The sequence below is a fragment of the Schistocerca serialis genome, chromosome 8, assembly GCF_023864345.2.
Source record: "Schistocerca serialis cubense isolate TAMUIC-IGC-003099 chromosome 8, iqSchSeri2.2, whole genome shotgun sequence".
Classification (NCBI taxonomy): domain Eukaryota; kingdom Metazoa; phylum Arthropoda; class Insecta; order Orthoptera; family Acrididae; genus Schistocerca; species Schistocerca serialis.
The window spans coordinates 54,232,171-54,304,259 of NC_064645.1; positions in this window are offsets into that span (position 1 = coordinate 54,232,171).

Genomic DNA, 72,089 nt, shown 5'->3' on the forward strand with positions numbered 1-72,089 from the left:
CAAGGACATAGCCAAAGGATGGATCCAGGGGTATGGATCGCCCCTATTACTTAAATGAAATTACGCACAGCCTGATTGCCGTGTAGTGGAACTGAAAGATATTTCGATTTCCAGTAATACGACGAAAAAGCGTTATACACTATAGCGAGCAATCCCAACGATAGATTTAAACTTTCTATAGATCCACAGCACTGTCGGCTACCGCCCATCCCTATTTTAGCCAAGACCAATAGTTGGCCTTGCTTAAACTCTGTTGTTTTGTTAATTAGTTCAGTTCTCACTTGCAGTTGAACTTAATATACATGTACCGTTTTTTGTTTTTGTGATGCGTGCTGTTGTGAAAGTTTCTAGTTATGAATAAACCTGTAACAAGAAAGAAGAGGAGGAAAACCGATTTTTATTCGTCCTCTAGTGTTATGGTAAGTTAAAAATATGTACACATTACTACAATAGCCTAATTACCTATCTACAGTAATTTAACGTTAGCTCTGTATTCATTATTTGTAGGCTGGAAGAACTTTGGGATTGCGATATTTCAGTATTTCACATGGCAGCGGAGCGGTAAATACCATTAGAAATAGCACTAACTTGAAATCAGTGCATGAAACACACTTAAGTTTGTCTGTGTCGCTCAAAAATAGTGTTGATCAACAAAAATATCGCCCCAACGCCGATGGTTCCGTCTCTTTAAAAAAATTTGCTCCGTATTGTATCATTAGTAGGCCAGATGGGAAAACGTCGCCCAATCTGGTCAACCGGGAGGCGCAGAGTTATGAAAACCAGTTCCGATTCGGACCGAACGGTGGGGAGGGGTTTGCGGAGAGCGGAAGAGAGATGTAATGACACCAGATTCTGTTGTTCGTCCGTTCATAGAAGATTTTTTTAAGCGAGCTGCTTAAATTCGTCCCAGCCGACTACATTTCTCCCTCCTCCTTTAGTCTAAAAAGTATTTACGTTCTTTTAACACTATACTAATTGAAGCCAACAATTCCATGGACAATTGAATCTTAAAATGTGCCTGCACTCATTCACTATCAAATGACCAAACATGCACAACTAATTCAGTCTATAGTTGTGAAGTGTTTTCTTATAAACTAATGCACAACAACCACTTTTTCCCAATTCTCCATTGACTTTGGGTAGCTCTGCGTGTGTGTTGAGCCGCTGAGCTCGCAGTCCCCGGATTCTGGACGCGATGTGGTTTGAATCCAGCTGCTGGCAACCTGGAAAATGGTTTTCGGTGGTCTCCCACTTTCAGTTTAGGCAAATTGTCCCTTACTATAAGCCACGGCCAATTCCATCTGAATACCTTTCTTTCCTGACAGATTCCGATTATCTTAAGCATGAAGCTCCTCTGCTTAAATGAGAAGAACTGCGTCGAAGCCGAGCCAAGCATCACTCCGGAGATTCCCGGCACTAAAAGCCATATGATAAACAATGTTGTTGTGGTCTTCAGTCCAGAGACTGGTTTGATGCACCTCTCCATGCTACTCTATCGTGTGCAAGCTTTTTCATCTCCCAGTACCTACTGACATCTACATCCTTCTGAATCTGTTTAGTGTATTCATCTCTTCCTCTACGATTTTTACCCTCCACGCTGCCATCCAATACGAAAGTGGTGATCCCTTGATGCCTCAGAATATGCCCTACCAACCGATACCTTCTTCTAGTCAAGTCGTGCCACAAATTTCTCTTCCCCCCAATTCTATTCAATACTTCCTTGTTAGTTATGTGATCTACCCATCTAATCTTCAGCATTCTTCTGTAGCACCACATTTCGAAAGCTTTCTCTTCTTGTCCAAACTATTTATCGTTCATGTTCCACTTCCGTACATGGACTCCATACAAATACTTTCAGAAACGACTTCCTGACACTTCAATCGATACTCGATGTTAACGAATTTCTCTTCTTCAGAAACGCTTTACTTGCCATTGCCAGTCTACATTTTATATCCTCTCTACTTCGAACATCATCAGTTATTTTGCTCCCCAAATAGAAAAACTCATTTACTATTTTAAGCGTCTCACTTCCTAATCTAATTCCCGCAGCATCACCCGATTTAATTCGACTACATTCCATTAGCCTCGTTTTGCTTTTGTTGATGTTCATCTTATATCCTCCTTTCAAGACACTGTCCATTCCGTTCAGCTGCTCACAGAGGTCGTTTGCTGTCTCTGACAGATTTACAATGTCATCAGCAAACCTCAAAGTTTCTATGTCTTCTCCATGGATTTTAATTCCTACTCCGAATTTTTCTTTTGTTTCCTTTACTGCTTCCTCAATATACAGATTGAATAACATCGGGGATAGGCTACAACCCTGTCTCACTCCCTTCCCAATCGCTGCTTCCCTTTCATGCCTCTCGACCCTTATAACTGCCGTCTGGTTTCTGTACAAATTGTAAATAGCCTTTCGCTCCCTGTATTTTACACTTGCTACCTTCAGAATTTGAAAGAGAGTATTCCAGTCAATATTATCAAAAGCTTTCTCTAAGTCTACAAATGCTAGATACGTAGGTTTCCCTTTCCTTAATCTACTTTCTAAGATAAGTCGTAGGGTCAGTACTGCCTCATTTGTTCCAACATTTCTTCGGAATCCAAACTGATCTTCCCCGAGGTCGGCTTCTACCAGTTTTTCCATTCGTCTGTAAAGACTTCGTGTTAGTATTTTGCAGCCGTTGCTTATAAAACTGATAGTTCGGTAATTTTCGCATCTGTCAACACCTGCTTTCTTTCGGTTTGGGTGTATTATATTCTTCTTGAAGTCTGAGGGTATTTCGCCTGTCTCATACATCTTGCTCACCAGATGGTAGAGGTTTGTTAGGCCTGGCTCTCCCAAGGCTGTCAGTAGTTGTAATGGAACATTGTCTACTCCCAGGGCCTTGTTTCGACTTAGGACATTCAGTGCTCTGTCAAACTCTTCACGCAGTATCATATCTCCTGTTTCGTCTTCGTCTGCATTCTCTACCATTTCTATAAAATTGTCCTCAAGAACATCGCCCTTGTATAGACCTTCTATATACTCCTTCCACCTTTCTGCTTTCCCTTCTTTGCTTAGAACTGGGTTTCCATCCGAGCTATTGATATTCATGCAAGTGGTTCTCTTTTCTCCAAAGGTCTCTTTAATTTTCCTGTAGGCAGTATCTATCTTACCCCTAGTGATATGCGCCTCTACATCCTTACATTTGTCCTCTAGCGCCGCGCGGGATTAGCCGAGCGGTCCCAGGCGCTGCAGTCATAGACTGTGCGGCTGGTTCCGGCGGAGGTTCGAGTCCTCCCTCGGGCATGGGTGTGTGCGTTTGTCCTAAAGAAAATTTAGGTTAAGTAGTGTGTAAGCTTAGGGACTGATGATCTTAGCCATTAAGTCCCATAACATTTCACACACATTTGAACATTTTTTTTGTCCTCTAGCCAGCCCTGCTTAGCCATTTTGCACTTACTGTCGATCTCATTTTTGAGACGTTTGTATTCCTTTTTGCCTGCTTCATTCACTGCGTTTTTATACTTTCTTCTTTCATCAATTAAATTCAATATCTCTTCTGTTACCAAAGGATTTCTATTAGCCCTCGTCTTTTTACCTACTTGATCCTCTGATACCTTCACTATTTCATCTCTCAAAGCTACCCATTCTTCTTCTACTGTATTTATTTCCCCCATTCTTGTCAATCGTTCCCTAATGCTCTCCCTGAAGCTCTTTACAACCTCTGGTTCTTTCAGTTTATCCAGGTCCCATCTCCTCAAATTCCCACGTTTTTGCAGTTTCTTTAGTTTTAATCAACAGTGCATAACCAATAGATTGTGGTCAGAGTCCACATCTGCCCCTGGAAATGTCTTAAAATTTGAAACCTGGTTCCTGAATCTCTGTCTTACCATTATAAAATCTATCTGAGACCTTCGAGTATCTCTAGGATTCTTCCATGTATACAACTTTCTTTTACGTTTCTTGAACCAAGTGTTAGCTATGATTAAGTTATGCACTGTGCATAATTCTACCAGGCGGCTTCCTCTTTCATTCCTTAGCCCCATTCCATATTCACCTACTACGTTTCCTTCTCTTCCTTTTCCTACTATCGAGTTCCAGTCACCCACGACTATTAAATTTTCGTCTCCCTTCACTATCTGAATAATTTCTTTTATCTCATAATACATTTCATCAATCTCTTCGTCATCTGTGAAGCTAGTTGGCATATAAACTTGTACTACTGTGGTTGGCGTGGGCTTCGTATCTATCTCGGCCACAATAATGCGTTCACTATGCTGTTTGTAGTAGCTTACCCGAATTCCTATTTTCCTATTGATTATTATGCCTACTCCTGCATTACCCCTATTTGATTTTGTATTTATAACCCTGTTTTCACCTGACCAGAAGTCTTGTTCCTCCTGCCACCGAACTTCAATAATTCCCACTATATCTAACTGTAACCTGTCCATTTCCCTTTTTAAATTTTCTAACCTACCTGCCCGATTAAGGGATCTGACTTTCCGCCCTCCGATCCGTAGAACGCCAGTTTTCGTTCTCCTGATAACGAGATCCTCTTGAGTAGTCCCCGCCTGGAGATCTGAATGGGGGACTATTTTACCTCCGCAATATTTTACCCAAGAGGACGCCATCATCAATTAACCATATAGTAAAGCTGCATGCCCTCGGGAAAAATTACGGCTGTAGTTTCCCCTTGGTTTCAACCGTTCGCAGTACCAGAACAGCATTGCCGTTTTGGTTAATGTTACAAGGCCAGATCAGTCAATCATCCAGACTGTTGGCCCTGAAACTACTGAGAAGACTGCTGCCCCTCTTCAGGAACCACACGTTTGTCTGGCCTCTCAACAGATACCCCTCTGTTGTGGTTGCACCTAAGGTACGGCTATCTGTATCGCTGAGGCACGCAAACCTCCCCATCAATGGCATGGTCCATGGTTCATTGGGGGACATGATATACAGAATAATCCGTAATTTCCTGTTTTAGGCTCATGCAGCTGTCTGCTGAAACGTTCTTCAACACAGAAAATGATCTTTCCTACGTTGCAAGAAGTTCAAAAAATGGCTCAAATGGCTCTGAGCACTATGGGATTTAACTTCTGAGTTCATCAGTCCCCTATAACTTAGAACTACTTAAACCTAACTAACCTAAGGACGTCACACACATCCATGCCCGAGGCAGGATTCGAACCTGCGTCCGTAGCCGTCGCACGGTTCCAGACTGTAGCGCCTAGAACCGCTCGATCATTCCGGCCGGCATTGCAAGAAGTGATAGGTGTATACTTAAATGACGAAATTTGGGAATGTGTAAGCGTGGACTGGCCCGGGGTGTCCGAGTGGTTCTAGGCGCTTCAGTCCGGAACCAGCCGGTTGCTACGGTCGCAGGTTCGAATCCTGCCTCGGGCATGGATGTGTGATGTCCTTAGGTTAGTTAGGTTTACTTAGTTCTAAGTCTAGTGGACTGATGACCTCAGATGTTAAGTCGCATAGTGCTTAGAGCCATTTGGACCATTTTTGTAAGGTTGTATAATTCAAGATCCTTTGAATTTTCGCCACCAAAAATTGTCCTCGCCTTTCTGTCGAACAGTGATCTCTTTACTTTAAAATCCCTGTCGGTAATAATGACGCTGTGTCAGAAAGTTAGCGCTCGTAAATTCCTGATCACTTCCTCAGCTCATATCTAGACTGAAAGAAAAGGGATGTAAAATGACCTTGAAGGATCAAGGGAAATTGCAGCATTATTCCTTAGTGGTTTCCCAAAATACAACATATCTGAGTAACTCAGTGACAAAAGTCGAGGGATATCGACTAAGACCCTGTCGCAGTCCAGCAGCTCCAGGAATCAAGTCGTTGGAAGTCCCCTGCAGCCATACAAAGCCATCCTGCCTCTATAGCCGTCCATTACTGCGAAAGTGTTGCCGGTTCAGGATTTTGTTTGCGAACTGATGTCCCGGTTACGTCCCATAATTGTTCAATGGGATTCACACTGGGTGATACGGGTGGCCAAATCATTCGCTCAAACCGATCGCGAACAGCTGTGGCCCAGTGACGTGGCGCATTGTCATCCGTAAAAATTCTACCGTTGTTTAGGAACATGAAGTCTATAAATGGCTGAAAATTGTCTCAAAGTAGCCGACCTTACACTACTGGCCATTCAAATTGCTACACCAATATGAAATGCAGATGATAAACGGGTATTCATTGGACAAATATATTATACTAGAACTGACATGTGATTACAATTTCACGCAATTTGCGTGCATAGATACTGAGAAATCAGTACCCAGAACAACCACCTCCGGCCGTAATAACGGCCTTGATACGCCAGGGCATTGACTCAAACAACACATCTGAAATGTAATGTCCACTGTTCAAAGTGCCGTCAATGCGAACAAGAGGTGACCGAGACGTGTAACCAATGGCACCCCATACCAACACGCCGGATGATACGCGAGTATGGCGATAACAAATACAAGCTTCCAATGTGCGTTCATCGCGATGTCGCCAGACGCGGATGCGACGATTGTGGTGCTGTAAACAGAACCTGGATTCATCCGAAAAAATGACGTTTTGCCATTCGTGCACCCAGGTTCGTCGTTGAGTACACCATCGCAGGCGCTCCTGTCTGTGATGCAACGCCGAGGGTAACCGCAGCCGTGGTCTCCGAGCTGATAGTCCATACTGCTGCAAACGTGCAGATGGTTGTTGTCTTTGAAACGTCCCCAACTGTTGACTCAGTGATCGCGGCGTGGCTGCACGATCCGTTACAGCCATGCGGATAAGATGCCTATCACCCCGACTGCTATGATACGAGTCCGCTGGGATCCAGTACGGTGTTCCGTATGACCCTCTTGAACCCACCGATTCCACATTCTGCTAACGGTGATTGGATCTCGACCAACGCGAGCAGCAATGTCGCGATACGATAAACCGCAATCACGATAGGCTACAATGCGACCTTTGTCAAAGTCGGAAACGTGATGGTACGCATTCCCCCTCCTTACACGAGGCATCACAACAAAGTTTCACCAGGCAACGCCGGTCAAGTGCTGTTTTTGTATGAGAAATCGGTTGGAAACTTTGCTCATGTCAGCACGTTGTAGGTGTCGCCACCGGCGCCAATCTTGTATGAATGCTGTGAAAAGCTAATCATTTGCATATCACACCATCTTCTTCCTGTCGGTTAAATTTCTCGTCTGTAGCACGTCATCTTCTTGGTGTAGCAATTTTAATGGCTGTAGTAACTGTGACCAGGACGGTCGCGGGGTAGCAATGACGGAAGGCGCGGCGGTACCTGCGGAGAGGCCCACGAGAAACAACGGATGAGGAGGGACACGACCAACGTGGGAAGGAACCAATACAACGACAAGAAAGCAGTCTAGCGGAAGCGAGGTGTAAACCGACGTAAGCGAGATACGACTGACTGGATGAGTGGAGTGTCGGATGAGATATCTGTATCCCTCGTTTGTGATTCGAAGGACCGGGACTGCTCGAGCCCATACCTTCTGTCGGATAATAAGGGTTTCGAAATGATGGGTTTAGGAGAATCGTGAATGGTGTTTCTTAGGTAGTTGGTAGGATTGTATTGGAAGGATAATTCTGGTATGATTTAGGGTATGGATTGAACTGAGATTGGGATAGGTTCGGATATCGACTTCTTCTTGGCTTCTCTGGCCCCATCGCGCCGACTGCGTTGTGGCTCGGCGAACGAGCTCCCCCCCTCGAGGAGGAAGGCGAGATCGTTCCCGGCGTCTCGTGGTACGGTCTGGACGGCTGCTGGCTGTTGTGAAACAGCCTTCTTCTGTTCTTTGGCGGAGACGGAGACCGGGGCTGCGTTTTCCTTGGTGGCTGCCTCAACGTTTTCGGAGGCGGCCAATGCAAGCAACCCTTCCAGGTCCTTGGAGATCCGCATCCCCATCTTCTTCTTGGGAGGCGGCGGTGCTGGATCTGGGTCCGTTTCCTTTTCGTCCTTTTCTTCTGTGGGCTCCCGCCCCGGTGGGGTTGGAGCAGGTGGGGTGAGCCGCAGGGCTTTGGCGGCAGAAGCCACTTCAGCCCGCAGCCGCTGGATTTCCCGATGAGCCGCGGCCAACTCGTCTCGTAGGGCGGTCCTCTCTGCCGCGAATGCGGCTTTGAGGTCCGCTACTGCGGCTTCTGTGGCCGCACGAAGCTTGTTGTGCGGCACAGCGTCGTCATGGCGGCGTCTTTCGGGGGGCGGAGGGGCCCCCTGCTGCTGCTGGTCTGTCCCTGCCGCAGGCGCTGGCCCGCGGTCGGAACGGTTTCTTCGTCGCTTCCTCTTTCTCTTCTTGTTGCCTCCGCGACCCCAGTTAGCAATGTAACTGCACCCACGAAAGCTCGCGACGTGCTTTCCTCCGCAGTTTGCGCGCTTCGGCGCCACGTCGCGCGGCTTTGTGCAGTCGCGGGTGTCGTGCGGCTCCGCGCACTTCATGCACGCAACTTGGTTGCGCCGGCAGCATTTAGCCACGTGGCCAATCCGCTGGCAGCGGAAGCACTGCACATCTCGACGTGGTTTGCCACCACCGAAACCGAGCGCCTCACTAAAGACACGCTCCGTCACGGCGGCGGCTCGGCCTCCCATCTCTTCTGGGCGGCATGTGAGCCACAGCAGCGACGGCAGCAACACCAGTAGCAAGCGCTCCGCTCTAGTCAGCGTCTCCCCACACAGTGGCCTGACTGGATGAGCGAGTGGCCGGCGCTTAAGTACGCTGTTGGCCGCTGGGACCACGTGTTCCACTGTGGCGCCCCCACACTAAAAGCGGGCCAGGAGGCGCGCGCCGCCACAGCTTACAGTGCAGCTACCTCTATGGGTCTTCGACGTCCATAACGTCTGGCGCGGATTCAAATTCCGCGGCGCGCGGTACCAGAATGGCCAGTAGTGTATTTCCAGTTAATGATAGGTTCAGCTGGACCAGAGCACCCAGTCCATTCCACGTAAACGCAGCCCACACCATTACGGAGCCACCACCAGCTTGCACAGCGCATTGTTGACAGCATGGATCCATGGGTTTGTCGGGTATGCGCTGCACCTGAAACTTACCATAAGCTCTTCAGGACTCATCTGACCATGCCACGGTTTTTCAGTCGTCCAGCGTCCAACCGACATGGCCACGAGCCCAGCAGAGGCACTGCAGGCGATGTGGTGCTGTCAGCGAAGGCATTCGCGTCAGTTGTCTGTTGCCATAGCCCAAATTTCGCCGCTCTCTCCTGCGGATACGTTCGCTGTACGGCTCACATCGACTTCTGCTATTATTTCACGTAGTGTTGCTTGTCTGTTAGCACTACCAACTTATGCAAACGCCGCTGTTCTCACTCACTAAGCGTAGACCGTCGGCCACTTTATTGTCCATGGTCAGAGATAATGCCTGAACTTTTGTATTCTCAGAACGCTCTTGATACTGTTGATCTCGGAATATTGATTTGGTTAGCAATTTCCGAAACGGGATGTCCCACGTCTTTATATCCAACTACCATTCCTCGTACAAATCTATTAGCGCCAGCCTTGCGGCCATAATCACGTCTGAAACCTTTTCACATGAACGACCTGAGTAGAAATGACAGCTCGGTCAATACACTAGTAGTAGAGAAAAGTATGTCTGGCCCCACATTCAATTGTTGCCAGATGTATCCTAGATAGGGCCAATTACGTCATCCAAGATGGCGTCGTGTACACTTGGCAATAGCGCATGACGTTATCCAAGACGGCGGCTGTGACGTCACAGACACACCCAATGTGACGTCAATCGAGATGGCGGATTTTGGCGGGGAGTTTGAATTTTGGAGCTACCTCCACTAACCTAAACCCTCCCCAAAAAAATGGCGACAAGTTCCAATTCCAACAGGATAATGTGTCACACCCAAGAAAAAGGTGCGAAAAAAGGACTTTTCCTTATTGTTTAACCAATTTCAAGCAGGTAAGAAAAGGTGCTCACTATACTTTCAACTACCTAGTTTCAACTACTTTTCAAGGTCCAATACAACTTGAGATGCAGGGTTTGTTATATAGGTTTTTATGATCCTCGCAGTCCGGGCAGCTGTAACACACAATGGTCCCCGCTGTGCTGCACGACGAGAAAAATGGTTCAAATGGCCCTGAGCACTATGGGACTTAACATCTGAGGTCATCAGTCCCGTAGAACTTAGAACTACTTAAAGCTAACTAACCTAAGGACATCACACACATCCATGCTGAGGCAGAATTCGAGTCCGCGACCGTAGCGGTTGCGCGGTTCCAGACTGAAGCGCCTAGAACCGCTCGGCCACACCGGCCTACGCTGCACGACGGTCGTTGAAGTCTGCCCAGAGCTTTCGTGACAGGGGACTGGTGGCGCTTACCACTCGCTGGCTCAGGAACAGCAGGGTTGCCATTCCGTACCCCTAGAACTAATGCTGACCCTCTGAGGGCTTGTAAACCGGTTATGTCACGTGAAACTTGCCACAGAAACCTCTTGGCACACCCACTACCGGTTGGCAGTGGGCAAATTCTAGTACATATAATGCTGCCACTGCCTGGTTTGCCGTAATTTTCAACGAGTACTGTCAGTTGCGCCCTTGTCGCCGGTTTTGCCAACTAATTTGCTAGCATCTCATTAAACCAGACTCTCATAATTTCTCTTTCGTGAACTGTGGGCATTATTTATGTTAATTGTGTGGCAGTGACGCAACATTTGGCAGTATGGTTCTGGTTATTTTGAAATATTTCCTTGTGCCTGCTTCCACTCTTCTCAGAAACCTCATTTCTTTAGCCTGTATTCTACTGTAAGTATGGCTTGGTAATGCTATGATTTTGTAAACCTTGAGTTGGGTTTCTTATCTGGCTTTATTCTACAAATTTTTACAATCGTTCCACACGTAGAAGTCTAGTTATTTAATTTTTGGTTCAAGTCACCATGGTACTCATATGTGATGTTGCATCCTAGGTCCAAGATTTTATAACTGAAGACAACTTTTAGTCTTGTTGGTTGTGTGTCCTGATGTGCCATCACCTTCTGTTTCTTTACAGACAATGTCAGATTGCTGCAACTTATACACTCCCATCTTCATTCTCCGCCATCATTGTTCGGTAATCCGCGTGCAGGATTTCATTTACTCAAGTGTTACGATCTAAAACTACTCCTTTTTTTATGCATCATTTTTTGTTTACTGATCTCTTTACCGACGTATTTATTGAAGGCTGCCTATGAAATACGGCAGCCTTGTCTCAGCCCCCCGCCCCCCCCCCCCCTCCTTGTGTTGACTGGCTTGGTGTTTATGTTCCCCAAACCTGTAACAGTTTGCTTCAGTATTGGTGAACGGATCAGTGGAAAGATACCTTTCTTGCGCCATACGTTTCCTGAGTATTTGGAGATATGCTAGATCCCTAAACATTTAGGAGTGCCTGTCAGAATTGCAGCGATGTGTGACACCTAGTTTTCGTTCAACCTAAATACTCCAGTGGTCTATCGAACTCTAAAGCTTCTGCCGTTCTGATCGGTATACTGGGAGAGAGTATTCAAAGTGACTGTTAGTGTCATGTGTTACCAGCGGGTTGCGAAAATTTGAAATTTGTGCCATTCTGGTTCTCGAACCTAGTATTTCTGCTAATCATTGGCAGACGCCTCAGTCGTCAGGCGAGCTGATCACGCCTCCAGACTTGACTCAAACTTTCGCTGTCGCTGACATTGCCAGCTATGAGCTCCGTACACTGCTACCACACCACGGGGTACGTGGGAGTAGAACAGCGCCACCGGGACGGAGGGGGAGCGAGGGAGGAGGACCGCGTACTGTGGAGCACGGTGGCTCGTCCTGGCACAGACGACGCACGTCGTGTGTCATCTCACGTCACTGCTTCTTCATTCATTCCACATCTATCGAGAAGTTAGTTCCGTTTCAGCACGTTTAATTCATTTAACAGCGTGTTCCTATGCAGAGTATTTTCATCAGGCTCTTACTGTGACTCCGTGACCACATATTTTTGTATTAGTAATCCCACCAATAAGCTCCACCTCCGATTTTTTAAACAAGCAACCTCCCATGTATAAAAGAGCCTTATTATCAAACAGTAGATGAGTATAGTCAACGTAATTTGCGCTCTGTTCTAAGAAACCTAGTTTTTCCACGCATCTCAATGATTGTGACGTCATACACCCCGCTGTGCCATGATGTATTCAAGGCATGTGTGAATAACGCCTGCAAGAAGCGTTGCGAATAGAGTTTGTACTGCGGAAGTAATAAATTAAAATGTCAAGCCTCATGCTGAAGCTTTACGGAAAATGTAGTAAGCGATAAACTTTTTGCTTTCATTATTTCGCGCAGAAGAGTTTCGAAGAGGTTTGAAAATATGTGTAAAGCTTGTTGCAAGTTGTTTAAGTCTGTCATCTCGAATATTGGATGAAAACAGTCTTGGTAGACCGCCTCCTTCGCTGAATGTACACCTGTACAGGATACTAGCCAGTAAAAAAATATGTTAGGTAACTGGTTTAAATAATTTATTTCAAAGGCCCAGTCAGATCTTTACAAGTTTTCTCTTACAGCAACTTTCGTTGTGCCTAAGCGACACAAGTTGACTGCCTGTCAGAACCGAGGAAGTTCTGTGCAGTTAAAGCTGCTGACAAGAGACGCCTTCAGCCCTACGCTGAAATTACTACTGAATTCACGCCATCGGTTATAGCGGGCCGCGCGGCGCAACCGCGTGGTCCGGGGCGCCTTGTCGCGGTTCGCGCGGCTCCCCCCCGTCGGAGGTTCGAGTCCTCCCTAGGACATGTGTGTGTGTGTGTGTGTGTGTGTGTGTGTGTGTGTGTGTGTTGCTAGCGTAAGTTAGTTTAAGTTAGATTAAGTAGTGTGTAAGCCTAGCGACCGACGACCTCAGCAGCACAAATTTCCAAAATTTTAGCCAATAGCGCGCATGGGATTCGGGCTACGTGTGTGTCTCTGGAGGATTCTGTAGTGCAGAACACAGTTGCCTCTCTGTCTCTTGCGTTCCAGCCCTCGAGCAGAATAGACGTGTTTCTTGGTAGGAGTTCCATGAATGGCCACCAGCATCAATTTACATGAACCGTCTCCCCACCCATTGCCCACTTATTTCGTTGTTCGACCTCCTAGACTGGTCTTAACGTGCTAACTTCGACCCTGGGAGCTCTCCTTGTATACCACACATTGAAATACATTCTCTTCATTTTATTAATTTCTTTTTCTGTCGTTTAACAGCAGCTCTGGATGCCCACTCAGAAGTCCTGATAGCTCGACCTTCTGTACCTTGTCATAAGCCGTGTGTAACAACCTTCTTCCCCCTTCCCTGCCCATGATGGAAGCGTGCCTGACTGAGATGCAGAGGACCCGGGTTCGATTCCCGGTGCTGCCGTGGATCTTTCCTCGGTTGGACGACTGGTACGGAGAGTACTCGGGCTCTTGAGGCCAACTGGGAAGCTACCCCACCAATTAGTAGCGGTTTCAAAGTCAAGAAATACGACAACGACCGGAAGAGCGAAGTGCTGATCACGTGACCCTCCACATCGCATCCAATTACGCGAATGGCAGAGAACGACACGGCGGTCGGTCGGACTAGTAACTTTATAGTACAGGTAATTTGCGCATCATGAGTATCGCTGCCTGAAAAGATATATATACAATTTCTGAAGTTAATAGTTAACATATTGCATTAAGCCATTACCGTAAGATTTACATGTTGATGGATACACACAGATCTGCCAGAACATAATGACTACCGACCTACTGCCGCTATAAACCCGTCCAGGCAATTTCAACATCACCTGTCGAGGAATGGCTGCTAGTCAGGTACACGCGCGGTGTATGTATGCCAGTGCCAGTGAGCGTCCTGTCCGTATGTAGAACGGGAAAGGCGTGCAATGTACGTGAGTTTCACTGAGGAAGATTGTGATGGCCCGGAGGCTCGGCACGAGTGTTTTGGAAACTGCACAACTTGTCGGATGTTCGAAGAGTGTTGTGGTCAATAGCGTGTACCTGACTAGCAGCCATTCCTCGACAGGTGATGTTGAAATTGCCTGGATGGGTTTATAGCGGCAGTAGGTCGGGGGTCATTATGTTCTGGCAGATCTGCGTGTATCCTTCAACACGTGGTGAAACTAAGGTAAAACCACGTCCAGATCTCGTAACGTTGGGTGGCCACTCGTTACAAATGTCGAATGTCGTAGGCTGGGCAGACTGGTAAAACAGGCCGAACTAACATCAGATTTTAATGCTGCGCAGATTACAAGTGTGTCTGAACACGCTGTGCACCGAACACTCCTAACAATAGGCCCCTGCAACCGACGACCCATGCATGTGCCAATGTCAACACCACGACATCGCCGTCTACGACTGAAATGGGCACGTGAAATGGGAGGGCGGCCGGCGACGTGTTCATTGAGATCCTCCCCCAGCTACAGTTGACGCTTTGTGGATGTGCTTACAGATCACGTGGTAGAACTTTCCCCGGCAGCATTTGATTCCCTGCCACGACCTCTATCGGCTCTGACTGCAGGACGTGGCGGTGCTGTACTCTACTGAATTTGCACAGTCTCTAATGCTAAACGTTTGTGCAGTGTCATGTCCCTAATCAGTGGAATAAATTTCATTGTGGTCACACATCACGCTCATGATGTTTCTGTTTTTCCAAATAATCGTGTAACTGTACGAAGTATTGAAAATCAGACTTGTGTTCCTCCTGGAATCCGTCAGATAGGCCACATGGAAAGGGGACCGGGTGACCGAGTGACCTTTTCAGCCGTTTAGTAAGAGAGACGACGACAGTGACGGAACGTGCCGTGATGACGCTGTGCTGACACAGTGCCACGTAGCGCGGCCAGCGGAAGAGCTGAGCGGTACGCAGACGTCACGTGGCGTGGCTCGAGTGTCGGGGCAGGCGGGCGGGGTGGGTGGGTGGTGGCTGCGCAAACAGAAGGACGGGGCAGCAGCTCGGGGCCAGGTGTCAGCAAACAGCGCGGGACGGGCCCGGCTATCCGTCTTCCTGCCTGCTGCCTCTGCTGGTAGCAGGAGGCGACGACGTAATCACCAGAGGGAAACACATTCACCGTCGCTATTAACGGCCAGGCCAAGGCTACGTCACGCAGTCGCGTCACTCCAACCGGTGGCATTTATTTTTTCTCTTTTGTTAGTTCATCATTTGATGCCTCTCCCTCCACTTTGGCGGGGGTAGTTGTGGGTCGAAACATTTCTACATCTTACGAAAACTGAAGGTGTAAGGGGGAGAAATTGTGTCCCGGACCGGGACTCGAACCTAGCATCTCCTGGTCACTAGGCAGTTGCATTAAGCACTGTGCTACACAGATACGGGGTTTATAGCAACTGCTCTGACCACCGCGGTACGCCCACCGGCCGACTCACGTTCGCACTTGGCGTCACCTGTCCACACTGCTGCTAACGGGAGGGTGCGCCGTAATCCGCCGGCTATGTCGAGATTCCCACAGGAGCCTGGACGTAACTGTGCGTCCACACTGTGCGGACACAGGACTGGGACTGCGGGTAGGTGGCGCCAGGAGGGAATGTGAGTCGGCCGGGGGGCGTACCGCCGTGGTCAGAGCAGTTGCTATAAACTCAGTGGTTAACGTAACAACTTTGAGGTTCGCCGATGACATTGTAATTCTGTCAGAGACAGCAAAGGGCTTGGAAGAGCAGTTGAACGGAATGGACAGTGTCTTGAAAGGAGGATATAAGATGAACATCAACAAAAGCAAAACGAGGATAATGGAATGTAGTCAAATTAAATCGGGTGATGCTGAGGGGATTAGATTAGGAAATGAGACACTTAAAGGAGTAAAGGAGTTTTGCTATTTGGGGAGCAAAATAACTGATGATTGTCGAAGTAGAGAGGATATACAATGGCAAGGAAAGCGTTTCTGAAGAAGAGAAATTTGTTAACATCGAGTATTGATTTAAGTGTCCGCCCCAGTAGCTGAGTGGTCAGCGTGACGGATTGCCGTCCTCTGGGCCCGGGTTCGATTCCCGGCTGGGTCGGAGATTTTCTCCGCTCAGGGACTGGGTGTTGTGTTGTGTTCATCATCATTTCATCCCCATCCGGCGTGCAGGTCGCCCAATGTGGCGCCGAATGTAATAAGACCTGCGATATGGCGGCCGGACCTGCCCCGCGAGGGGCCTCCCGGCCAATGACGCCAAACGCTCATCATCATCATTGATTTAAGTGTCAGGAAGTCGTTTCTGAAAGTATTTGTATGGAGTGTAGCCATGTATGGAAGTGAAACATGGACGATAAATAGTTTAGACAAGAAGAGAATAGAAGCATTCGAAATGTGGTGCTACAGAAGAATGCTGAAGATTAGGTGGGTAGGTCACGTAACTAACGAGGAGGTACTGAATAGAATTGGGGAGAAGAGGAGCTTGTGGCACAACTTGACCAGAAGAAGGGATCGGTACGTAGGAAATATTCTGACGCATGAAGGGATCACAAATTTAGCATTTGAGGGCGGTTTGGAGGGTAGAAATCGAAGAGGGAGACCAAGAGATAGAGACACTAAGCCGCTTCAGAAGGATGTAGGCTGCAGTAGGTACTGGGAGTTGAAGAAGCTTGCACAGGATAGAGTAGCATGGAGAGCTGAATCAAACCAGTCTCAGGACTGAAGAGCACAACAACAACAACGCAACAACCCAGTAAGCAGGAGATCCCAGGTTTGGATCTCGGTACAGGACGAATTTTCACTCGTCGCTGCTGACTCCGCATAATAAAGTCTAGATGCGGTTGACATCAGCACTTCCTTCCCTTTCCTTTCCTTTCTTCCCTCTCCATCTTCAGTTTACATAATATGTGCCGTAGCTGCGGATTCAGCGTGGTGTCTGTGCTTTCGCACGTTCCCGAAAGAACAGACACCACAGATTCACATAATTTTTACATCTGCATCTCCATATTTACTCTGCAGGCCATTGTAAAGAGCATAGCATATTTTTTTGTTTTTTTAATAATATAAGACTGTAGTGGGACATTCTTAACTAGATATGTTGCAGAATTTTCGGCCAATAGTCTTCCCCTATGTACTGCAACGTCGAGTTACTTCCAGCATGATGCAACACCACCACATTATTCGTTAAATGTTCAGCATTACCCAGATGGAACATTTGGCAGGCGCTGGACTTGAAGAGGCGGATCTTTGGCGCGGCCACCAAGATCATCCGATTTGTATACATGCGATTTCTGGTTGTAGAGAATGGTTATAGAACGTGTGTATGCTACAAGACCCACTGACATTAATGACCTTAAAGAATTCATAACACAAATTGTCTGCTCCAAACCTACGGAAAGGTATGGACAAGATGCGGCCTGTATCGTGAAAAGTCTTTGGACATGCATTGAGAACCAAGCAGGTCTGGGTTTGCGTGCTTGGTGCGTGCTTTTATATTAAAATAAATTAAATAAAGTGAAATAAGAATGGAAATAAAGGCTGTCCCATGAAGGACGCAGTTTTCAAACTGAGTACCTCTTTCAGTTTATTAGGTTGCAGGACTTTAAATTTAAGCGGATGGCATCTGTTGATACTGCGATTACCGACTGTCATTGTCAACTGGCATTTGTGCGTATTGTTGTCTGGTAAAATGGAGCCATACACGATGGATCAGATCATCTATATTCTGGTAGGCAAAATGCGCCTAATGTGCCAACATTGCAGAGACTGGTAAGGAAATTTGATGGAAGAGGTCGACAGAGAACGTCAGATCACCTGGACGTCCCTGTTCATGTAGATCGCTACAGAATGTCGCTCTCGACAGTCAGCGCGTTGCTACGAGTCCAGTGAAGTCAATTCGCCGATGTTCTCAACAGTTAACGATTCCGAGAAGCAGTTTAATTAGAATTTCAACAAAAATCTGCGTTTACATTGGATCATTTGAGACGTCGAACATTTGCCGATTGGGTATTCACAGAACAAGAATTCGATAGTGACTTTCATAAGAAAATAATCTTAAGTGACGAGGCACACTTACAGCTTAATGGTCATATGAGTTTGGGGCATAGAGAAACCTCGGATGGTTCGTGAGAAGTGGCTTTATCCAGAACGAGTCACTGTTTGGTACGAGTTGTGTGCTGACGGTCTAACTGGGCCATGCTTTTTTGAAGAGACTGGAAAAGCAGTGACATTGAGTGACTGGTGAGCTTTACTACTACATGACAACAAGCAATTGCAAGAACTGAATGTGCAACATATGTGGTTCCAAAAGGACGTGGCAGCCTGCCACAGTGGCGTTGAAGCAACTAGGTCGCCGAGAGAAGGATTTCCTTCTCGTCTCATCTCTCGCAATGGCGATCAGAATTGACCATCGATGACGTGTGATTTGACACCATCTGACCTATGTCAGATATTGTGTTATGTGAAGAATTCAGAAACCATCCGTCAACTGAAGGCAGACTTTAGACCTGTTAATGGGAAAATTCAAACGGAACTTTGCTATGGAGTCGTCGAAAACTTTGTCCGCCGAATGGATGTGTACATACGAGACCGTGGAAGACATTTGCTTAATATCTTGCTTCATGTTTAGTTACAGTCTGTGTGTTTCATACTGATATAGTAATGCTAGCAATTTTCCAATAAACTATATGTTTTTTATTAAACAGAAACAGCGTTCTTCTGAGACACCCGACGTAAATATAAAATAACACTCAGTAATAAAAATAAATAAAATTAAAGCCAATCCCATATAAGTGCTATCGTCTTTTTTGGACAACCCTATATATTAAGGATAACCCCGTCAGCTGATTTTATTCATACCCAACCGATTTCGGTGTTACAGTACATTTTTTTATACTGGCTTCGTATGAATAAAACTAACACATACAGTTGATGATGTTGTTCTTACTACATGTAAGATAAAGTAACAGCTGATATCTCAGTATCGACAAGAAGATGGACGTGCGGAGAAAGTATGCAACAACACTCCAACATGTTGTAAGCCCCGCACCACATGTTTCTGTATGAAATTTAGTTCAACTTTTTCTCCTATCCTACAAAAAGTTCTACGTTGTACCATAACTACGTGCCCATAAACTATTATCCATCTTAAACCCATCCGCTAACCTTTGACTAAACAGAACTTAATTTGAATTAAACTGTAACTAACCTGAATATAACTTGTCTTTATATTAAATGCACAATTGTAGTGAAACAATTATCTGGCACTGATCTCTCATTTCCACGTATCTCTCGTCTTGACAATATTGTTGCAGTTTTCTCGAAAGCACAACAACAAACGGCAAGCAGGCGGCGGCTAAGCTAGATTTCTATTCCTACATAAATATTCAAGCTATTGCATACCACGTGATGCAATGTGGTAATCCGTAATTATAAACCTTTAAGCAGTGGGATGGGGAGGGTAACTATTCCTGTGACATGATATTTCAAGACAACGACTTCAGCGTCAAGTATGTATTCAAAGAGACGAAGTAAAACTTAGCGTGATCTTCAGGCTTAACATTGGTCTGGACAGTACTATGAATGATTTGAAAATGATAACAGACAATTAATTTCTATAAAAACCAAACTGCTTAATCAGTTGGCCACGGTGCATGACTCAGGGAAGTGGCGTGGGCTTCCTCTCAGTTCTGAGCAAGTTAAATAGTTGTGCAGCACTGCACTCTTACTTAAAGCTTCTTCTCTTCAAAAATAATAACATTATTCAAAATTTATGTTCTTTTCTCCTTTCAATATATATATCATATTCATCCTTCTCGTCCTTTAGAATAAATCTTTCTTCGTTTAGCAGATACAATCACAAGCAAAGCACTACTGAATACGCGTATCGCCCATCACTTTTCCAACTAAGAATGTGTCAGACTGCACTAAGGTAACTTGCTCTGTCTCTGACACTCACATCGCTAACTGACAAAAATCAAAATGAAATGTTCACTTTACATATCCTCCACATTTCCCGAGTAGAATTTGTACGAGGGTCATTTCTCATACGAATGGGACGAGAACAATATTCTAAACGTTATGGACAGGAACAAACAAAATATATTGCATACATAAAGAGATCAATCTTTTTAAGAAATATGAGTTAAAAAACTATAAGTAAAAGATGTTTAAAAAGATGTTTACGAAATTCAGGAACATGTGAATGACTTAACGAATCGAATTCACGACAGATAGGTTACCAAGTTTCATGATGTCCATTAGAACGTTCCCCACAAAGCTATTTTGAAAGTTTACATGTCACCGTTTGTATTGTAGTAAGTGATCTACACTGTTTTTCACAGGAAGTAGGTTAGAGTGTCTATATCACACGAAGTGTACATTTATGAAGCACAGTGATATATGGCACTAGTAATTTGCACGATCAAAGTGGGTAGAAGAATGACCTTGTCACAAACGACCAAACTTTCCTTAGCTCATTGCAGTGATGTCACTGTTATGACAAGTATGTGGAAGCAGACTCATTGAGACTAAGCACATTTCTCAGCTGACAACCTCACACATGGACAAACAGTAAAATACACAGTAGCATATACTTGAAGCAGACTAGATCCAGTGATAACTCCAAAACCATCTTCTAGTATTGATGAGTTCCTTATAAAAGTCAGTTGCAGCTTGTATGTACAGAGAATATTTCAGTATGTATTCGGCAGACATATTTCTTCTGCCCTTGCAAGTCTCAATCATTTGTGGCGAATGGTCAGTCAGTTACAATTTGTTATATTTGTAACACCGAAAATGCAAAATGCAAAAAACAAAATCCACTAGGCCGATTAGAAAGGACGGGGTTACAAATTTACAATGTACAATTACCTATATTAAGATAGGAATAATAATATTTTGACATCTGAACATATGGACTGCACTTGTAATGCAATGGTAACAAAAGATTTCTATGTGTATAAAAAAAGTAAGAAAAATGATATCATGGTTTTACAATAATGAATTACAGAAACATCAGACAAGTAACTCGTGTGAAATAGTGTACAGCAGTAGGCTTGATAAGAAGGAACTATTATGTGTGTACAGAATGATCTACAGAAAATTCTAAATCTATTCAAATAAGTATGTATGTGTGGACATCAGTGAAACAGACAAAAAGTACATGGAGTAATCTAGAAAGAGACACATAAGGATAGTGACCACACACAAGAAAGCACATGAGGATAGTGTCACATATATACAATCAGGAAAACATGGGTTAGGGAGTAACCAAGTTTCACATCAAAGGACACTTTATGCAGTCAGTCAAATGTCAATCTTGTATTATACCTAATGATGTCAGTAACTAGCATCTTATATAATTATATTTCATCCTTTAGTTTGTGCACCTCTTAATCGTTTAACCCATAATTTCATCAGCTTCCAACAAATACAAGCGCTTAATTTGTCTTTTTGCTCCAGTCATATATTTCATATATTTTTATAAGTTCGTATTATTCAGCTCAACTGTCCTACCTAACCATTTGTCGTTTTTGTCCTGCCTAACCGTTTCTCATATTTGCCCTACCTAATCATATTTCATCTGATATTTACCCTACCAAATCATTTCTTCTCAAATTCTTCCTTGTAACCTTTGCTTTGCTCATGTATGCATTGTACCTTTTTCTCTTTACTTTATCGTTGCAATTATTATACTGACGGTACCATATCATACAGTAACAATTTATACAGAGAGTATGCGTTATAAAGAAACTAAATCTATAACATAAATGTAAGATGCAAACACAACCTGAAAATTCCTTAACCTAAAGCGATCAAAGTTATTATGTTACATCACATGTAAATGCAAGAAGAAAATTAGTCTGCCGTGTCACATACGTTACTAGAAAAATGTATACAAAAGAATCTTATCCTATGCCATCGCAAAAAGAATAAAACTGAAAAGTAAAAAAAAGTCATCATTAGGATGGCACTTATATCCTGTATCTCCTTTTACTTATTGTTGTACTAAGTATATTGTCTGTGCATGTCACACCTCGCGGGTCATGAGATCCATCTTCACCTCGAAAATTTCCTAGCCACCTAGCTTGATGGACAATATTGTTACGACATCGATTCATATATATTTAAAGTTTATCTCTTACACAAGAAAAGGCGGGTTACTTTCACAGAATTCAATGGAAGTTAAATTTTGCGTGCATGTAGCTATATACAAACCAGAAAAATGGTCATTCATCATTATAAACAAGAAAATAGACACTACAACAAACACAAGTCACAAAAAGTTCACCAAGGTACCAAACAGCTGAAAGAGTGTGTCGCAGTACAGAATAGCAATTAGTGCTGAGCCAAATCTTTGCAAAACGTTTTTGGTGCACCAATTAGGATTTTGTGTTCAATTTGGGAAATTCTGTGTCGTGTGACAATTATCGATTACTTTATTACGGAAACTTTTGGGATAATAGCACAGGTTCTGTGTGGATCTCATTCATTGTTGAGTATTTTCTTGCACGATAGTACAATTTTTGTTTGTTTGGTCATTGTGGCAAGTCTGTTTTTCTAATAAATAGAATTTTATCATGTTTGGTACAACAGTAAAAAATATGAAAATCCGTCGTATCACAAGACAACAGAGGGTGTCGCGTAACAACGATTCGATTGAGGATGAGATAAACCACCCTGAGCAATTAGCAACTACCAATACTTTACATGAGAGTGCAGGAAATTACGCGGACCGACAATTATTAACTTATTTAGCGAGCAATATTGAAACAGAACTAACGATGGGTAAGTAAAACGTAAATTCCAAAGTTGAGTCGGTCGGCGTAAGTCGCCACAGTCTAGCGAAAAATTACAAAGGTCGATACAAATTATACCATTCATAACAGATACACCAGTCAGGTTTTGTGTCATTGCATTTCGAACGAACACAACACCCATAACCTTCAGTGAACAATTATGTACAGGTAGAACCATACTTAACGAATCAGACAAATTTTCTAGACTCAGTTCGTCAGTGCTTAGAGAAACGCAAAATGAAAATAGGAAATCGCAGAATAAGAATAGGAAATCACAGGAAGAAAATAGCATATCATTTAGGAAAGAAATTAAAAAACCACAGGAATGCATAGGAAATCACAGGTAGGGAATAGTAAATCGCTTACGGAAGAAATAAAAAATATCGCAGGAAAATAACAGAAATAACGACAAGAACTTAAATTAAAAATACAAAATTTATTAGTTGAGATTAGGGAAGAAATTAAAAATGAGCTTCAACCAATAATTAAGTTTTGCAACTAGATTACGTGACCTTGAAACACAACATGTAAGCATGAAAACTAACCAGCGTAATGACAAGGTCGAAATGTTAGCTAAAATCAGTACTGTAGTTCCAAGTGCGATAATTTCACAGATAAAAGAACAGAACGAACAGCTTAACATATCAGTAAAAGACATTGGCGAACAAGTGGAAAATTTGATATTAAATTCTGAAGAACAAAAAAAAAATAGTTAAGCACAATTAATGAAAAAGTCTATGGCCTGACAACGAAAATGGCAAATTTGTCAATCTTTGTTTTAGACATTCAAATTACACAATGCCAGTAGTTCTGAGGGATACATGAAAAGAACCTCCACGAACATTGCAATAAGAGAATAACAAGAAATGAGTAGAAATCGGGTGTACCCTGGGCAACGTCAGAAGACGCTACAAAGTGCGCTGACGGCAGATGCTTTCACAACCGGTCTCGATTCAAATGGACTGTATTCCGACCAGTCTTTCTCAAGACCATTTGTTTTTATTTACACAAACATCGAGAGAGTTTCCCGAGAGAAAGAAGTTTTAGTAGCAAATTTATGTCAAAAACATAAATGTGAGATGCTGTTAATCCAGGAAACACACAGAGGAAATACTAAAAACCGCCCAAGAATCGCTGGTATGGAATTAATACTGGAAAGGCCTCACGACAAATACTGCAATGCCATCTTTGGCAAACCTAACGTGAATATCACATCAGCCTCACTGACTGAAGACAACAACATCGAACTCACAGTGCGAACCCCATTCTTCTTCGTGACATCGGTCTACAAACCACCCGATGCCAATTTCGGCATTAAAACACCAGCCAACTTCAACGATCAGGACGTGAACTTTGTCATAGGCGATTTCAATTGCAGAAGCACGTCATTGGGATGCCCAGACACCGACACAAACGGAACAAGTCTAGAAGCATGGGCTGAGGCTCGTGATCTACATCTGATCCATGATCCGAAGCTCCCACCTTCTTTTAACAGTGGCAGGTGAAAAAGAGGGTACAACCTACACAACATCTCTGTTTTGTTCAAAGGTAGCTGTACAGTGTATGAAGACTGTAGGAGTGCCCATCCCCTGGAACCAACATAAACCTGTCACATGCACTGTGAATCCTTCAGTACCACCTGCAAGAGGAGGTTTAACTTCAAGAAGGCTGACTGGCAGAAGCTCAGTGAAGAGCTTGACTCAAAAGTGATAAACATTCCGCCGCAACCTGAAATGTATGAAACCTTCATCAAGTGCGTCCAACAAGTTTCGTGGAAAATTATTCCGAGAGGATGCAGAACTCAGTATGTACCAGGCATGTCCAGTGGCGACAAACTGTTGTAAGCAAAATACCAAGCTCTCTATGAAGAGGATCCATTTTCAGAAGAAACGATCCCAGCTGGTGAAATATTGCTGCAAGGCATCTCAGCAACTCGCAAGACCAAGTGGAGTAACCTGGTAGAGAACCTCGACATGAAGCTGAACATTAGACAAGCCTGGAAACTGCTTAAAAACCTGAGTGGCAACCCTGTAAAATCACAAGACCATTTTACGAGTGTGACTCCTGATAAAGTGGCAACCCAGCTCCTGCAAAACGGCAAAATAAAAGGAAGGACGCCCAAAGAAGCTCTTCAGCGCGACCCAGAAACAGAGCATTATTTTGTTAGGGATATTTTCTCCATGGCTGAACTCGAAGCTGCCGTCTCCAGTTTGGAAAGCCATAAGGTTGCAGGTGTCGATGGCCTTGGAGTTGAACAGATAACGAACTTCCGCTGTAAAACGATGGACCTCATGAACACATGTGTCGCCAAGCTATACATCCCGAAAATGTGGCAGAAGCCTCGAGTCACTGCAATACTTAAGCCTGGGAAGGAATGAAACGATCCAAAAAATTTTCCACCTGTCTCCCTTTTATGCCACGCCTTCAAGATATTAGAACGGCTGGTATTTAACCGAATCAGTGCCACCCTCTAAGTGAAGTTTACCCCACAACAAGCAGGCTTTCGTGCTGGCAAATCATGTTGTAGTCAGATGTTGAATCTAACCCAGCAGATCGAGGACAGTTTTGAGCGTGGTGAGGAGACGGTTTTGTTGATGTAACACCTGCATACGACACTGTGAATCATAGGAAACTGTTAAAGAAAGTGTATGACCTTACTAAGGACTACCAACAAACATCCTTTATTAACACCTTCCTTTAGAAAAGAAGATTCCAAGTTTCACTACAGGGTAAGAAGAGTAGATGGCGAACTTAGAAGAACGGTCTCTCCCAAGGTAGTGTGCTTGCTCCAGCACTGTACTGCATCTACACAAATGATCAGCTAATAGCAGCAAGTACCGGGCTCTTCATCCATGCCGATGACGCAGCAGCTCAGGTGCCGACCTCTAAAGAATTAGAGGGAAAACTAGCAGTGGATGAACTCTCCAAGTACAATGATGCCAACCATCCGAATCCCAATCCCAGTAAAACTCAAACGAGCGCCTTCCACTTACGAAACAGGGAAGCGCAGAAAAAGCTGGACATCAGATGGCGAGGAGAGCAACTGAAGCATTGCCCAACGTCAGCCTACCCAGGTGTCACACTGGACAGGGCTCTAACGTACAGGCAGCAATGTCTGAGCGTGAAACAGAAAGTCATTGCTCGCAATGGGATGCTTGAGAAGCTGATTGGCAGCAGCTGGGGAGCAAACCCGCGCCTCCTAAGGACTTTTTGTGTCAGTCGCTGAGTATGATGCTCCTGTGTGGAATGCTTCAGCTCATGCTAAGCAAGTCGAAATTGCGGTCAACGATACTGCAGGATGCTTGAAGCCAACACCAGCGCATAAATTGTATACGATTGTTGGAACAGCCCCACCCAACATCCGGAGGGCCACTGCTGCAGACAATGAGAACAAAGCAGGAGAATGACCGCCGACATCCTCTGTATGGTCATCAGGCAGCAAGATCCCTCCTTAAATCCTGCAAGAGTTTCCTTACTGGGACTACGCCACTGGAGGGAGCACCAGAGGCAATTCGTCTTGCAACATGGAAGAGTCCACCGCTCGTAGACGTCTTGCCAAAAGAAGAACTAGCTTCTGGCGCAAACCTGCAATACTCTGTATGGAGGTCCATCCTTCCAGCGAGTGCAGACACCTCTTGCAACTGAAGAAGATTCAAGCCACCTACTTGTATGCCCCCTCCTGGACTACCCGTGCACAATACAAGATGTTTACGAAGGAAATGACAAAGCTATCGCAGTTGCTATTTTTTGGAAATGCTGACCGGACACGGAAATGAATGAGTAGTTTTCAGAGACAACAGAATACCAGTCATTAATAAATTTTGACGAGAACCAGGAGAAAATAATCAGGAAAATAAGATGAAAAAGTCTAGCGTTCTGAAGGAAAGCTTAACCGCGAGGATGTAAAGGGCGAACCTGACCGTTGACATTCATATTCAGAAATCTTTGGTGACCATACAACTTTATTGCGTTTGGGCGATTTTACAGAACAGTACCACATGCCCAGATACCATTATAATGTAATGAAACTTTGAACAGTCTGACGTCTCTAGCCCAGCGAAATACTTTGAAAACATTGAACGCAGAAATCAGTACGTATCAAACCCGTCATTCCTTCAGAGCCAATTCGCATTTGTTTAACGTAGTTACCTACACATTTGAGGCACGTAATTTTGTACAGCAGATGTATAGATGATTTAGAAGCATTTCAAACATTACTGTAGGAACTGGATTTGGACAGTGACGACTGTTTAACGAAAAGACACAATAACAACCACAATACGCAAGACGCTTCTGCACCAAGTGAAAACAAAAACTATGGGAACTCGTATAACGAACACAACCGCAGAAACAATTACAGACGAGATAGCCGGCATCGTCCATATGACGCACAATTGGCTCTGAGCACTATGGGACTTAACTGCTGTGGTGATCAGTCCCCTAGAACTTAGAACTACTTAAACCTAACTAACCTAAGGACATCACACACATCCATGCCCGAGGCAGGATTCGAACCTGCGACCGTAGCGGTCGCGCGGTTCCAGACTGTAGCGCCTAGAACCGCTCGGCCACTCCGGCCGGCGACGCACAATTCTCGCAGTTGACTAATGATTGTTGTGATAGGGGTAATTGCCGGAGCTCTGACTATGATCATAATAACAGAACAGACATCACATGAATTACGGTAATGGCAATAGGTATAGTTACAGTCAACATAACAATCAAAATAATCACAGAGAATACTCTAACTCAGACGCAAATTCTCATGGGCACAATTCAGGTACATCAGGTCCACAAAACACAAGGCATAACAACAGTTATGCAAATAGCAGCCAACACAGCCACAGTAATCAGCATCATAATTCACAGTGGCAAAATTCTGGAAGGGCAAGCCCAGGGCGACAGATAGAAATCACTGAAGTTAGATCTCCAAATACACGAGATAATCAACGACGAGGAAGCAGTACAAGACAGCGACTAGCGACTGTCGACCACACAAAACATACCTCTGCCGAAACTTTGAGCATTGTGCGTTTTGAAGACATTAGGGACACTTTACTGGAACAGAGTGATGACAAACAAACCTTTGTAGTAGATCAAATAATAAACATTTCACTAGGCAACACTACTCTTTCCGCTGTACTTAATACTGGTAGCCCTATTTCTGTGGTCAGTGATACTACGTTCCGCAAATGTATGACGACAATAGACTGTCCGACTTTACAGGTTATGTAAGATTAAAATACAAGGAGCGATTCTGCTCCTCTCTTCTCCACTAAAATAATATTATAATTAGATTTTCTAAGTAAATATAAAGCCATGATGAATTTCAATGACGCTGATGTAGGAATGCAAATGGAGGGTAACTCAGTTTCATCAACATTCTATCTCAAAACAAGAAGAAGAAATAAATTGTTTATGTTTTTCCATGAGAGTACTTTCGGAATGACACAAATTGTCCATATACTTTTTACCATGAAATGGATCAGGAAATCGATGAACAGAGTGTCATTCAGGAAAAAGTGGATAGAGCAGAGCAATGTACAGAAACTGACAGAAAGGATCTTCTTGTCATTTTGCGCACACATTTTTACGCATTGTTCAGTAACTATTAACTGTTTTCAGTATAAATTCCCGATCAAAGAGCACATTAAGATTTTCGTTAAATCACACATCATTTCAGATTGCTACAGAGAAAAAGTGAAGATAGAAATTCAGTCTCTGCTAGAACAAGGAATCATACAACCTGCAGCCAGTTCATATAACCGCCCATTGCATATTGTTAAGAAGAAAGATGGTTCGATTCGATTTGTATTTAGTTAACACTATTATTTCAACAGAAACGGATGGACCACAAACACAAGAAGAACTTTTGCAAAATTTCTATGATGTGCAAGTTTTATGTTTGGTGGACTTATGTCTAAGTTTTTGGCAAACAGATTTGCATCTAGACTGTGGTAAATATACTACGTTCCTATGTTTTGCTGGGTGCTACTAGTTTCGTGAATTACTTTTTGGCCTCAACATCTTGTCAGCTGTCTTTATTCGAGGTTTGAACATCGCTTTACCTGGCTACTTGAAAAGTTAATTACATTACTGGCTTTGTCAATAACAGTTTTTTTTTCGCGTAGGAACCCCAAAAGAGAACTCCATCAAGTGTCTTTCGTACCATATCCAATTACAATAGGTATATCTCAGTTCATTCATTCAACAATCGTTAGATTTTCGTCTATATTCCTGTTCGAAAAAAAAAAAAAAAAAAACTATGTTGAATTTTTTTTTGAGAATCCTGCGAGCCATCTGGAAGAAAATATAATTCGCCTTGGCGATATGCAACCATCAACCAGCAGTAGTATGGATTGTGGAATCGGATATGTTTTTTGCGCTGCGCTAGTGAGAGGAGTAAGAGCCATAGCCAATACATTTCATATTTAGTTTTACTGCAAACTCACAACACTACCGGCCGTAAAGTTACGTCCCTTCACGTGTTTACGGGGTGCACATACGATTGCGGTAGACCTATCATCACTTCAGGTAAGTAAAACTAGCTTCTATCTTCTTACAATTAATATGTGATGCTTGTCTTTAATTTCAGTAGGCTTACACCTATTTTATGTATTTAGTTATGGCGAGCAATTACACCAATCGACATTAGCAGTGTTTTCTGCCTCAGTACCTTCTTTTAATTTTAGCAGTACAAAATAAAAAATTCCTTATTGTAGTAATGTGTTTTTACTGATGACATTTAAAGATTCTGCGTTACAAAGGTAAAAAAAGGGACCCTCCTAGCGCAACTTCTTCCATCTGTCTTTCTCTCTTATTTACAGCAACTAATAATGTTGTCGAGTTGAAATGAAGAATATTTTTAAGAAACAGTCATTAAAAAATAGGAATGGGGTCGAAATTTTGAATTAAGGCTGCTAGGTTAAGTGAAGAATATGTTATTTTTTATATTTATGATAAATGACGTTGATACATTAGGTTCTAAACTAAAATATCAATTCCCTAAAGCAATTGAGTAGTACTCTCATAAATTATTGAGAGAACAGGCTATGATGGTTCCCAAGTGCCCAACTATGAAGATCTCCTATAATACTCAAATAAAAGACCGATAATTTGACGAACAGTGTAGCTCTGTGGTACGATGCTAGCCTCCCATTTGGAGGGCAAGGGCAAGGGTTGGATTCCCCCATAAGCTGTATTTTTAAACATATGTGCGTAGTATATATATATTATTGTTCGACCCATATATATACATATATGGGTCGAACAATAACCTTTGTTTAAAAATTTACCACAACTGGGAATCGAAGGCCACCCATGTGACAGTTGGGCACCCTACCACAGAGACACACGGAAAATCAAAACAGTCAACTTGCTTTACAAAGTTCAACAACTTCGCGGTATTTTAAGGTAGATTTTATAGGGAGTTTTTGAGACCTGCATTGAAGTACTTTACGTAACTGATATTTGATTCTGAACTTTACGTACCATATTTATAAAAACTTACAAAACTCAGGTTACCGTGTGCTATTTGTCAGTTTCCGACTTGTGGTAAAAAAAAGTCTGTTTCAGTTCAAGACGTAAACTTGGTATGGCGTAAACTAGTACACAAATAGGACCTAAGAAGAATAAACTTACAGAAGAGCTGAGAACTTTTCAAGACAAGTGGACTGTTAAATATTTTTTGTGGAATATAAAACAAAACCCACATGTCTGATACGCAATGAATCTCGGTTCCAAAAGAACATGAGATCAAACGGCATTACGAGACTAAACATGCAATTATTTTTTATAAGTATAAGGCACAATTTCGACAATGTATGGTAAACGACTTAACAAAGGAAACTTTCTGCTCAACAGCAGATATTTACAAGGGCGAATTCAGAGTCAAGATGCTACGTAAAAGCGAGTTATGCAGTAGCTCTGATATTGGCAAAAAAACTCAAAGCCACATTCAGATGGCGAAATTGTCAAGCAATGCTTAGATACCGTCGTTGAAATTGTGTGCCCAGGAAAGAAAAAGAATTTCTCAAAAATAAACCTATCTCGTCAAACTATTACTTGGGTAGTGGACGACACTGGAAGACAAATTGAAGATAATTTAAAAAACCGTACATCTGCGTTCATATTTTACTCTCTAACCTTGGATGTATGCATAGATATTGCGGATACCGCCCAAGTCAGATTTATGTCAGACGTGTTGATACCTGTTTTAATAAAACGGAAGAATTTGTGGCATTGTATCCACTTAAGGCTACCACGAAGTCATTGCTGGAAGCAGTTATATTGCCACTAAGTCGCTTTTCGTTAAAACTTTACACCCTATCGGAGCTAACAAAGGATGGTGCTCCAGCAATGGCTGGGAAACATGAAGGTTTAGTTCAGCTGATTGGAGACGAGGCTCGCAAAGTTGGCAATACGTCGATGTTAAACTTTCATTACATTATCCGTCAAGAGAATTTATGTGCCAAGTCCCTCAAAATGGACCATGTCATGAAGGTAGTCGTCAAAACAGTGAACTCTATGAAGTCGAAAGGATTGAATCGCCGTCAGTTGTCAGTTGCAACAATTTCTAAAGTCTTTGGATTCAGAGCATGATAACATTTCGTAATATACAGAAGTAGGATGGCTAACCCGTGGGAAAATGTTGAAAAATGTGTTGGAATTGAAGCAAGAAATGCAATCATTCTTTGAAAGCAAGTCAAAGAGACTCGCGGAGTTCGAGGATAAAGAATGGCTTTCCGACTTTGTGTTCTCGGTCAATGTAACCAGCCACCTAAATGGTGTTAGTACTGGACTCCAAGGATAAGATCAGCTGACTAATGTCACGCATGATCTTATTTCCGTATTCCAAATGAAACTTGAGCTTTGGGAACAGCAGTTACGAATAAAAACTTCACACGCTTTCTGCACTGTCAAAGCAACCGGATGTCACACGAGAGGCAGAGATTAAATACGCTTCTTTGATATCTGACTTGAAATACGAATCCAAAAACCGATTTCAAGATTTTAAGAAACATTCTCTGCTTTTTTTCTGTGTTTGCTACGCCATTCTTCTCAGAAATGGGTTCGCTACCGGGGCTTTTACAAATGGAAGGCTGCGAAATGCACTGTAATGCACAATTAAAAGAGAAATTTAATCAGGTTGGTTTGGAAGAGTTCTATAAAACCTATTTGGACAAGAAGAAACATCCAGCGTTTTACAAACATGTTTTAAAAAACATTTCATTAGTCGGAAACACTAACGTGTCTGAATAGCATTTTAGTCGGATGAATTACATCAAATCACAAATGAGAGCACGAATTACTGAAGTTCAACTGGAAAACTCATTGCTTGTAGCAACAACTTCAGTTGATATCAACAATGACTCACTTAGTCCAGTCAAAAAAAAAAAAAAAAAAAAAAAAAAACTTGCCACGAACATTGTATTCGTTAAATTGTATAAGAAATGTTCTTTCCTCAGATTTATTTTATTTCCTTTAAAACATAAATTAATATTTCTTGCTTGTTTTTGTACACAAGACAAAAATTTGTAATGCGGCCAACGAGGAAATCTCCTCTCAAAAATTCGCCCCGCCTGCCGAAAAGATTGCCTATCCTTCGTGTTGATCGTCAACACTATTGCAATACAAAATGTGACAAATAAACTTGCAATACAGCCCTGTGTGGAGCGTTCTCATAGACATCATGAAACATGATACCTAGCTGTGAGAATTCTATTGTTTACTTAATTTATATATTCTTGAATTTTGTAAAAATTTTTACTTACGGTTCATTAACTCATATTACTGTACAGCGATTTTTCTCTTCGTATTTGCAACATATTTAGAATATTCTCCTCGTCCAATTCCTATCTGAAATGAGCCTCACACAAAATTGTATTCGGTATATGTAAAGTGGACACGTCATTTTGCTTTTTGTATGTTATCCATATGCGTCTCAGAGAGAGGACAAGTTGCGTCAGTATTAAACAATATTTGGTCTTGTTGTGGCACAGTCTTTGCGCAGTCTGATACGTTCTTAGTTGAATTGTGGTAGGTGATGGACGTATTTAGTAGTGCTGTGTTGACTTATGATTATATCTGTTAGATGGAGAATGATTTATTGTAAAGGATAGCAAGGATGAATACGATGTATGTATTGAAAAGCGAAAGAAATCTAAATTTTGAATATACAGGGTGTTACAAAAAGGTACGGCCACACTTTCAGGAAACATTCCTCACACACAAAGAAAGAAAATATGCTATGTGGACATGTGTCCGAAAACGCTTACTGTCCATGTTAGAGCTCATTTTATTACTTCTCTTCAAATCACATTAATCATGGAACGAAAACACACAGCAAGAGAACGTACCACTTTGTTACAGGAAATATTCAAAATGTCCTCCGTTAGCGAGGATGCATGCATCCACCCTCCGTCGCATGGAATCCTTGATGCGCTGATGCAGCCCTGGAGAATGGCGTACTGTATCACAGCCGTCCACAATACGAGCACGGAGAGTCTCTACATTTGGTACCGGGGTTGCGTAGACAAGAGATTTCAAATGCCCCCATAAATGAAAGTCAAGAGGGTTGAGGTCAAGAGAGCGTGGAGGCCATAGAATTGGTCCGCCTCTACCAATCCATCGGTCACCGAATCTGTTGTTGAGAAGCGTAAGAACACTTCGACTGAAATGTGCAGGAGCTCCGTCGTGCATGAACCACATGTTGTGTCGTACTTGTAAAGGCACATGTTCTAGCAGCACAGGTACAGTATCCCGTATGAAATCATGATAACGTGCTCCATTGAGCGTAGGTGGAAGAACGAAACTAAAATGAGCTCTAACATGGAAATTAAGCGTTTGCGGACACATGTCCACACAACATCTTTTCTTTATTTGTGTGTGAGGAATGTTTCCTGAAACTTTGGCCGTACCTTTTTAATGACATTTCATGGGAAAACCTACACACCGCCATCCCACTCTTTATCATTACGCATTACCACATTGCACCATGTGATAGTCAACAGTTTTAATATAGTTTGGTAATTTTATGTAGAAATAGAAATATAGTTTAGCTGCTGCCTGCTTGCTGTTTGCTGTTGTGCTTTCGAGACATGTACAACAATGTTGTCAAGAATTGAGGAAAGTGGAAATTTTTATTACACGTAGATAAACTAGTTTGCTTTCAGTCAAAGGTTAGAATACGAATTTAAGTTGGATAACAATTTGCGGGGACACAGTTTTGGAAATAGGTAGACTTTTCGTAGAGTGGGAGATAAAACTGGGCTATATTTCATACGGAAACAAATATTGTGGGAAAGTTACAGGGTCATATAGCTTGTACAATGGGGCTGCAGCCCAGAGAAGGGCTGACTCGTCCAAGGGGTGTCGGCAGTGTCAACAGTTGTCAAGAATATCGTTGTGCTGCACGACGTAATGCAAACTGTCGTTTCCGGCCGCGAATGCCCGAAGAGAAGGTTGGTCTCACTGACTCCTCCGTGCCACCTCCTGAGTCCTTTTCGTGCCTATTCTAAGCGACGGTGTGTCTGAAATGTTTTTCTAGGCCAACCATCAGAGAACCGCGAGATTTCGGAGGTGGGAAGTTCTACCTCCATCGTAGAGGCCTCGGGAGAAGGGGTGATTTGCGACGACCTACCCATCACGGGAGACGTTCACAGTGGCGTTGGGCGCAGTTCGGATGAAATTTTGTGCCAATGTGGCATCGTTAACCCACCTAACATCTCACATGAATTCCTGAGCTCTGCCCTTTTCTTTCGCATGTGTCGACACTGCTGTTTGAAGCTTCACCGAGCCCGACGTTGATTTCAAAGGGCATCACTCTTTTACCCCATTACAGAGAAACGTTGCAAGCAACTTTGAGCTAAACATCAAACATCTGTGTAGCAATGGGAGTATGCCTACATAAATACTCCGCAAGCCACCATAAGGTGCGTTTCGGAGGGTACGTTGTACCACTACTTGTCATTCCCCCTCCTGTTCCACTCGCAAAATAGACCGAGGGACAAATCACTGTCTGCACGCCTCCGTATGAGCCCCAATTTCTCGTACCTTATCTTCGTCGTCCTTACGCGCGATGTATGTTGGCGGCAGTAGAATCGTTCGGCAGTGAGCTTCAAATGCCGGTTCTCTAAATTTTCTCAATAGTGTTTCCCGAAAAGAATGCCGCTTTCCCTCCAGCGATTTCCATTTGAGCTCCCGAAGCATCTCCATAACACTTACGTTTTGTTCTAACCTACCGGTAACAAATTTAGCAGCCCTCCTCTGAATTGCTTCGATGTCCTCCTTCAATCCGACCTGGTGCGGATCCCAAATACTTGAGCAGTACTCAAGAATAGGTCCCACCAGCGCCCTATATGCGGTCTCCTTTACAGGTGAACCACTGTTTCTTAAGATGCTCCGAATAAACCGAAGTCGACCATTGACCTTCCCTACCACAGTTCTCACATGTTCCTTCCACCTCTTGTCGCTTTGCAGTGTTACCCCTAGATATTTAAACGGCTTGACTGTGTCAAGCTGGACACTAGTAATACTGTATCCTAACATTACAGGTTCGTTCTTTCTAATCATCCGCATTAATTTAAATTTTTCCACATTTATAGCTCGCTGCGATTCATCACACCAACTAGAAACTTTGTCTAAGTGGTCTTGTATCTTTCTACAGTCATTCAACTTCGACACATTCCCATACACCACGACATGTTCGGCAAACAAATTTGAAAATTTGTGGTAAGGTTCTATAGGACCAAACTGCTGAGGTCATCGGTCCCTATGCTTAAACACTACTTAAACTAACTTATGCCAAGGACAACACACACACACACAAACACACTCACACACACACACACACACACACACACACACACACACACACATGACCGAGGGAGGATTCGAACCTCCGATGGGAGAAGCCGCGCGAACTGTGACAAGGCGCCTGAGACCGCACGGCTAGCAAACGCGGCTTATCAGCAAACAACCCCAGATTGCTGCTCACCCTGCCATCCAAATCATTTATGTATATAGGTAACAACAGCGGTCCTGTCACACTTCCCTGGGACATCCTGACGATACCGTTGTCTCTGATGGTAACTTGTACGTAATAACTATGGTAACTTCACAAATATTTTAAATTTTTGAGACACATCTCTAGTATTTGACATCTGTAGCAATAAAGTGAAAATTCTTTTACAACGGAACAGTGCAAAAATTAAATGTAAAGCATACTTGTTGGGTAAAATATCCTCTGTTGTTATTGGCAACAGCTACGTATAAATTTCTAATGTAAATGACAATTGCAATCCTCACTATGCGGCATCAATTACCGCCGGAATATCTTTGTACTACGTTGTGATTCAACGTAAATTAAGAATCTGTTAGTAGTGTGGGAATCTGTGCGTGATGAAGGAGGCACATTAGCTTTAAGGAAATGGACAAAAAATACAAACACATGATGTCGATATGTAAATACGAAGATTTTTGCTTTCCAGTTTCCAAACACAGTTAGTACATAAAAAGAGGACTTCAGGGAGAGTGGAGCAGAACGACACACACACAGACATTGAATCCACTACCTACATTATTGCAAACTGTCGCTCGCTGTGGCCGAGCGGTTCTAGGCGCTACACCCTGGAACCCCGCGACCGCTACGGTCGCAGGTTCGAATCCTGCCTCGGGCATGGATGTGTGTGATGTCATTAGGTTAATTAGGTTTAAGTAGTTATAAGTTCTGGGGGACTGTTGACCTCAGATGTTAAGTCCCGTAGTGCTCAGAGCCATTTGAACCATTTTTTTGCAAACTGTCACAGACCTCGAAAATGGTGATAAACTCATGAATAAACTGCACGTCTCAGATTCTGTAACAGCATATAAAAGTACTTGTTTCTCAATCGGTTGTTTCCCAGCAAATATGACCTCTAATCCTTGTCTCTTTGGTATCATTATGAACAACGATAACTTTTCTACAAGCCACGTTTTCTAAAATGGTGTACGTGTTTTCGTTAACAACTAGCCGGGAGGAATTATTTCCAACAGAAACACTGCTCTGAAAGCATTTGTCAAAGACTGTACGAACGGTGAGTCACGACCAAAGAACATTGTGCATGCTACCAAAAATACGTTGTCGATTACGTACCTATCTGCAGCAGAAACTCATAGATAGGTCTTCGAAACATTTACACTGAGGGCTACTCAGTAAGCGCGTCTGCGCGTTTCAGCTGGCTACGGGCTGCCGTAAGATACGTTCTGAAAATCTGCTGTTGTTTGCGCATCCGAAACAATGAGAGTAGCGTGGACGTATTGCGACGTGCGACGGCCAAATGTCATGCGGTCCACCACGTGCGTATTGTGCTTACAGCAATATCTGCAGTGTGTACCTGTTTTATCTAACACGTGAATGTCTTTCATTGTTTTATGTCCACGAGTACGCCGATGACAGACAATACCAAAAGTATTCGGTTTCTGATTTTCCGGAAGGGCGGCATATGCAACTCAAGTGAACGTAATGAAAACACAGCGATGGACTGGTGTGATATAAATTCGTTCCTCCATTTATTTGTCCACGAAATATTAGGATCCCTTGGGCGCATATTGCCTCTAAACAGACAGACTACATACGTTACACTCATTGCGATACGTACGTCACAAGCGGCATTGCATCTACTATCACATTGTAACGCCGGAAATGCATATCCTCCTATTTCCATCTATTGTACTGTAAATTTTTTCCTTATTTTGTTACCTGAATATATGACATTTCTGTGCCTTTATATATTGTAATTGTTTTACTATTTGTATATATATATTTATGCATTTATGTCGATGTATAATTGATTTGTTGTGTAAAGATTATTTGTATTTATACGCTGGGTCTGGCCTAGGGAAAACTATACTATAGAACGAATACATCAATAGGTCGTGTGGAGAACGAAAGTGTTTAGGATCTTTGGTAGTGTTAACTGTGCCGCGTGGAGCGCGGGCAGGGCAGAGAGAGGGTCTGGCTGGAGTAGTGCAGTGGAGCAGGTGTGTTGTGTGACGCTCCCGCGAGTTGCCGCGCTTTCGGAGTTTGGCAGCATGTAATTGCGCTCGACTTGCGATGATAGTTTCTGACATGGTGTCGCGGACGGGAAGCATTAGCTGGCGCACATCAAGAGCCCGTTTCGTCTGGTGACCGTGTCGAGAAGAAGGCGCGCCAACATCCAGCTTCTGCAACAGCGACGGCCGACAATGAGTGGCTGTCGCCACCTCCTCGATCGACGACTTCAAACCTTCAATCAACCAACAAGGAAGACTAAAAGCACGTAAAGTTTCAGAACTGTAAGGCAGACCTCAGCTTTTCAAACTGTTCCATTTGCCTCGCAAAATTACAGCAACTTAGCATGAACCTTTGTTGCTCATTGTCCCAATTGCATTGCCAAGCAGGGTCCCTTCCTTTTCCGAAATGAACCCGAGTGTCGTTGAAATTCAAACGCCAGCATTAAAATAATATAATCAGATTTCACTGCTTTAATTTCAAAGTTCAGTTAAAGTATTCATAGCTGGCTACAATATTTAGGTTACACGAGCACAAATTAAGAGTGCGAGTTTTGTTAGCATATTTTAGCTTACCTGTGACTGCAGCTCAGCTTGGTACGTACTAAATTTTACTATTGTTAATTGTTCAGAATCATTTAATTCAAGTTCAAAGTTAAATCTCTTGTTTCTAAATTGCGTAGAGTCAAGTTGCTTTTGAAATGATTGTTGAGATAGTCCAAGACTAACCGTATTTTACTGGATTTCGATGTGCTTCAGAAAGAAAGCTCACTATTAACTTCAGTCACTAAATTAACTTTCGATTTTCCGGTTTTATTAATTCTTTTGCTAAATTAAGTCAGAGTGTAGCGAAATTTATTACTTCTGGCAACTTTCAGTTTTCACACTACACGTGTCAACCTTCAGTTGCCACGCCTCTAGTCCTAATTATATGTGTAATAACCTTTCTTTTTCAGTTACTATAGTAATTGTCCTTAGGACTGGCGACCGTGATTTCCCCCAAATCTGAAATAACTAATTACCGCTAGTTAATTGTTAACCTAACGGCCGCACATTTACTTTCTTTATTAACTTTACCCCTTTTCAAAATTGATTTCCACCAGTTTCATTTGCATTTTTCCTTTCATTTAGATGTAACCCTTTCCTCCCTCTTTACCGACAGACTAACTTCGGTGACGATTGCTTTTCCCAAATTTCCATTAGGTACACGCGGTTTAATTTTTCACTGTCATAAAGGTCGATAAGTGAGGGGGAGGTTACACGTGGCGACCTGGTGACAGGACAATCTTCAGATTTGAGGTTGTTCTGGACACGAATTTTGCATTGTGCAAATCTCGTAACAAAGTACTGGTTACTAAATGGTCGATACGTCAGCGAGAATATTAGTGTGAGAAATCCTAATTAGATTTGAGATTTGGCATTTATATTGAAAAATATTAAAATGAGTGAAGGCAACAATTACCAAAATTTGGTAGACTTGGGTACGTAACAATCGGTCGAACAGTGGGAAACGCGCACCGCGGTACCCATTGTTCAGGGGCAGGCGGCTAGCATGAAAGACGCGACCGCCGAAACGCAACAAAGAGCAGAAATGGAATTCCAAACTTTAGAAAATTCTTCGGAATCGGAAGTGAAAATCAAATCTGAATCCCTGGATGAATACGGGGGGACAATTAATGAGGAAGCCGCTACGGAAGTAAAACCGGTAGTTTCCGGGAATTTAACTGATTTATTGAATGTTTTGAGTAACGAAATCAAGAGTCAATCGGCAGAAATTAAAGCTCTGTCTGCCAAGCAAGACGATCAGGCTGCCAAGCAAGAAGCTCAGGCTGCCAAGCAAGAAGCTCAGGCAGCCAAGCAAGAAGCTCAGGCTGCCAAGCAAGAAGCTCAGGCTGCCAAGCAAGAAGCTCAGGCTGCCAAGCAAGTAGCTCAGTCTGAAAAAATTGAACGAATGCTAGACAATCAGAACAAAGCTATTAATGTTGTTAACAACAATGTTGAAGTTGTTAACACAAAAGTTGATAAAATCAAAGACGATATTGTCGTGATTAATACCGAAATCGGTAATCTTAAACAGGAAATGATAGGCGTTCAGGCGGAAATTGCGAGCATAAATACTCGTTTTGATTCCGAAATTAGCAGAATCGAGAAAAGTGTAGGAGACGCAGTTGCTCCGATCATCGAGAATAAGGTGACGGAACAAATTCAATTAGTGAGAAAAGAGGATCAATAGAAGGTGGAAACTTTAAAGGCTTTAGTATCCGAAGTAGATACCAAAGTGATGAAGCAGGCTAATACCTGCGAAGAGAAAAAGAGGGAAGTGGAAACGCTTGCGACAACCACTTGCCAAGTGATTACGAGGGTGTCGGAATTAGGAAGGAAACTTGACGAAAAACAGAGCTATGTGCCAATCTGTGCACATAGTTCGGAGTTGTTGACGAAAGAGGAGCGGTTCGACCCCTTGAAAAAAGGCGGTATACACCCGACGGATTTCATTAAAAATTGTGAAAGAGTTTTACCCAGATCATGGACTAATGAGAGAAAAATTAATGCGGTTATTGATGTGTTGGCTGGTGATGCCAAGCGTTGGGGCTTAAACCTTTACATTACGAACCTGACTTTTGACGAGTTTAAAAATTTGTTTCTGGCTGAATACTGGTCAGAGCAAATACAGCAAAGTGTCTGGCGCGAATTTGTCGTATCGAGGCCTTTCGATGCGAATTCGCGCGGCTCGATGAAGGAGTTTTGTGAGGGCTGGATCCGCAAGTTGGAATATTTGCGTGATCGCCGCACGGAATCCGAAATAGTCTGGGAACTCTACAAAAAGCTTCCAGATGATACAAAACGCTACGTAGGAAGCAATTACAGGACAATAAATGATTTCCTGGAAAGAGTGGAGGACGAGGACAATTGGCGCAATAATCGCGACAGTGGTAGAGGCCGTGGTAACAACAACGGGTACCACAGCAACCACAACAACGATAACCATGGGAATAATGCATACCGCAACCATGGCAGCAATAACAATAATGGTTCGGACCGTAATAACAATCGGTACAATGCAAATAATAACAGGAATGACGGAAACCAGTATCACACTAACGTGATACGGGCTTCACAGAATAGTAATAACGCCAGAGGGTGTGATCAGCCGCCTCAGCAGCATCAAGGGAGCGTATCTGCTGGGACGAGACAGGGAAACCATTAGCCGCGCCGGTGAGGGGCCGACCGGGCGTGGAGAAATTTTGGCGGCCCAATAACAGTAGAAAACCGAGGTGTCGTCGTTATGAAAATTCCGTATGGAATAATCAACGGCGGGAGAGTGTGCCAGTATTAGGAGAAAGGAGTGCGCCCACAAGTAGTAGATCAGCTGTAGACACGGCAGTAGAAAATACATTCACTGTCAGTGAGAACAATTTAAGTAGTGTTCCGGAAATCGATTATAAAGTGGCAGCTGTAATACCCACAGCGGAACTGGAGATTGAGTTTAAGAATGATTCGCAAGTGTTGAAAGAAGATCAGATGTCGGATAAAACGTCCGTCATCGAGCGAGGGGATCCAGAGAGGGATGAGGTCTGGTTAAGGCAGTTCGGTCGCTTATACGACGAACTAAGAGATTATAGGGGCCTGTACGGGAGAAGTGTTTATGGGGAGCGCGGGCAGGATTTGCCGCGTCTCGTCCCGCAGGAAGATAGTGATTGTGAAGTGATAGAAAGTTCTGGCCCTAACCGGCAGACTTTACTAGAAATAGTTGATGTTAAGGGGGAGCACGAGCAAGATGCGTCGTGTTTCGTCCCGCAGGAATTGAATGTTGAAGTAGTAACGGAAAGTTCTGGCCCTAACCGGCAGACTTTACCGAAAGTTGTAGTGGTAGAAGTAGCCGACCCATCCGACGCGAACATCCAGTATAAACATTGCGAGAGTATTAAGGAGAAAGATTACGAAAATTTTAGTGATAGCCGGAAACGATTGGTAGAAAAGCACGTAGATTACAGCGTGTATGAGGTTAGATCTGACGTTATGCGGTCAGACGGTAGCAGTGTGGGTTGCGCAGATCCAGAGGAAGTAATTTCAGATGCTACTGGGCACATTCCTCCAGGTAGATTGGCAGATGAGATCAATCTGACCAAAGTGGAATCAACGAAGGCGACAATTAGTGAACTGATGGCAAAGCAACACTCACTAGTTGACGAGTTACAGGAAGAGGTTTCGGTATTGGAGGCGAAGCTAGAGACTAAGCCTCAGGACAAGCGTGTTGAAATTAAAACTGTATGTGAACAGAGGCTGAAAAAGCCGCCAGATAAGCCGAATTTAGGATCGAAGCCGGATGGTTTTTTTCTGGAATGACCTGGATATAGACGAGGATTTACTGTGGGAAAATAATGAAACAGTCGAGGACAAGTGTAGACAGATAGTAGTGTCTGTTAATATGCACGACCTACAACTAAACGTGTTGGTTGACACCAGTGCAGAATTGAGTGCTGTATCTGGGAAAATATTTGAGTTACTGAAAGACAGACCTGGCATCGTAGTTATGCCAGTAACAGGAGTGAAAATTATCGGTGCTACTGGGAAGGCCAGTAAACCGGTCACAAAACATATTTTTGTCAACTTCGAGATATGTGGGGCACGATTTGAGCAAGAGTTTGTCGTCGAGCCAGACTTAACTACGGAAGTAATTATCGGGTTAGATTGGCTATTAAAGTACCGTGCAGTGATTAATTGCGGAAGCAAAAGTTTGACATGTACGTCACAACATAAAACAATAGTAGTTAGCTTTGACGAGGCAGGAGACGGTGTGCATAGGCAATACCAGCCTATACACATTGTTAACTGGCCGAATGGTATTGATGTAGGTATGAATTTGAACTACGGTAATGTGAGGAATCTCGGCATTGACAATAATGTAGAAACTGAATTGGAAAGTATTGTAGACGGTATGTCAAACGTAACACACGAACAAAGACGAGGCCTGTATGAAGTGATACTGAGGAATAAGAGTCTGTTTTCAGACAAACCGGGTCTTGTGGAAGGATATAAATGCAAGTTGCATGTAATTCCGCACGAACCATTCTTCGTGAGACCGTATGCTATACCGCTGTCCAAAAAGGAAGCATTGCAACGGGAGATAGATAAGATGATCGAATGGGGAGTGATTGAAAGAAGTACAAGTCCATACAATAACGGATTGGTCATTGTAGCAAAACGGGATGGTAGTGTGCGTATTGTGATTGACGCACGCACGTTGAATAGGGTCGTTCAACGTGAAACAGACAGACCAGAGAGTATGGAGGAGATTTTGCAACGTTTTCATGACGTTAATTTCATGACTAGCCTCGATCTGACGGCTAGTTACTGGCAAATAGAACTCGAAGAAGAATCTAGGCCATACACCGCCTTCTTGTTTGCGGGCAGGTGTTATCAGTATAGAGTACTGCCGTTTGGACTTAATATATCTGTGTCCGTATTCATCAGGGCCCTAGATAAAGTGCTAGGACCGGCTTTGAGTTCAAGATTAACTGTATATGTTGACGACCTATTGTTGGCCAATGCCACTTGGCATGACCATTGTGACCTGTTAGATGAAGTTTTTAGAGCATTGCGCCGTGGCGGAATGACTCTAAAGCTAAAGAAATGCGAATTTGTGAAGCAGGAACTGAAATTTTTAGGGCATGTAATTTCCACTGCTGGTATTACGAAAGACCCAGAGAAACTAGAGGCAATAAGGAATTGTCCTCCACCCAAGGCTAGGAAACAGTTAAAAAGTTTTCTAGGGCTCACAGGATTTTACCGTAAATTTGTAAAAGGACAAGTGTTTAATGATGAAAATTTGAATAACCTCTTACGCAAAAATGTTCCGTTTGTGTGGACTGACGGGTGCCAGACCGCTTTCGAAAGATTAAAAGACGTGTTGTTAAGATCTAACATACTATTTCATCCTGATTTATCGCTACCCTTCCATCTGGGAACGGATTCGTCGAATTACGGGGTGGGGGTAGAACTGTTCCAAGAAGTTGGTAAAGGAGAGGATAAGGAACACCGGACGATAGCGTTCGCGAGTCGAACTTTATCAAAAAGTGAGCGAAACTACACGATTTCTGAGAAAGAGTGTCTCGCTATCGTGTGGAGATTCAAGAAGTTCAAGGGTTACCTATGGGACCGTAAGGTGATTATTCATACGGACCATAAGCTGCTCACTTATCTGAAGGATTGTAAACTACTTCACGAAAGACTGACTAGGTGGTCGCTGTATTTACAGCAATTTAACTATGACATCTGTTACGTAAAAGGGACCGACAATTGCGTTGCGGATGCGCTGTCGCGGTTGCCCGAGTCTAATCAAGATGTATTGATAGATGAGTCAGATGGAGTGGTCAAATTATACTATTTTAAAGAAGTTGAGGGACGTAAATTAATAGTGAACATCTGTAAGAATCTACGTCGTCATCAGAACGAGGATGGTTGTTTAAATATGGTGAAAACCCGATATGACGAAAGGAGTCCAGAAGGAGAAAAATTAAGGAAGTATTACAAGATATACGATCATATCTTGTACATACGTAAGGGTGAAGATGGTAATATTTGGCGGGTATGCTGGCCCACCAAATTCGTCACGGAAATAATAGACTACTACCATTTGGCGTATGGTCACTGTGGACCGAAGAAATGTACGGAAAAGCTGTGTGAAGTAGTGCATTTTAACAACATGTTAAAACGCGTTACTGACAGAGTGAAAACTTGCGATTTATGTCAGAAGGTGAAGGTTACCAACTGTACGAGTCGTGGTCCTATGCAAAGTATAAGGCCTAACGACACCTTTGAATTACTGTGCGTGGACTTGTACGGACCTTTGCCCAAGTCATCAGGAAACTTTGCCTACATTTTAGTAGTGCTAGAAGCTTTTTCCAAGTTCATAAAGCTATACCCGATTAGGAAAGCTACAGCCAAAGCGGTCTATAGCAAGCTTGTGAACGATTATTTTGTTCATATTGGTAAGCCCAAGGCGATTCTATCAGACAATGGGGCACAATTTACTTCTAAGTTGTGGAATGAAGGCATGGAAAGTAATGGGGTCGAGGTGATCCATATTTCAGCTTATTGTCCGGCTGGGAATCCCGCTGAGAGGTATATGCGCGAGCTAGGCCGACTTTGCCGTACCTATTGCCATCACAACCATAGGGCATGGGGCAAATATGTAGCAGTATTTGAGAGAATTATGAACACCTTGAGACATGAATCGACGGGATTTTCTCCAGAGGAAATCTTGTTGGATGACAGAAGTAAAAGTTTAGTGGAAGAGAGAATCAAATTCCCTCCACGGATTGACATTAGTATTGGTGTGAAAAAAGATCGTTTGCGAGAAGTAATGAAGCTTAAAGCCGATGCTCGCATACGTCGTCATGACGCTAAAGCGCGTTTTGCTAAGTTTGCAATCGGAGACTTAGTACTTGTAAAAGCTCATGAGAAATTGAGCGAGATAGACAATGAAATCTCTAAATTTAAGTTTGTTTATAATGGACCATATAAAGTCATTGGTATACCTCACACAAATGCTTATTGCTTAGAGTATCCAAGCTCTGGAAAACTATTAGGTATACGGAACATTGTAGACTTGAAATTGTACCAACCTAGGATTGATTAATACCACAGAATGGGTAATTTGTACAGTATGTGAATATAGAGTGTAAGATTTAAACGATTTGCTAGCTTGTCATGCTTTTGCCTGACCAAGAGGACATTAAAGAAGTTGTAATTAATAAGTCATTAAATTTTACTAAATGATTTAAGAGAGAGTGAGTATTAATAAATCGAAAATCCAAGCTGCTAGCTTAAGTTTTCAGCTGAGTCACAGTAGATGAAGCATTGTAAATATGATTTTGTAACTAGCTGTAAGATTTCGTGAATGTGTGTTTCACTAGTCATTGCCGATGTACTTAGACGCTGTTTTAAGTTTCAGGCTAGTACATGCGTGTAATGATGGACAGTGTGAAGTTATCCACTGTGATAGTGTTAATGGACTCCTTGAGATTACTCGGGAGTGTGTATCATTTTCTCGTTTACCGTTTAAGTGGACTCTAATGGCGAGAGTATTAATTATGAAAAGGTTATATAAAATGTGTATTCTATGTTATTAATTATTAATTTGCATATTCGATATACCGGTTTTTTATGACCATGTACTCTGATTAATTTTGTAAATAGTATTCCATTTCTTGATACTGTTAGGAATTTTGACAATTTTAGAATAGCTAAACCATTTTCTATGTTTTCTATGAATTTCAATATGTTGTCAGCCTGTTTTATTTTGTGCAAGATGACAGAGTGGAATAAGATTAGGAGTGTCTCCACTCAATTATTATGGTCTAAAAATTGATTTATGCTTAATTAGACGAATGCTAAATTTTGTTGATGTTTTGAGCATATGCATGTACGCTGTTTCTTTTTTGGGACATTTTCTGAGTCTGTTTAGGTTACACGAACATCGTCAGACAATGTGGGGCACGTGTAACGCCGGAAATGTATATCCTCCTATTTCCATCTATTGTACTGTAAATTTTTTCCTTATTTTGTTACCTGAATATATGACATTTCTGTGCCTTTATATATTGTAATTGTTTTACTATTTGTATATATATATATTTATGCATTTATGTCGATGTATAATTGATTTGTTGTGTAAAGATTATTTGCATTTATACGCTGGGTCTGGCCTAGGGAAAACTATACTATAGAACGAATACATCAATAGGTCGTGTGGAGAACGAAAGTGTTTAGGATCTTTGGTAGTGTTAACTGTGCCGCGTGGAGCGCGGGCAGGGCAGAGAGAGGGTCTGGCTGGAGTAGTGCAGTGGAGCAGGTGTGTTGTGTGACGCTCCCGCGAGTTGCCGCGCTTTCGGAGTTTGGCAGCATGTAATTGCGCTCGACTTGCGATGATAGTTTCTGACATGGTGTCGCGGACGGGAAGCATTAGCTGGCGCACATCAAGAGCCCGTTTCGTCTGGTGACCGTGTCGAGAAGAAGGCGCGCCAACATCCAGCTTCTGCAACAGCGACGGCCGACAATGAGTGGCTGTCGCCACCTCCTCGATCGACGACTTCAAACCTTCAATCAACCAACAAGGAAGACTAAAAGCACGTAAAGTTTCAGAACTGTAAGGCAGACCTCAGCTTTTCAAACTGTTCCATTTGCCTCGCAAAATTACAGCAACTTAGCATGAACCTTTGTTGCTCATTGTCCCAATTGCATTGCCAAGCAGGGTCCCTTCCTTTTCCGAAATGAACCCGAGTGTCGTTGAAATTCAAACGCCAGCATTAAAATAATATAATCAGATTTCACTGCTTTAATTTCAAAGTTCAGTTAAAGTATTCATAGCTGGCTACAATATTTAGGTTACACGAGCACAAATTAAGAGTGCGAGTTTTGTTAGCATATTTTAGCTTACCTGTGACTGCAGCTCAGCTTGGTACGTACTAAATTTTACTATTGTTAATTGTTCAGAATCATTTAATTCAAGTTCAAAGTTAAATCTCTTGTTTCTAAATTGCGTAGAGTCAAGTTGCTTTTGAAATGATTGTTGAGATAGTCCAAGACTAACCGTATTTTACTGGATTTCGATGTGCTTCAGAAAGAAAGCTCACTATTAACTTCAGTCACTAAATTAACTTTCGATTTTCCGGTTTTATTAATTCTTTTGCTAAATTAAGTCAGAGTGTAGCGAAATTTATTACTTCTGGCAACTTTCAGTTTTCACACTACACGTGTCAACCTTCAGTTGCCACGCCTCTAGTCCTAATTATATGTGTAATAACCTTTCTTTTTCAGTTACTATAGTAATTGTCCTTAGGACTGGCGACCGTGATTTCCCCCAAATCTGAAATAACTAATTACCGCTAGTTAATTGTTAACTTAACGGCCGCACATTTACTTTCTTTATTAACTTTACCCCTTTTCAAAATTGATTTCCACCAGTTTCATTTGCATTTTTCCTTTCATTTAGATGTAACCCTTTCCTCCCTCTTTACCGACAGACTAACTTCGGTGACGATTGCTTTTCCCAAATTTCCATTAGGTACACGCGGTTTAATTTTTCACTGTCATAAAGGTCGATAAGTGAGGGGAAGGTTACAAGATCCATCACTTAGAAATAGCTATGACATAAACAGCGCAAACATGAATAGCTATAACAGAAAGAAATGCGGTTGATATTCGTTCGGGAAAAGTATGACAAAGGGAAAACATGAGCAGGAACATTTACACATTGACTACTGGCAGCAACGGACATGAAAGAAGAAAAAAATGATGTCATTGCCAAACGGACTGAGAAATAAGCGTAACTGGGAAAAGATGGAAGCATTTTGTTCGCTGTTTGGTGGAGAGAAATGCCTTCCATACAAGTATTTCGAGGTAAGTTACGGAACAGGGCAGTGAATTCTGTCCAGCGCGCAGGGTGGCTTCTAGAGGGGAGAGAGTGAAAATGTTTTTGTTCTATGGTCCGGATCAGATAGAATACTGACTGGATAAGATAGGCCTTATATTGAGATATGGCGACGTGGCAGATGCGCGCGCGCTCAGGGAAGAATGGTGGCCATGTAACTCGTCTGTTGTCACCTGGGTCTATGGCAGTCAGATAGATTGATGTTGGACATGTAACCCATACAACAATTCATGATTGGTCATTTATTTATTTTGTCGTCTGTAACAGTTGCATGTACTCTTTAATGATTTCTGCTTTTGAATGCTTGCTTTCATTTTCAAACCATTGCCTGGATCTCAATATTTGACTGTAACGTAATTCGAATAGAATATTAGAAAGACTTATTCATACTCCACATGAACATAATATTGACCTTGAGTATGCGCAAGCCTTTCGAATGATTCACTAGAAATACGTTACGGTTTTTTGGATACAGGTAACGGTTTTAAAATGATCTTAAGCGTTCTAAACTAGACACCAATTAAGTTTATGTGCAAATGTGACGCAAAACGAAATAAACGATACGTAAATTGAGTTACTGGTCCTTTATGTCAACGCAATGTTGGAATGGCACACACTCGTGGTTGGTTGTAACCATCTGGAAGTTCTATATGCAATAAAGGCCAGGGCCCACACCTCTTCCCACGCAGCTTACAACTTCACTCGGGCTTGTACACAACCTTTTATCATGACTCGTCTGCAAAAGGGGTTCGGTTGTGCACAGTTGCGTTCGCGCCCTATATTGCCTAAATAGCCAGCCTAAGTACAGCAGTGAATGAATTCAAGTATTTGTCTAAATCACGATCGTTCACAAATGATTTACACCGACAACAGTTTAGAATGAAAACGTTTTTATGTTACTTAATCGCATCCACAAAACAAACTGATGGCCACGTGATACTAAGTCGGCGGCTCTTAGCTGCACCAATCTTATCTCACCGACGGACCCCTATCCTCTGTCCTGTGTCCGATCACGTGACACTACCTTAGTCAAATATATTATTTCTAAACATGGCCATCATGCGTTTACAATGTTACAATATTAAAATACGTAAAACTAAGTACCTTTTATTATTTTGTAGACAATCATCAGATTATTCACATATTTAAGGGCACTCCACTTTTTGGCAGTTTCAGCTCTCTTCCTTTATTTAAACACGTCTTTGCCTAAAAAGTGTGGCATACGAAATAACGAAATACTTATTTTGCTCCAGATAGATCGAAAACTGAACAGTACCTTAACAATAAAAGACAATAACTTATTATGCAGAGGTTCTCAAACATCCTTACAATTTAATTTTTATATAAAACATGTTCTTTAATGTCCAAAATATTATCCCTGCTACTATGCTTTAAATTTGAGTTTTGAACTATTTTGAAGATCTCTTATGTCTGTCGAGTACTCCTATTTCAGTGATCAGATACCCAACAAATCCAATGATTAGCAAGACAAGCACACCTTACATTATTAACATATGTACCAAGTTATGCACTGAGACATAGGCAATTATGTAACTAAGTAATTCAATGTGAAACTGTTATATGCTGCCTCCTCTCTTTATCAAGAAGGTGACTCCATAAATATATTGACTTGTGCTTGCTACACCCCAACTGTTCTTCCACAGTAAACATTACCACATCCAGCAAATTAGTTATACTATTACAGTATCCCTTGTAACCTCACAAGCTTAGCTCAAAAGGGAGCAAAATTTCACGCGCCTGAGATGGTGCTTATATTCGGTCGCTCAAGGAGAGGAGACCGCCAAGTTATGGTTTTGTGGCATGTTGTGAAATTAGCCGAAATGTACTGTTCCCAATCAGCTGTGGCCAGCTCGACCAGTGTCATTGGCAGGTCATGTCAGCGGCACGAGATTCGGTCTCGGCAACCGTCGTCAACCAATAATGAAGCGCTTTCTGCAATGTTTGAAAACACACACAAATAACAGCTACTTTTGACACTGTTCGCATGCAAGAGCTCTATAATTTCACGTCTCACCTCAACTGAAATGCAATTTTTACTTAAAAATTATAGACAGATATTTGTGAATAGTCATATGTTTGACGTATTTTATGTTTAAACGACGTGAGAATTCAAATTGAGTGAAAAAGAAACTAGTGACCGAAACTAGCCTCGAGCCAGAGATTACCAGTCTTGTGCGATACCAACAGAACCACCTAGCCCAGCGATGGCCAAAATTTCGGTTCGCGGGCCATTCCCGGACCCTCGTGCCGAAGTGCTCAGCCCCCCCTTCACATTTCCCCCAACCACCACTCCACGCTGTCTGAGCACGTGGAGGGGGAAGCAGCGAACGCGCCGCAGTTAAATGCCAGTGCAGTCGCACAGCATTACGGCTTGGTCTTATATTCCACATTTCTCAACAACATACAGGACAAAGAAAATAAGTTTTCAGTAGTAATTAATTATTTTTGGCGCGCTGAATATATAATTTTTGTCTGGTACAAACTGTCGGCATACGGACTGACGCTGAAAATTTCACAGAGATCGCACTCAAGTTGCCACGTAATGGCGACTTATTTACTTTAATAACCCCTCGAAAAAAAAAAGAAAAAAGTCGTAATATTGTAGCAGTTTTGCGATCTCATCATGGTGACTTGGAAAATCTACCTGTTGAAAGCAATGTAGACGTCCCGGGCAATTTTAACGTAAAAATATGTGTCACTGAAACTGGAATTACCATGCATGTCTGGACATGCACAGGGGCGCTTTGAACCGAAACGGCAAACGGTCTCGAAAACAGCTCGAAAAGAGATTCAAGACAGTGTGCTCAAAATCTTTATAAAATTATCCTTTCAATTATTGCAACGCCACAACGAATTCTTCAGGCCGCGTGATTTCAATAACGTCGGTGTGATCAGGGAACTGAGCTGCCTTTGTAAGAATACAGCGCGATTTTCTATCTAAATGCATCTCCATGAAATCAGAAAAAAGTTACCTTGCAGTTTTTTACTGTGGGCAGTGTTCTGTCAAGTAGGCTTAAAATGCGAAGCCTGAAATCCATTCCACCTTTTCTACTTTTCGTCACACTGTCGTTACAGTGTAACTTCACCGCAGGCTCCGCAGTCAAATTACTCGCAACTTAAGTCAGTCTTAGCACAGGTCCCAAGTACCAACCACACCTGCCAGAGCTTCGACCAGAAGTTGCTTCCAGACTAAAGCCCAGAGCCAGAGTGACTCGCAGACCGATGTCCCGAGCCAGGATAACTCGCACCTCTCCAGATAAACAAAAATTCCCGTTTGCTGTACATCGAAGAAGCAATGATGGAAATAAAAGAAAGGTTCAGGAGTGGAATTAAAATACAAGGTGAAAGGATATCAGTGATACGATTCGCTGATGACATTACTATCCTGAGTGAAAGTGAAGAAGAATTAAATGATCTGCTGAACGGAATGAACAGTCTAATGAGTACACAGTACGGTTTGAGAGTAAATCGGAGAAAGACGAAGGTAATGAGATGTAGTAGAAATGAGAACAGCGAGAAACTTAACATCAGGATTAATGGTCACGACGTCAATGAAGTTAAGGAATTCTGCTACCTAGGGCAGTAAAATAACCAATGACGGACGGAGCAAGAAGGACATCAAAAGCAGACTCGCTATGGCAAAAAAGGCATTTCTGGCCAAGAGAAGTCTACTAATATCAAATACCGGCCTTAATTTGAGGAAGAAATTTCTGAGGATGTACGTCTGGAGTACAGCATTGTATGGTAGTGAAACATGGACTGTGGGAAAACCGGAACAGAAGAGAATCGAAGCATTTGAGATGTGGTGCTATAGACGAATGTTGAAAATTAGGTGGACTGATAAGGTAAGGAATGAGGAGGTTCTACGCAGAATCGGAGAGGAAAGGAATATGTGGAAAACACTAATAAGGAGGAGGGACAGGATGATAGGACATCTGCTAATACATGAGGGAATGACTTCCATGGTACTAGAGGGAGCTGCAGAGGGCAAAAACTGTAGAGGAAGACAGAGATTGGAATACGTCAAGCAAATAATTGAGGACGTAGGTTGCAAGTGCTACTCTGAGATGAAGAGGTTAGCACAGGAAAGGAATTCGTGGCGGGCCGCGTCAAACCAGTCAGTAGACTGATGATCAAAAAAAAAAACACGAACGACAACGCCTTCCATTCCATCTTGAGTCAACCACAGAGCTTTCGAGGCGCTAAGCTTCCCCTCCTACACGCCAGCACAAACTTACGACCAATCAGCGCAAGAGTTAAGAGATCTGCGCCTCTGGAACAAAAAAAAAAAAAGAAACCGCCAACTGCTGACATTTTTAAGTATTCGCGATGGGAGAATGTGTTCTTCTCTGAAGTCGCTTCGCTTCCCACAGCAACAAGCGAACAGATACAATCTTACAGATCTTTATTTTAGCTGCGTGTGCCTTCGTGCAAGTTACTCCTAACTATGAGGTGTAATAGAGATTCTATTTTTAAACGTTTCCCAGACGCCAGCGTTTCCTCTACACCTTCAAGGCAAGCTATCCTGGACTTACATTACAGCAAGGTAATTGCCGCCTGCACACTGAGAGAGTTTCTACTGCTTTTGTTCGTGCTTGCAAAACCCTACGGCCAGTGAAGTCGCCAGGTCTCTCCCCATCTGAGATTGTTTTGAGGAGGAGGAGGTCGGCCGATGGAAGTGGGTCACAGGCCCCTTTGCAGTTTCGGCAACCACGAAAACTTGTAAATTTTTATTAGGCGCGGCGCAGTCCACAATGCCCCAGCCCAGCTTTCGGCTGACGCCAATGCAGGTACAGCGGTCATTGTTCTGCTGGAAACCCAACTCGAATAAGGGATGCTCTGTCGGCCCATGTGTGGCCGTGGGCCTGTCTGGCAATATTTACTGAGGGATGGCTCGCCGCCACTTGCTTCAACTTCATGCTTCTAGCTCCATCAATGCCCGCTCAGTCAGTTAACTTTCTGGGGTCTCCCACCAGTTGCGTAACGTTGTAACAAAAATATTTATTGCATACAAAATATTTATGAAAAATCGGTGAGAGACTAACGTGTCCTCTTTGAATATCAACACCAAAAAGGCCAAAGTTATGATAGCCACTAGCAATCCAGATGAGCATTAAAATGCAAAGTTAATGCATCATAACCAATCCATAGCCAGAGTGAACATACTTGGGGACGTGGTTGCGCGAACATTGGTCATCGGACGTGGAAATCAGTTGCAGAATAGAGGAGGCCCGCAGTGCATTCATGAAATTTTACAGAGTCTTCACTAGCACTAACTTTGATCTTAACCTCAGAGTTAGATTTATGGAGAGCTATGTATAGTCAGCACTTTTGCATTGCGTGGAAAGTTGTACGTTGAAAGGGAACACCGGGAACAAATTGGACGTATTCGAGATGTGGCTCATCGAACACTTCTTAAAATTTCATTGACAGCAGGGACAAGAAATGAGGAGATTTTGAGAATAGTAAAAAGAGACTGCGAACTGCTAACCACAAACAAACATAAGAAAACAGCTTACTTAGGCCATGAGATACGAGATGAAAGGTATCACCCTCTTAAATGGATAATCGAGAGGAAGACTGAAGGCAAAAGAGGAATTGCCAGGAGACGAAGTCATGGCTCCGCAACATCAGTAGACAGAAATAAGAAACGCCGGCGACTTGATCCATGCAGGAAGAGATAGAGAAGATTGGAAAAATGTGATCGCAAACATCCATTAGTGGATATGGAGCAGAAAAAGAAGGTACACAAGCAAATGACTGCTGTTTCAGAATAATTGGATGATGTATTCAAGAGAAAGAGCTTCACAAATTGAGCAAATCAATAATGTTTGGTCCACCTCTAGACCTTATGTGAGCAGTTATTCGACTTGGCAGCTGTCGACAGAGTTATTGGATGTCCTCTCCTCAAAATATTCTTAGTCGGGGAGAGAGATCTGGAGACTTCAGTGGCCAAGGTAGGGTTTTGCAAGCACGAACAAAAGCAGTAGAAGCTCTCTCAGTGTGCAGGCGAGCATGATCTTGCTGTAATGTAAGCCCAGGATGGCTTCCCTTGAAGGGCACCAAAACAGGGCGTAGACTATCGTCGACGTACTGGTGCGCTGTTAGGGTGACGCGAATGACAACTAAAGGGGTAAGGGGTCCTGGTGAGAAAACAAATGGTACACTGGACCAGCACTCCTAGTTACCGGGCTGTTTAGCAGGCGACATTCTGGTTGATATCCCACTGCTAGATACATTTCAGCAAGATAACGCCCGCCCACACATGGTCAGAGTTTGTCTTCGCGCTTGTCAAACGATACCTTGGCCAGAAAGGTCGCCAGGTCTCTTCTCAACTGAGAAGATTTGGAGCATTATGAGTAGGGTTCTCCAACCACTTCATGATTCTGAAGACGTAAGCTGCCATTTCGACAGAATTTGACACTATATATCTCTTAGGAGGTTATCCAACAACTCTGTCGATGAGTCCCAAGGCGAATAACTCCTTGCATAAGTGGAAGAGGTGGATCAATGCGTTACTGACTTGCACAATTTGTGAAATTCTTTCTCTTAAATAAATCATCTAAATTTTCGGAAATTGAAGCCATTTGTTTGTCTGTACATGTGCATAACATCTGTCGATTCGCGTCCCATTCGGACAGCTCCTTCGTGGCGTGCCAGTTTTGTTCTTGCTTCTTTTTGTCTTAGGGTGTATTAAAAAATGCCTCTCAATTGTGTGAAGTACTAAAAGTTAGGAGGATGTCATTGGGCCGGCCGCGGTGGCCGTGCGGTTCTAGGCGCTCCAGTCCGGAGCCGCGCTGCTGCTACGGTCGCAGGTTCGAATCCTGCCTCGGGCATGGGTGTGTGTGATGTCCTTAGGTTAGTTAGGTTTAAGTAGTTCTAGGTTCTAGGGGACTGATGACCACAGCAGTTGAGTCCCATAGTGCTCAGAGCCATTTGACCCTTTTTTTTATGTCATTGGTTTCATAATACTTAGCCAAGAAGCACTTACAAATTCGTATTTCGGTACTTCAAAGGAAGGACGGATTAAAACTATACATGAATGAAACAGGTATATTACGATTACCCGAAACTAACCACAGTAAATAGATCTTGACTGTACTTAATTTCAAGTATCGCTGCGAGTACAGGAACTAGGTGCTCACTGTCTTCTACATCCACATGGATACTCCGCAAACCACTGTAAGGTGCGTGCCGGAAGGTACCCAGCACCAATACTTGTCATGCCCCCTCCTGTTCCACTTGAAAGTAGAGCGAGGGAAAGACGACTGTCTGTATGCCTCCGTATGAGCCCTAGTTTCTCACATCTTATCTTCGTGGCCCTTAGCCGCGATTCATGTGGGCGGGAGCAGAATCGTTCAGCAGTCAGCTTCAAATGCCGCTTCTCTATATTTTCATAATAGTTTTATCTCCGAAAAGAACGCCGCCTTCCCTCCAGCGATTTCCATTTGAGTTTCCAAAGCATCTCAATAACACTTACGTTTTGTTCGAACCTACCGGTAACAAATTCAGCAGCCCTCCTCTGAATTGCTGCGATGTCCTCCTTCAATCCGATCTGGTGCAGATCCCAAACACCCGAGCAGTACTCAAAAATAGGTCACACCAGCGTCCTATATGCTGTCTCCTTTACGGGTGAACCACTCTTTCCTAAGTTTCTCCCAATAAACCTTACCACAGTTCTCACATTCTCTTTCCACCTCATATTGCTTCGCAAAGTTACACCCAGGTTGGCCGTGTCAAGCAGGACACTAGTAATACTGTATCCGAACACTACAGGTTTTTTTCTTCCTACTCATCCTCCTTAACTTACATTTTTCCACATTCAGGGTTAGCTGTCATTCATCAACCAACTGGAAATTTTGCCTAAGGCGTCTTGTATCCTCCTACAGTCACTCAACTTCGACAACTTACCGAACACCACGGCATCATCTGCAAACAACCGCAGACTGCTGCCCACCCTGACCGTCAAATCATTTATTTACACAGAGAACAACAACGGTCCTATCACACTTTCCTGAGGCACTTCTGATGGTACCGTCGTCTCTGATGAACACTCGCCAGCGAGGAGAAGATACTGGGTTATATTACTTAAGAAGTCTTCGAGCCACTCATATACCTCTGAACGTATTCCATATGCTGGTACAGCCTGCAATAGGGCACCGTGTCAAACACCTGTAACACCATAGCTCTAATGCTGTACTGATTTATTTTGCTTTTGTTTCATTTAATGTTACATTGCTGTCCCCCTGTAAATGTTTTTGATTGAATAGATAACACAAAATTGTATACTCTTGTCTTTGTTAAAACTTTGATGTCGTGGTTTGTATCTATGCAAATTAGTGTATCTGTCGTTTAAATTCTTTGTCTCATTTGGAGGGAACAAAACTTACTATACATAAATGTAATTCTTGTGTGAATAATTTTTTTGTAGAAATGTCAATATGTGAAAATGTTCTGTTTTATTTAATGTGTTTGGTTGCTGCTGATCCTCACTTAGAGTTCTTACTTATTCTGTATATAAAAGGTGTAGTGGTTCCCCTCGGGAACGGAACTGTGTAGCGTGCGCAAATTGTGGTTGGCCTATGCAGAAAAGGTGGAACTGACAGTCAGTCGTGGACAAGCTACGAGTCGGGGACGAGCCACCGGTTGGAGACGAGCTACGACTCCGTGCACTGCCATGTAAAAGATGCATATTGTGCTGGTTCCAAGACAGGCTTTTCCTGCTACTTTCCAATGCCTCGGATGGATGGATAAATAGCTGGAACTATTCCGGAATTTGTATCTATCATCGCCACCAAGAAACGACAGAGTCCAGCAATTCTGTCTGCGAATCCACCTACCAACATGCAGTTGCCACCACATTGCGCAATCATTGCATCGTAATGCTATAATGATGTACAGTGAAGGATCAGCTTAATGGAATTGTTATTGTGCTCAAATATAAGGTAATTTGTATCTGAATTTATGTACCTACCTTGATTTTTCTCCTTATCGTAACACCTCTCAGGTTCCTCCCCGTTTGAATTAAAGTGATATCCGAGTGTCCTTACTAAAAGACATTAAAGCCTACAGTTTTGCTAATTAACGCCTCTTGAACTTAGTAAAAAGAAAGTTAAAGTTAATGTGGCAAGAGAGTGAGGAGTGAGTTAAAGTAAATGTTATTTGCTGAAAATAATTTTCCTATTAAAACTGCTATTTAAAGTGCTGTTGCTAACTTCAAAATTAAGAGTTCTTAAGACTGAGGCTTATAAAACAAATGATCACATTGTTGTCTGTAGTAAATTCTAAAAGGTGAGTCAGTTTCTTGCAATTTGGTCAGTATTGTGTTTCGCTGTAGTGAAAGTGAGAAAGCTGCAGTTGTGAAACGTTATATACTCATGTTTGCTAAGTGTTTGTGTATCTTGTGTATTAGAAGTGCATATTAATAGTAGTGTTATAAAGACCATTCACTTTATGTAAGCCTGAAAGTAATAGTGTGTTTCGGTAACTGTTTTAATTTTGCAAATAGTTTGTGCTGCTCCAGTTGTTAGCTTCAGTCTTAAAACATATGTGTGTCAGAGTTCATTGCACTCGCGTGTGGCCAAGTCTAGGTTGTGTTTGTCCGTTATAGTTACTTATACCTACTTTCTTAAACGAGAATGTTAATCATTCTCTTGCCTAGTTAGGCTGGCGACCGTTTTCTTTATACGTTAAACAGTGCAGATAGGCAAAAGTCTTGTTTGTTACCGTTCGAATATTTACGTAATTCTGACTTTCATTTCCGATAAGCCACCTCAGTCAAGTACAACACGGTCAACATAACAAAAGTCCTCTCAGAGGGTAACACTGCTCTGTTGCTTTGTGCCATAGTTGCTTTTACAAAATAGTTTCTGGTTTTGAGGTTATCGTACAGTAGGAGCAGACAGGAGTGTTATACGTGGCGACCGTGACAGGACTGATTTGTTCTGTTGGGACGTCGTATGTACTAAGCCAAACTTGGTATTTGATTGAGTACGCTACGTAAATGATGCTGTTGTAGTGTTATACGTGGCGCCGCGTGACTGGACGTTGTTCAATTTGCACCTACAAGCGGGAAAAAATTATAAGTAGTCAGCATTTTACAAACATAGAGTGAACATAAAACGTCCAGCGGCACGAACCTGTAACTTATTTGGCAGAACTGGTAGTGAAAGTTCAGCTTAAATTGAAAATAAAACGTATCAATACTTAATAGCAACTAAAATGGATAGGAAATTAGAAATACATCTAGACGCGCGAGAACAGAAAGCAATCGAGAGCAGTTCAGGGAGCACACCAACAGATGGCATTACTCGCGAGTTAAATTACGTACGGTACCACGCCGATGTAAATAAACAGATAGAAGCTTTGAATGTGCGCGTACTAAGCAAGACAATATGGGTGATGTTGTCGAAGACAGTGGCTATGTCAATGAATCGCGGGATATGTTTGAATCACCAAAACCTGAAAGGGAAGTAGGACTCGAACACAAAAATGTAGCAGAACCTAAAAGTGAAAAGAATCCAGATATGATATAATTGTTAAAAATGTTGTCTGCACAAATTGCAGCACAGAGTGACAATATTAGTGCACTGGGGCAACAAAATGCAGCACAAAGTAAACAAATCGAAATGCAGGGTACCAGACTTAGCAAACAAATTGAAGAAGTCAACTCAAGGGTAGGAACAGTGAGTAATGAAATCAAAAGTATTAAAAGCGAAATTACTGTCATCAATGGCAATATTGCCAACGTACAAGGACAGATTGATGACATTAATGAAAGATTTGACACTGAAATAATAAAAATTCAAGATCAAATAGAACCTCTAGTCACTACCAAAGTGGATGAAAAGGTATTCGGTATTAAATCCGAAATACAGAGTGCAACGCGGAATTTGCACAGATTAAACAATCTGTAACAGAAAAAAGTAGGGAACTAACCAAACAGATTGTTGATTGCGAAAAGAAGTGTGACCATAACACTTCACAAATCCAAGGCAAAATTTATGACTTGGAAAGAAAGATACAAACAGGACCTACACAATTTACAGAAAGGATCCCTTTCAGTAAAATATTAGAGGGCGAGGAAAAATTCGACCCTGCAAAGAGGCATAACGGATGGCACCCCCTAGACTTTGTAAAGAATTGCGAAAGAAATTTTCCTGAATATTTGTCTGACCAGGAAAAAATTAATGTTGTAATCAGTGCATTAACGGGAGAAGCAAAAAGGTGGGGGTTGAATCTGGATACAAACCAGATGTCTTTTGAAAATTTTAAGCAGAAATTTATTGACGAGTACTGGTCAGAACAAAAACAAGACCAGTTGTGGCGTGAGTTTTTAATGGCCAGGTTGTATGACATCAGGGGTAGACAAACCATGAAAGAGTTTTGCGAATCGTGGTATAGAAAACTGATACATCTGAAGGCTAGGAGAACTGAAGCCGAGATCGTCTGGGTTCTTTGGCAGAAACTGCCTGAGGATTCGAAACGATATGTTGGGAGTACACACAGAAGTTTTTCTGTGTTCTTGGAAAGGGTAGAGGATGAAGATCACTGGCGGAGAAATCGCGAGTCTCGCCCCCACAATAACAATTATCTGCGAGAAAGTAGTGACCAAAACGAACGACCTGAAAACGATAGATATCGTGTAAACACGATTCAAAGAGGTCGTTCGAGAAGCAGGGGAAATTATACTACGCGCGGTAGCGGATACATGGCGCGGAATTTCCAAAATAGAGACGAAATGGAAAACTGAAAATCGCGTGTGTTACGGGCCGGATTCACGCGGAAACCAGTTTTGGGCCCAAAGAAAAGATGTCAAATCATAGATTCGAGAAAGAAAGATGTAAACTACAGGACAAGAAGGTTAAGGACGCGCCTATGGAAGACGGGCGAGGAGTGATACATAGTGGCGTTCCCAGTGCGAAGTCACGTGACCGTTCGTGCTCGGGCCAGCGCTTGCTGGAGCACCGTACATTAAACTTGGCAGCACACACAAATGGCAGACGTCAGAACAAGATGGCTGTCGTAGAGAGAAACAGAAGAGGCGGGATCGGACACTTCCGATGGCCGGTTTCAGTAGTAGATGAATGTAAACATGGAAATAAAGTTAATATGTCATATGATAAGGACAACTCAGTATCGGAATCGTGCGAAATGGCATTATTAAAGAATGAAAGGGAGCCAGAAAAGGCGAGTGAAAAGGAGAATATTTGTACTGTTAATTATGTGTATGAGATAAAATACGTAGATGTGGGGGAGGTTATGATGAATAAAGAGGAGAGAAAAGTAGAATACGCCACGCAAAAGACGTGTGCACAATTAATAATAGGTGAAATTGACGTAGAGGAGGACGTTAGTAAACATTGCATTATAAGCAGTTCAGACGAAATTGTTGTTGATGGAAAGGTATTTTGTGGCTCTGATGCAGAAGGGTCTGGTAGGGATTTCGCACGATTATCTGAAACTGATAGTAATGGAATCAGTGAAACAAAGGTTATCAATGTGTGTGACGAGTATACTATGTACGAAACTAACTCTGAAATTGTCCAAAGTGCTACTACTGAAGTGCCTACGTGTCCAAATTATGTGCATTGTGTAGAAAATGAGTCCAAAAACGAAGTGACTGAAACATCTAGCGATAATCTGCTCCACTGTTTTAAAGTTGCTTTCCTGCTCGAATCTGATGACGAAAATGAAATCAATGATAATTCAGATGATGAAGAGTATACGAATACTCATAAGAATGAGTATACTAACTTCCCTTATTGTTCAAAAGTAGAGTACTTAAGTGGATCTGATGGTGAGGAAGGGAGTAGTGACGACTCCAGTGAAGATGAATTCTCAGGTGTAAACGAAAGTGAATATACATTTACTGAAAGAGGGTATGAGAAAATTAGTGACATTTTTCCAAAGCAAGATACAGAAAGTGAAAATGGGCCAAAACCGAAGGAATTATTCAGTAATATAACACAGGGGCATAATTTGCAGGAACCTCCAGATGATACTATACTGGGGCAAGCCTTAATAAATGTTTTGACTGAGTGTAAATTACAGGAACATAAAGAACCACCTGATGAAATGATAGCAGAGCAGGAGATGTTGTACCTTGCTAAAGACTTTGAAATTCCGAAACCTAAAAAGCCACCTGATGAAACAAAACGTTGGCAAGATCTGAATAGCTTAGTGAAAGATGTAGAAAATAGGAGGCCTAAAAAACCACCAGACTTAGTAACTATTTTATGAACCATAAAAGACTGCCATGTTAATAAAGAGACTGGGGCAGGAGGTATGTATATATATTGTTAAAGTAATGCATGTCTTTATTATTATTGTATCTGAGTGTTACCTGAAGGTGAATTATTGTTTTGTTGATCCTGAGACCTGGGGGAGGTTGCTTATTTATTGTACTGTACTGTATGACTCTGCTTACGAGCTGTTTCAATTTTAATTGGATACTCATTGTTGCCAGTCTAATTATGAAGATAGAGCCATCTAGTATGAGAAACATGAAAACTTTATGTATGAATATGCTTATGGTAACTTAATGAAAGTGCAAAGAACTCCTCAAGATAAAAATTAATTTCAAATATACTTAAAAGACCCAAAAAGGCTTATGTTTGCATTATGTGGTTTACTTAAAGATACATGTCCTCAAATGAGGGTTGTTAAACCCTCAGGGGACATGCACTCTTTGCATTGTCAGGTGCCTGACGAGCAGCAGGGACCCGAGTCGTTGCCAGCACTACTTCCGTTTCTTTTCGTGCTGCCAACCTTCCTCTTCATCATTCAGGACTTTTACTATCTTCTTTCCTTCTTCTCTATCAGAATAAACTGAAAAGTATGAAAATAGTGTAGAATACTGTGCATTGTTTGTGGACAAGTAAATCAATAATTAAATTGGATATTGGATATTGTAAAGAGAAAATGTAATGGAAAAGTACAGATGAGAAAAGAATAGGTTACTGGGAAAAAAAGGTAAATGAATACCATAATATGACTGAATGTAAATGTTTTTTTTTTGAAAATATGGGCAAATATGGTGTTGAAAAACTGTATGTGTGTTTAAAAACTGAGGAGATAAACTTGACTAATGTATGCGAAATAAATGTGAGAGGTATGTGTCTAGTGACACCAAAAGTGAGCAGAAATCACTTGCAATTGGGTTTAAAGTTATTGTTCTGATATTGACATATTTGATGACCTAAATGTGTGAAAAAATAATTTAACTAAATACTGACTTTAAAAGAAATATTACTGAGTAAGAAAATAGGGAGAAAAAAAAACAAATCTGGGACTATCAATTAACCCCTGAACATTGTCATTATGCCAAAAATGTCATTTAAAATTTTCTTGATTAATGTATATGCTTCCTGAAGTTGTCATTTGAAAAGAAATGGTTTTTGTTGCCAGTGTCTAATTACTGTTTTGAAGTTACAGGTTTTATGTTTTATATCATTAATGCAAAACTTACCTAGGATGTGACATAATGATGGAAAAGCTTAAAGATGATGACAACAAACTGCTCAAAAATATGTTGTTGGGCAGCAAAACAAGACAAAAGATTAAAAATGCTGTGGTCCTGAAGTTGAGGACTACCATATATGCTATGTGAGCAGTAGCCAAAGGACTTGCCATTGTGGGGCAAGGAGCTGATAAGTGGTCATGAACTGCCAAACCTAGAGGATGGGGCAGTGTGTCAATTTAAAAATGTGTTTTCTTTAGTGTTTTTAATCTAAATTGTGTTTTTGTGCCTAAATGTTTGTAGGTAAAGACTGCCAAACCAATAATGGGCAGAATGTGAAACATGGACTGCTAGTACTGAGGCAAGCAGTGAACTTAGTTAGGTTTATTGGTCAATGTGTTATGAACTGACTATTCTTGATGGAGTCAGTGAAAAGTTATTATAAAAAATATATGCATTTTTATTCAAAAGGATGTAGATGTTTTTGATACTAGTTTTTCTGGAATAACTTAAAGTTTTGGACTGCCTTGTTTTAAAAACACAGCAGTGATGATGAAAGATAGGTTCTGAGTAGGTTAGCATGTTTATGTGTCACAAACATTTTGGACTGCTATTAATGAAGAGCAGCTTTAAAGTTAATTATTTTGAAAAAACTTTGAAAATTTACTTTGGTCTTTAGTATTTAAAGAGTCAGTTGGAAAAGGTTCTCATAGCTGTTTTGTGCAAAATATTGGTACATATGTGGATGCATACTGAAATTTTCATTATTTCATGAATTGCTGAATCTTGTAAAATGCACTGTAATCATGAGTATGTTTGGGTGTCTGTGAATATTTACTTTCTTTGAAAATATTGAAAGACTAAAGACTGCTTTGTAAAGTTAACATGTTCTGTGCTATTGTATATGTGTTTATTTTTTTATTTTTATATATATATATATATATATTTTTGAATGCTATACTTACTCTACTAATATGTAGATTAGTTTGTGTACTGTTTGTCTGTTTTTTTGAACTGTATGTGTATGAAATGAACATGCTTAAAGGTATCTTGTGTTATGATGCAAAATTAGTGTCCCTAAAGCAGTGTGAAAATGAAAATTACTGTAAATGCTTTATTTTGAGGATGTTTTTGGAAGAAAAGTATGAAGTTGTTAGATTGTATATCTCTAATATGTATTTTTTTTTCTCCCAACTGAAGTTGGATGGAACTTTTTTTTTGTTTGCAGCCAACACCACTTAGGTGTTATGGATGTTTCCTTGAAGTATCCCTGACGGGAAACTTCAACGAAACATGGGGCATGTGTAACACCATAGCTCTAATGCTGTACTGATTTATTTTGCTTTTGTTTCATTTAATGTTACATTGCTGTGCCCCTGTAAATGTTTTTGATTGAATAGATAACACAAAATTGTATACTCTTGTCTTTGTTAAAACTTTGATGTCGTGGTTTGTATCTATGCAAATTAGTGTATCTGTCGTTTAAATTCTTTGTCTCACTTGGAGGGAACAAAACTTACTATACATAAATGTAATTCTTGTGTGAATAATTTTTTTGTAGAAATGTCAATATGTGAAAATGTTCTGTTTTATTTAATGTGTTTGGTTGCTGCTGATCCTCACTTAGAGTTCTTAGTTATTCTGTATATAAAAGGTGTTGAGGTTCCCCTTGGGAACGGAACTGTGTAGCGTGCGCAAATTGTGGTTGGCCTATGCAGAAAAGGTGGAACTGACAGTCAGTCGTGGACAAGCTACGAGTCGGGGACGAGCCACCGGTTGGAGACGAGCTACGACTCCGTGCACTGCCATGTAAAAGATGCATATTGTGCTGGTTCCAAGACAGGCTTTTCCTGCTACTTTCCAATGCCTCGGATGGATGGATAAATAGCTGGAACTATTCCGGAATTTGTATCTATCATCGCCACCGAGAAACGACAGAGTCCAGCAATTCTGTCTGCGAATCCACCTACCAACATGCAGTTGCCACCACATTGCGCAATCATTGCATCGTAATGCTATAATGATGTACAGTGAAGGATCAGCTTAATGGAAGTGTTATTGTGCTCAAATATAAGGTAATTTGTATCTGAATTTATGTACCTACCTTGATTTTTCTCCTTATCGTAACACCTCTCAGGTTCCTCCCCGTTTGAATTAAAGTGATATCCGAGTGTCCTTACTAAAAGACATTAAAGCCTACAGTTTTGCTAATTAACGCCTCTTGAACTTAGTAAAAAGAAAGTTAAAGTTAATGTGGCAAGAGAGTGAGGAGTGAGTTAAAGTAAATGTTATTTGCTGAAAATAATTTTCCTATTAAAACTGCTATTTAAAGTGCTGTTGCTAACTTCAAAATTAAGAGTTCTTAAGACTGAGGCTTATAAAACAAATGATCACATTGTTGTCTGTAGTAAATTCTAAAAGGTGAGTCAGTTTCTTGCAATTTGGTCAGTATTGTGTTTCGCTGTAGTGAAAGTGAGAAAGCTGCAGTTGTGAAACGTTATATACTCATGTTTGCTAAGTGTTTGTGTATCTTGTGTATTAGAAGTGCATATTAATAGTAGTGTTATAAAGACCATTCACTTTATGTAAGCCTGAAAGTAATAGTGTGTTTCGGTAACTGTTTTAATTTTGCAAATAGTTTGTGCTGCTCCAGTTGTTAGCTTCAGTCTTAAAACATATGTGTGTCAGAGTTCATTGCACTCGCGTGTGGCCAAGTCTAGGTTGTGTTTGTCCGTTATAGTTACTTATACCTACTTTCTTAAACGAGAATGTTAATCATTCTCTTGCCTAGTTAGGCTGGCGACCGTTTTCTTTATACGTTAAACAGTGCAGATAGGCAAAAGTCTTGTTTGTTACCGTTCGAATATTTACGTAATTCTGACTTTCATTTCCGATAAGCCACCTCAGTCAAGTACAACACGGTCAACATAACAAAATTCCTCTCAGAGGGTAACACTGCTCTGTTGCTTTGTGCCATAGTTGCTTTTACAAAATAGTTTCATGTCACAACCTGTTTCTAGCATTGAGGTTATGGTACAGTAGGAGCAGACAGGAGTGTTATACACCTTCCGGAAATCTAGAAATGTGGCATCTGCCTGTTGCCCTTCATCCATAGTTCTCAGTGTATCATGTGAGAATGGGCCAAGTTGAGTTTCGCAGGAGCGGTGCATTCTAAAACCATGCTGATTCTTAGCCTCAAGAAAGTTAATTATATTCGAACTGAAAATAAGGTCAAGGGTTCTGCAGCAAACAAAAGTTAAGGGTACTGGTGTGTAAATTTGTGGGTCCATTCTTTTACTTAACTTATACACTGGAGTTATCTGCGTTTTTTGTTTTTTCCTCTCACTTGGGACTTTGTGCTGGGCGAGAGTCTCACGATAAAGGCAAGCTAGGTAAGGGGCCAATGGGGTACAGTACTCTTTGGAAAATCGAACTCGGATTCCATGCAGACGGTGGTAGTTGTACGTTGCGCGCACAGATCTTTTCACAGACGTACGAATCTCTACTAACCTTCATTTGTCGTCGTTTGTGCGTCCCCTTTTGAAACTAGAGTGCAAAAGTCTCTCCTTCCTTAGCATCTTACGAATTTCGTTATTAAACTATCGTGGGTCACTTCCATCCTTCATCCACATACTGGGCATGTAACTCTCCAGACCGCGACTTACAATCTGCTTAAACTTTGCCCATAATTCCTCTACATCCATCTTACTGGTAGTAAGTGATACAAATTCACTGTCTAAGTAAGATGTTAATAACTACTTATCTACTTTATGTAGCGGAAACACTGTTCTAGCCTTCTTGACCGATACATTAGCTTTCGTAATCATAGTTGCTATAATGACATCATAATTTTTAATCCCGCGTTTCTATACTGATATTGTCGATAAGGTGCGGCCTACTTACAGCTACAAGGTCTAAGAAATTTCCAATGCGTATACGTTGCCCATCTAGCTGCTCAAGACAATTTTCAGAAACGTGTTCGAAAGTATTTCGCATGACTGTCTGTTTGTACTCTCGGCAATGAGTTCATAGACATCCTAGTCTATACTCAGCAGGTTAAAGTCGCCTCAACGAGTATTAATTGATCTCAGTATTTACGCGCTGTTGAGCGTAGACCTTCTTTGAATGACTCTGGAACAGTCACAGCAGAATCGGATGGCCGGTAAAGACATCAAAAAATGAACTTAGTTTCACCTACACCTGTTATACGCGACACACTCAATTTCGACCCAAATAAATACAATAATTTGGGAACTGCAACGAACACTTCCCCTCCTATGGCCTCTAATCTGTCCTTTCGATATACGTTCCACGCGTAGCTAAATATCTCAGAGCTTTCCATGTAGGGTTTCAGCCACCTCTCGGTCCCAAGAATAATTTGAGCGCGAGAACTTTCCTGGAAAGCAATAAATTCGGGAACTTCATTATGAATACTTCTACAGTTTAATGGTTGTGACAGTCAAAGTATATTTATTCTGAACGCCGTTTGACATCCCTTGCTGTGAATCGAGTGGTGAGTCTTCCTCAGAGCACCTCACGCTACCGTCTAACCTAAAAGACTCTCACGTGCACTCCACAAGTACTCTGCTACCCGAGTAGCTGCTCCCTTTGTGTAGTGCACCCCCGACCTGTCAAGGGAAGTCCTACAAATTCCCACACGTTAACACTGGTCTAGAAATCTGGATTCAAGGCCGTCACAGAGACGACGAAGCCTTTGGTTGAGACCCTCCACTGTGCTCCAAACCAAAGGACCAGCTCTGGGAACAATGCTGCAAATTGCGAGCTCTGCTGGCACCCCGTGCGCGAGGCAGCATTCTTTTGCATCTCCACCACACGCCTGTATGAACTGTGGATCGGTTCAGAACCCATGAGTCAGGCACCATTGGTGCCGACGTTAGCCACAACCTGCAGACGACTGCACCCTGTACACTCGATAGCCGCAGGTAGGGCCACCTCCACATCTCGCATGAGGGGGCCCCCCGACAGACATTGGCTTTCTTTTCAGCCCTGAACGCTATCTGCCTAAAGTGCTTCATAATGCGCCCAACATTGCAGCTCCCAGTAACCAGTAAACCCCTGCCCCTGTGTGCCTACTCGGACCTTGCTGAACAGGTGGCCATCTGCCCACCTCAGGCTGAATGGGCGAGGTCAGGCCGCCAGTCTCCCCATGGGCCCTCCGCCTCGAGCCGTGCAAACGCGTTACCACACGCCACTCACCCTGCTGTGAGGGCGGTTCCACCACGTTGCGTGCACTAGGAGGTGCCTCGGAAGCAGAGCCCATGGGCAAAACAAGCGACACCTGAGGTGTCCCACGCGACGCGCCAGGTTCTCCGCCACCGCAACACCCTGAGGTAGCAGCTTGAAGGTGGCTGACCATAGCCAACAGCACGTTCAGCTGTTTGCGAACTGCGGCCAGTTGCTCCTGCATCCACACACAACAAGCGCGCATCCCACCCATCCTGGCAAGACTACCTGGATAACTTTGATTGAGCACCCTAAGTAAGTATCATCATTGACTGACTGAGAAGCGAATAAATCAACGATTGAACGTTGCTGCAGCTTCTGGTAGTGAATGATTCTCCTCTTTTGTTTCTTGTGCCTTTGTACCGTATCAGTGTAGGTCGGCGGTTTGCTATCGCATAGTTGTTGAAGGGGTGGTCAGATGCTCTTGCAGTCGCCACACTATTACCCCCCACCCCCCTGCGCCCTGGGAAGTAGTGTGTGCGTAAGTGTTCTACATGTTTGCGAATCGAGAAGGAAGCGGGGTTTGGGCGCCAGCCCAGTGTCCACCTATTGGGATGTGCGAAACAGCCTAAAAACCACTTCCAGGCCGGCCGGCGCACCTACCCTTGTCGTTAACCAGCTGGGAGCATTCGACCCAAGGCGGGCGCACCTCCCAGTCCCAGTAGCGGTGGTTTAACACGCACGGCTATCGGGGTGGGATTTCTGGTAATGATGGTGGAATGTAATTTTCCTTTCTTACCACAATGATGAGGCGAACCTGCAGACGTTCACTTCGTTACCGATATGCAGTTAAAAAAACGTTAAGTGTCGGAAGTAGAGGTGGTGGAGGCGGAACAACGCGTGGGCGAATAATGAACAACATTTAATACGTCCTTAAGGACCTGTGTCTTCACAAACTGCCAACGATGTATTTTGTAAACATCGACGAACATCGTGCGTCCCTCACCTCGAGGTGGCTGATTACGTCATGAACACAGGAGCAGTACTTCGTTACCAGCAAGTAGAGCAGCTTAGACCGTAAACGGACAGAAAATCCAGTTTGTCGACATTTTCTGCGCTGCCAAAAGGGAGCCACCTCGGCAGTGGGACGATCGCGTCCGCCACGATGACCCGCCGACTGGAGCCTCCGCTGCCCGGAGCAGCTTCTGTCACAGCTGCAGACGCTCTGACAGAGGCTGCCCGGAGCAGCCTCTGTCACAGCTGCAGACGCTCTGACAGACACCTGCGTCGCCGACATCACTCAAGTTGGTTGGGCATCTGACGCGAGCTGTTTACGCAGCTGCGGACTGCTTGTCGTCGGCAGGTCTCGCTCTGGGCTGCGGCGGACATTCCCCGACAGAGGGGACCGTCGGAGCTGTTAATCACGGATTTTGACGGATCTTCGATATGCTGTAGAGGGACCTGTCTCGAGTACCTGACTAGCGGCTATTCGTGGGGCGACCACTAGTCTCCGAGAAAATCCGTGTTCAAGTTTTATGTAACTCCCACATCCACAATGTGAATTGCGTGTCGACCGAGCGAGTGTACTGCAACGGCTACAGTTCACGGCTACTGCTCTGGCGTCACGGGTCTGAACCATGAAAGGTGGCTACACTGAGTCACAGCGCCAGAGATTGCGCCAAAGAGTATTATTCCGCCGCCTCCACTGGCAGTGCTTGTTCAGAAGTTGTGGTGGTTAGTGCTTTGCTGAGAGGATGTTGATAGCTGTATTATTTGAGGCCATGTCGTGTGCAGTTGTTTTGATGGGCTAGACAGCAGATGTTGTTCGAATGCAGATGTTGTAATGATCAGAGTGTATTTTTCGTCAATATATATGAAGGTAAAAAACATTTTTTTATTTTTTTTTAAATTTCTTAACTAACAATGTCTCTTGGTCACAGGATCAGTCAACAAATCATCTGGCTTGTGTTCATGTATTAGAGTGTAATTCTGGTTTCTATGTGCAATCATCGTATTTCTGGTTTTTTTAAATTACTTCATTGTAAATGGCGTTTAAAGCATCTTGTCGTATTGAGCAAGAACCGTGCCAGATGTGTACGTTGAATCACACAGAACAGTTACACTTGTGCTTTGTTGTTTCGTAGCTTTTATAGTTGCTGGGGACTTAATTAATTGTGTTAACGGAAATTTCCTTTCATTCCTTGTTGTTATTCTATGCAGTCAGATTGCGTGCTAATACTAGTCAGGGCCAACCGGTTACGAGACTGCGTAACCGAACAGACAGCTACTAAAGATAAAAAATTATTTGCATTATAAATAATTAAGCCCCCATGCACGTGGAGACCGCTGCTTCGGATCGTCCCTTGGAATTTTTTTGATAGTAAAAATAGCAGACAGTAGTAATGTTGAAGTAATTTGTAGTTCAGTAATTGTAGTCTATATTGCATGTGTAGATTTGGTAATGAACATTTCTAGTTCTCTTGTCTTTCTTCTAATGGTATTTTTGCAGAATTTAATTTTTGATGTCTTCTATACGCGTTTGACAATTTTGTGCAATTATGAAGATTTCAATTGTTCGTTAATCGCGTTTGAGGGAAGCATTTCGTGTGAATGGTATTGTTGGTGATAAAGTGTCATATTGTGTGTAATTTTCGTATGTTGACGAGTTTTGTATGTATTGTATATGATTACGCGATCGATGAAAAAGGCAAAAATGATGGATAGGGAGAATGACGAAAATGTTAACATGGCGAACTCGCCAACACAGGAGAACAGTATAATGAATAATGAAGTAGAAAACAATTTAATAAGTTGGGAAAATAGTCCGGAACCAGTTCAAAATTTTTCACAATCAAAAAATTTTCAGAATACGAGATTAACGACAGAAGATTCTGGAATAGTAGATAGCTTTACAGCTATGACGAAAGAAGTTGGTTTTGCGGGAAATGTTAGAGGTGAAAAGAATTTAGAACCAGTTAATATGGAGCAGTTGATGAGTGCAATATTAAATTTGGGATCTGAATTAAAAACAGTCGGATCACAAATAGGAACAATTAGAACTGAGATGGGAACAATGGAAACACGGTTAGACTCACTGGGACCACAGTTAGGATCTGAATTAAAAACAGTGGCAACATGGCTAGACTCACAAATAGGAACAATTAAAACAGAGATGGAAACAATGGAAACACGGTTAGACTCACGAATAGGGACATGTTTCAAGAAGATGAAAGATGAATTAAAGAAAGAAATTAGAGAAGAAGTACAACCGATTTTGAATTCTCACAATAATAGATTAATTGCAATAGAAATTAGACAAAAGGAACAGGATAGAGAACAGGAAGAAAGAGATCGCGTGATAGTACAAAAATTTTCAGAGTTAAATTTACAACGTGCACACGATAAGGAAGAAATATAGAGTGTAATTCTGGTTTCTATGTGCAATCATAGTATTTCTGGTTTTTTTAAATTACTTCATTGTAAATGGCGTTTAAAGCATCTTGTCGTATTGAGCAAGAACCGTGCCAGATGTGTACATTGAGTCACACTTCCACACACAGAACAGTTACACTTGTGCTTTGTTGTTTCGTAGCTTTTATAGTTGCTGGGGACTTAATTAATTAATTAATTGTGCTAACGGAAATTTCCTTTCATTCCTTGTTGTTATTCTATGCAGCCAGATTACGTACTAATACTAGTCAGGGCCAATTGGTTACAAGACTGCGTAACCGGACAGACAGCTACTAAAAATAAAAAATTACTTGCATTATAAATAATTAAGCCCCCATGCAACCTTTCCTCTATTAAAAAAAAGGATCATACAGAATATCATTAAACAGAACGTGTCATGCAAAAAAACAATTTTCGCCGTAGGAATTTCATTAATAAATCGATCACTACACCACACTTTTATCAAGTGTATTTCCAGTTTGTGATTGGTAGTTAAAGTTCCAAATATTTTCAGAGGTTCCTATTGATGGGCGGAGTATTAGCAGCTTCGGGGTGACTGAAGCATCAGGACTTTCTTGTAATCAACTGGAGCTGTGATGGCGCCGAAGAAGACCGGAAGAAGCATGGTGAACTCCTTTCCAGCAACATACATGCCATAATTGTAGGTCCATCCAACAACAAATGTTTTCACGTTGCTGCTAACACACCCAGATGGACTACGTCAAGTACTGGCGTGTAATGGGTTTTTGTAGAAAATATGAACCCCACCACGCCGTGCCATGATGCCGATTATGTCAGGTTCTGGCGTGCTATGGACTTTTAACAGAGAACTGAATTACGTGACCTA